Source organism: Rattus rattus, chromosome Y (genome assembly GCF_011064425.1).
Source record: "Rattus rattus isolate New Zealand chromosome Y, Rrattus_CSIRO_v1, whole genome shotgun sequence".
Lineage (NCBI taxonomy): Eukaryota > Metazoa > Chordata > Mammalia > Rodentia > Muridae > Rattus > Rattus rattus.
Window position 1 is genome coordinate 1,146,087 of NC_046173.1, and position 72,089 is coordinate 1,218,175.

Here is a 72,089-nt window from a genome sequence, read left to right on the forward strand (position 1 = left end):
GGAAAGAATAGGAATTCAAGGCCCATACCTAAACATAGTAAAAGCCATATACAGCAAACCAGTTGCTAACATTAAACTAAATGGAGAGAAACTTGAAGCAATCCCACTAAAATCAGGGACTAGACAAGGCTGCCCACTCTCTCCCTACTTATTCAATATAGTTCTTGAAGTTCTAGCCAGAGCAATCAGACAACAAAAGGAGGTCAAGGGGATACAGATCGGAAAAGAAGAAGTCAAAATATCACTATTTGCAGATGATATGATAGTATATTTAAGTGATCCCAAAAGTTCCACCAGAGAACTACTAAAGCTGATAGACAACTTCAGCAAAGTAGCTGGGTATAAAATTAACTCAAATAAATCAGTAGCCTTCCTCTACACAAAAGAGAAACAGGCCGAGAAAGAAATTAGGGAAATGACACCCTTCATAAGAGATCCAAATAATTTAAAGTACCTCGGTGTGACTTTAACCAAGCAAAGGGAAAGATCTGTACAATAGGAACTTCAAGACTCTGAAGAAAGAAATTGAAGAAGATCTCAGAAGATGGAAAGATCTCCCATGCTCATGGATTGGCAGGATTAATATAGTAAAAATGGCCATTCTACCAAAAGCGATCTACAGATTCAATGCAATCCCCATCAAAATACCAATCCAATTCTTCAAAGAGTTAGACAGAACAATCTGCAAATTCATCTGGAATAACAAAAAACCCAGGATAGCTAAAACTATCCTCAACAATAAAAGGACTTCAGGGGGAATCACTATCCCAGATCTCAAACAGTATTACAGAGCAATAGTGATAAAAACTGCATGGTATTGGTACAGAGACAGACAGATAGACCAATGGAACCGAATTGAAGACCCAGAAATGAACCCACACACCTATGGGCACTTGATTTTTGACAAAGGAGCCAAAACCATCCAATGGAAAAAAGATAGCATTTTCAGCAAATGGTGCTGGTTCAACTGGAGGTCAGCTTGTAGAAGAATGCAGATCTCTCCATTCTTATCACCCTGTACAAAGCTTAAGTCCAAGTGGATCAAGGACCTCCACATCAAACCAAATACCTCAAACTAATAGAAGAAAACTAGGGAAGCATTTGGAACACATGGGCACTGGAAAAAATTTCCTGAACAAAACACCCATGGCTTATGCTCTAAGATCAAGAATCGACAAATGGGATCTCATAAAACTGCAAAGCTTCTGTAAGGCAAAGGACACTGTGGTTAGGACAAAACGGCAACCAACAGATTGGGAAAAGATCTTTACCAATCCTACAACAGATAGAGGCCTTATATCCAAAATATACAAAGAACTGAAGAAGTTAGACAGCAGGGGAGACAAATAACCCTATTAAAAAAATGGGGTTCAGAGCTAAACAGAGAATTCACAGCTGAGGAATGCCAATGGCTGAGAAACACCTAAAGAAATGTTCAACATCGTTAGTCATAAGGGAAATGCAAATCAAAACAACCCTGAGATTTCACCTCACACCAGTGAGAATGGCTAAGATCAAAAACTCAGGTGACAGCAAATGCTGGCGAGGATGTGGAGAAAGGGGAACACTCCTCCATTGTTGGTGGGGTTGCAGACTGCTACAACCATTCTGGAAATCAGTCTGGAGGTTCCTCAGAAAATTGGACATTGAACTGCCTGAGGATCCAGCTATACCTCTCCTGGGCATATACCCAAAAGATGCCCCAACATATAAAAAAGACACGTGCTCCACTATGTTCATCGCAGCCTTATTCATAATAGCCAGAAGCTGGAAAGAACCCAGATGCCCTTCAACAGAGGAATGGATACAGAAAATGTGGTACATCTACACAATGGAATATTACTCAGCCATCAAAAACAATGACTTTGTGAAATTCGTAGGCAAATGGTTGGAACTGGAAACTATCATCCTGAGTGAGCTAACCCAATCACAGAAAGACATACATGGTATGTACTCATTGATAAATGGCTATTAGCCCAAATGCTTGAATTACCCTAGATGCCTAGAACAAATGAAACTCAAGACGGATGATCAAAATGTGAATGCAGATCGTTGCCTGAGAGACACAGCCAGAATACAGCAAATACAGAGGCGTATGCCAGCAGGAAACCACTGAACTGAGAACAGGACCCCTGTTGAAGGAACCAGAGAAAGAACTGGAAGAGCTTGAAGGAGCTCAAGACCCCATATGTACAGCAATGCCAACCAACCAGAGCTTCCAGGGACTAAGCCACTACCCAAAGACTATACATGGACTGACCCTGGACTCTGACCTCGTAGGTTGCAATGAATATCCTAGTAAGAGCACCAGTGGAAGGGGAAGCCCTGGGTCCTGCTAAGACTGAACCCCTAGTGACCTAGACTGTTGGGGAGAGGGCAGCAATGGGGGAGGTTGGGGGGAACACCCATAAGGAAGGGGGAGGGAGGAGGGGATGTTTGCCCGAAACCGGAAAGGGAATAACACTCAAATGTATATAAGAAATACTCAAGTTAATAATAAAAAAAAAAAAAAAAAAAAAAAAAAAAAAAAGAAATTGTGATCTCCACTAAGACTTCCGGATTGCCGGGCTTTCTGGTAGTCCACCTGTCTCTCCCACTGGTTATGGATCAGGGTACATGAAATCCTGGATGGTCTTAGGCTACAGGTTAAAAATGAAAAGATCTTGACCCAGACTACTCCTGGTTTTCTGTGTCCTTAGTACTCCAGGTGGGTCCCTTGAAGCTGAAGTTGTGGTCTTATCTCTGCTCTCAGGTGTGTGAGATCTCTTGATTGGCATTCATCTCTGGGTGGATGGACAATATTTTCTCCTTTTCTTTTTTTTGTGTGGATTAGTTATCAGTGGATCACTGAACTAATAAGGTATTCTCCTTTTTGTTTCTATTTTGTAGAATAATTTGAAAAACATTGCTAGTACATTGTCTTTGAATGTACTACCTGCTTTTTTTTTTTCTTGAAGAACTTTTATCCTTACAGTTCTTGTATTTCTGATTACATTTCTTTTGTGGGTTTATGACAGTTGAATTGGTTTAGCTGATCCTGTTTTAAATTTGGTACCTAGCATTTAATTGGAAAATCATCATTTTCATCTATATTTTCCAGATTTATTGATTCTATAATTTTTTAAAATTAGGATATGATGATAGTTTAATATTTCTTCAGTTTCGTTTCTCCCTCTAAATTCCTAATTTTCTTGATTCAAGGACTGTCTCTGTACCCTTTAGTTAGTCTTGTTAAGTTTTAACTATCTTGTTTTTGTGGGTTTTTTGTTTGTTGTTTTGTTTGTTTGTTTGTTTCAAATCACCATCTCCTGATTTTGTTGATTCTTTGTATAATTAGTTCTCTTTGTTTCTGCTTGGTTTATTCCAGCCATGATTTTGGTTATTTCCTGCTGTTTTCTCTTCTTGGTGTATTTCTTCCTTTTGTTACAAAGCTCTTAGTTATTTATCAAGCTGCTACTGTATGTTCTCTACACTTTCTTTTTGGTAACACTCAGAACTATAAGATTTCCTATTAGATTTGCTTTGTGTCCTATATCATTGAACACATATTTGTTCAGTTTTCATGAGTTTGTGGATTTTTTTTGTTTGAGTGTTTGTTTGTTAATTTATTTATTTTTTTGTTAATGAAGAACACCCTTAGTACTTGGGTGTTGAATAGAATACATAAGATTAATTCAAAATTGTTTTATTGCATTAACGTTTTTGTGTGTGTGTGTGTGTGTGTGTGTGTGTGTGTGTGTGTATCTTATTATATTGTCAGTTTTAGAAATGGTACCATGTGTGGATATGAAGAATGTATATCCTTTTGTTTTCTTCTTAAATATTTGCAGATATCTTTTATTTCTTTTGGTTCCTATTGTCTATTTGTTTTTACTTTTTCTTTGTTTAGTTTCTATTTCTTTATCTTTTTTTGGTAAGAGTAGAGAGTTGAAATCTTCCCTATTCTTATATGAAGTTCAATGTGTGCTTTGTACTGTTTCTTATACAAACGATGCTTCTCTTGATTTTGGGCATAGAGAATTAATAGTAAATCTTGGTAGATTTTTTCATTGATCAGTATATTGTGTCTCTCCCATTTTTTGATAACTTTTGGTTCACAGTCTATTTTATTGCTTATTATAATGGCTACTTCAGCTTGTTTCTTGGTGACAGTTGCTTGACAGTTCTAGCTTTTTTTTAATGTAGCATCTGTCTTTCTCACTGAGTAGTATTTCTTATATGTAGCAAAATGCTGTCATGTAAACATATCTAGTTTCTTAGCCTATGATTTTGTTTGAGGGTGTGTGGGAGGACTTCATTCCAATTATGGTAAGAAACACGAAGGAATAATGATTTGTGCTTCCTAGTATTTTTGTTTTTAGAGGTAGAATTATGTTTATGTGGTCCTCTTCTTTTAGGTTCTTTGTAATTAGACTACAAACATGATTTTTTTTTGTAGAGAATAGTATTTTCTTTGTTTTATTTCCATTATCTTCTGTAGGGCTGGAATAGTGGAGAAATACAGTTTAAATTATTTTTCACATGCAATACCATGGTTTCTCCATCTATGCTAATTGTTCCTCCATCGATGCAAGCTATAAGACACTGGACAGGATTTTTTTTCCTCTTTGCATTTGTATAACTTTTGCCCAGGTCTTTTAGAGTATGCTGGGGAGTCTGGTGTGGTTCTGACATGCCTCAGTTCATAGGTTAATTGTCGTTTTTCTCTTAACTCATTTTATAGTCTTAATTTTATCTGTAAATTTTGTGTTATAATTATTATGTGATGGGAGCAATTTCTTTTCTGATCCAACATGGTGGGTATTCCATAGTCTTCCTGTATTTTTATGAACATCTCCTTCTTTAGATTAGTGACTTTTTTCTAAAATTTTGTTGAAATTTATTAGCCTATTGACTTTTGAATCTTCACTCTCTTCTATTAATATCAGGTTTGGTCTATTTCTTTTTTGGTGGTTTTCTTGAATATTTTGATTTAGCATGCTTTTGATTTTTGTCTTTTCTTTGACTGTTGTGTCAATGTCTTCTAAGGTATATTCTACTTCTGAACTTCTGTTCTTTCTACTATATTCTGTTAGTGATGCTTTTATCTGTGACTCCTGCTCTGTTCCCAAGTCTTACATCTATAGAATGATCCCCCTTTGTGTTTTCTCTAATAGCTATATTTTTGTTTTTAAATCATAAATGGTTTTGTCCAATTCACTCATCTGTTTCATTTTGTTTTTCTGTGTATTTCTTTAAAAAAAAAGATATATTTTTCTGTAAGAGCTACTACTTGCTTACCTGTGCTCTCCTATATTTCTTTAAGGGAACTATTAATGCCCTTTTTTAAGAGCTATATTATCTTTCCTGGGATTCTTTACCAGAATCATGCCTTTTAGATTTGTTGGACTACCCAGGGCAATTATGTTTTGGGAGAACTGAATTTTGGATTTATGAAATAATATAGGTTTCTCCTATTTCTGTTCTTTAGCTTGCTTCTCATTAAATGATTTCTCTTGGGTTAATTGACTTGCTGTCTCTGACTGAATCCTGTCCCTCCTGTATGCCTGTGATCCAGGCTGTGTCAGAACAACTGCTGTGTATGCTATCTCTTGGTATGGGCAGGTTGACAGAGGATGGAACACAGCTTTTTCTGCCAGTGTTGCTGAAAATTGGAAGGACCTGCAATGATCCTGACTCCACTTGTTCCTGAGTTAATTACAGTGAAATCAAGTGTGGGGAAAAGAGCTACCACCTCATCTCTGATCTTAGATGCTTCAGAAATCTTGTGTCAAAGTGACTGTGGGTACAGGCTGAAGGTTTTCCACATTTGGAGTACAGAATCTGCTCCTGGGCACAGATGCAAACCTATGTTTTGAAAATATTTTAGTACTTTCACACACAGGTATAAAACATTATGCTGTTTTTAAAATGTTAAATCCTTTCCATTTCAAATATAGAAGACTAAATATTCACAAAGCTTGAGTTTTAATTTGTGGAGATTAAATTGCTTATGTTGATGTGTTTAAAGGAAAAGAAGTATGTACATAATACCTGTAATTTTTTTCTTTTTTTTTTCTATTTTTTCTTTTTTTCAGAGCTGGGGACCGAAAACAGGGCCTTGTGCTTGCTAGGCAAGTGCTCTACCACTGAGCAAAATCCCCAACCCCTATACCTGTAATTTTTAACACCAAGGCCACTTTTTTACATTTTAAAAAATTCAGCCAATATAAAACATTATAAATTTTTAAAAAGCTGTTAATAGTTGTAGGCACAAATATCTTGTAGTATTTGTCAGTGGAAAGATTTAATATAAATTCTCAGATGTAACATCAGTTCTAACTCAAATATATTATAAACTGTTGAAACAGTCTACTTAAATAACTTATGACTGTTTGTTTGTCTTCATGGTTTAAACTTTACAAGTGGAATTTCTCTTTCATGTAAGATTGTCCACTTCATTTATAAACTATTTTTCTCAAATGTATTTTTGTAATTTCTGAAAACTTATTGAAAACATTACTAGAAAGTGAAACCGAAAATGAAATGAAATCAGAACGATATCTGTTAAGAATATTAAAATCCCAAGCTTTTCTCTTATTCTAGGGATATTAGAACAAGGTATTTCGGATGTAGTTGCTTATAGCCTTAATTGTACTCTAGACAAATTTACTACATTCTGGTCATTATATCATACCAGAAAATATTGTAATTTCTGAGAAATCTGATGATTTCTTAGATTTTAGCTTTGTACATCATGATAAGGGAACACTGGCCCTTTATCATTTGGTAATTTGGTATATTTAAAAATTCATAAGGGATGCAACTGAGGAAGAATTAACTGTGTCTAATTAATTTGTGAGGAATATTGAGAACCCTAATAGAGTAAATGTTTAAAATTACAAGAAAATATCCTGTAATATTTTGTGAAGAATCAGGAAGACATTTGTATGAGAAATATAATAGAAATGGATAAAAGTGCTGTTCTATAAATTATATGTGATTTATATAGAAGAATTGTATTGTACATAACTAAAACTACACTTGAGATCTACTTATGAATAACACTATCTGTTTTTCAAAACAACCAAGTTTTTTATTATTGTTTCACTCTTGAAAATTTGTTAGTGCCATACACAAAGCATAATAACCAATGTATAATCAAAATTTATTGAAAATATATCAAAATATACTCAGAGAATCAATGAAAACACACTGCATGCATATTTTCTCCCTTTTATGAAATTTGAGATGCAAATTTTTGGGCTGAATTTCAAAGATAGAAGGTTATTACACATTTCCACTCTGATTTTCCTTTCTGCTACTGAAGAACACATACAAAACGTGAACAACAGCAAAACAGAACTCTGAAGTTTTATGTAAGATGAAGGGAAAGGAATGATAGACCTGCAGGATATGGAATCCAGAGGAAGATGACAAAGAACAAGAACATGGTACTTGAAGCAACAGGAGGCCAAACAAAGAGCAAACAAGGATTGTACCAAGCATCTAAACATTTGTGGCATATATGAGCTTGGTCTTCTCCCAGTGCTTCAAATAGTGAGGTAGAACTTTAACTTAATACACTGTGTGCCTAACAATCTTCCTTTCAATACTCTGCTGCCTGGTCAGCTTTCAATGATAGATGAACAGCATAGATATGAAGGTTTTAAATCCTTTGTGGCACTGCTGTTCTTAGAATTAAATGAGAGGATAGATTTAAGAATGGAAAAATCTATAATTGGGATGGGGCATATGTGAATATACATATATATATATATATATATATATATATATATATATATATGCCACAGTATTCATTTATTTTGCCACAAACAATGTCTATTTACATAAAATATCAAATATAGCAAGAAAAAACTGTGCATGAATAGAAAATACAATAATATAAAATAACATAATGTAAGAAACTGTTCATCTATAAGAAAACTCAATTTATGAATCCTGAACATATATGGATAAGTTAACAAAAATAATAAACTAAGTGTACAGTAATGTGACACACTAAACATATCCCTCATATTCCTTTTCTGATGAACATTTCTGAGTTTTGATTTTAATGTCAAATACCACTCGTATATCTTACAAAATTAAAAAATAATGAGAAATGAGGATCAGTTGTCACAAGATCCAAAGTAATAACAGACCAAAATCTAGGATAATTGTTGGGAGAGGCTAAAGATGGCGTTGACATCTAGTGGTAGTTTGTGGTATACAAACATTAAAACCATGTCTTTGGCATTCCTCTGGCATCTAAAAGGCCAGGGTGATATTCATGCTAATAAAGTATTTCATACTCCACCAATCCCTAGAGGACAAGTTTACAGCCAGAGTCTGTCTTGTATTTAAGGCAAGGGCCTTTGGTCCCCGGGGTCCGCTGTATCAAGAATGAGGTGTTCCTGCAATAAAGGCTGTTAAAAAGAATCCAACAGTGTTGCGTCTTCCTTGCTGGTCGAGGTGGGCGCAACAACTGGTGGCCATGTACGGAGATCCGAGAAAATTCTCTTTTCTCGTGTGGATTTCAGAACTTTCCAGACTCAGGACTGCGACGTCAGTAAGTTCCCAGATAGGGGACAATAAGGCTCTCAGATATGGGACAATAAGGCTCCCGGATAGGCGACAATAAGGCTCCCAGATATGGGACGATAAGGCTTCCAGATAGGGGACAATAAGGCTCCTGGACAAGGAACGATAAAGCTCCTGGATAAGGTATGATAAAGCTGGATAAGGGACAATAAAGTTCCTGGATAAGGGAATATAAAATTCCCTAATAGGGACAGTAAGGTTCTCTAGAGTAAGCAGAGACGATGAAAGCCTTGGTATAGAGGCTACAAAGTAAGGTTCTCTGGAGTAAGAATAGACAATGAGAGCCTTGGTTTAGAGGTTAAAAAAGTCTGTGGTCTAGGATTTGGAATTTTCTTTCTTGTTTGTGTGCTGAATTTGTTTTTCTTTTGAATTGCTACCATCCTGGGCATGAGTGTATTTGCTGGAAAGAGCCCACTAATGATGAGCTACAAGACCATGTGCAAATAAACATGCCAGCTCACCATGCTCATAAATAGATCGTAAATAAGCTCGTAAAGCATGGGAAACTCAAACTCCACCCTGCTCCTATCAGCTCTTCAGGAGCTTCTTGGTAAGTGTAAGGAAAGAAAAGAAAGGGAGTAAAAGAAAAGACAGAAAAAAAAAACCAAGGAGAGGATAGAGAAAGACAGGAGTGATAGTCCGTACCTAGAGAAAAAGAAAATATATCCCTCTTTAAAGGCATTGACCTTGGGAATGTCTAGTGACTCAGAAGAAACCACTCTTAAATAAAAGTTCTCCAGATAAGGCCTCTGGCTATGGAGCAAGTGAAGTGAGTAGGAAATTTAATTTTGAATGTTTGTTTAGGTTTTTCTCAGCTATTCAGGATTCCTCCACTGTGAATTCTTTGATTAGTACTGAACACCACTTTTAATAGGGTTATTTGTCTCACTACAGTCTAATTTCTTGAACACTTTGTATATTTTGCATATAAGCCCTCTATCAATTGTAGGATTGGTGAAGATCCTTTCCCAATTTGTTGGTTGTCGTTTTGTCCTGACAACAGTGTCCTTTGCCTTGCAGAAGCTTTGCAGTTTTATGATATCCCATTTGTCGATTCTTGATCTTAGAACATAAGCCATTGGTGTTTTGTTCAGGAAATTTTTTCCAGTGCCCATGTGTTTGAGATGCTTCCCCATTTTTTCTTCTATTAGTTTGAGTGTATCTGGTTTGATGTGGAGGTCCTTGATCCACTTGGACTTAAGCTTTGTACAGGGTGATAAGCATAGATCAATCTGCATTCTTCTACATGCTGACCTGGAGTTGAAACTGCACCATTTGCTGAAAATGCTATTTTTTGTCCATTGGATGGTTTTGGCTTCTTTGTCAAAATCAAGTGACCGTAGGTGAGTGGGTTCATTTCTGGATCTTCAATTCTATTCCACTGTTCTATCTGTCTGTCCCTGTACCAATATTATGCAGTTTTTAATCACTATTGCGATGTAATACTGCTTGAGTTCAGAGATAGTGATTCCCCAGAAGTCCTTGTATTGTTTTAGCTCTCCTGGTTTTTATTTTTTCATTCTAGATGAATTTGCAAATAGTTCTGTCTAACTCTCTTAAGAATTGGATTGGTATTTTGATAGAGATTGCATTCAAACTCTAGATCACTTTCGTAAAATGGCCAATTATACTATATTAATCCTGTCAATCCATGAGCATGGGAGATCTTTTCCTCTTCTGAGATCTTCTTCAAATTCTTTCTACAGAGGCTTGAATTTTTTTTACAAATTTTTATTACAAATTTCTTTAACTTGCTTGGGACTATATGAAGGGTGTTTTTTCCCAAATTTCCTTCTCGACAAGTTTCTCTTTTGTTTAGAGAAAGGCTACTGATTTATTTGAGTTAATTTTATACCCAGCCACTTTCCTGAAGGTGTTTATTAGGTTTAGTACTTCTCTGGTAGAACTTTGGGTTCGCTTAAATATACTATCATATCATCTGCAAATAGTAATATTTTGACTTTTTCTTTTCCAATCTGTATCCCTTTGATCTCCTTTTGTTGTCTGACTGCTCTGGCTACAATTTCAAGAATTATATTGAATTAGTAGGGAGAGAGTGTGCAGCCTTGTCTAGTCCCTGATTTTAATAGGATTTCTCCAAGTTTCTCTCCATTTATTTTAATGTTAGCTACTGGTTTGCTGTATATGGCTTTTACTATATTTAGTTATGGGTCTTCCATTCATATTCTTTACAGGACTTTTATCATCAGAATCTAGTGAAATGGTCATGTGGTTGTTATCTTTCAGTTTGTTTATATAATGGATTACATTTATCATTTTCCATATATTAAGTCATCCCTGCATGACTTGGATGAACCCTACATGATCATGGTGGATGATTGTTTTGATGTGCTCTTAGACTCGTTTTCTCAATATTTTATTGAGTATTTTTCCATAGATATTCTTAAGGGAAATTGCTATGAAGTTTTCTTTTCTTTCATATTAGGTCTTTGTGTTGTTTAGTTGTAAGTGTAAGTGTGTCTTCAAGTTGGAATTCGGTAGAGATCCATGTGTTTCAATTTTGTGGAAGTGTTTGGATAGTATTAGTACGAGGTCTTCAGCTGATAGAATTCTGCACTGAACCCGTCTGGACCTGGGCTCTTTTTGGTCGGAAAACCTTTAATGACTGCTTCTACTTCTTTGTGAGTTACGGGGGTTGTTTAAATGGTTTACCTGTTCTTGATTTAAATTCAGTACCTGGTATCTTCGCAGGAAATTGTCCATTTCCTGCAGATTTTAATGTTTTGTTGAATATAGGCATATGTAGTAGGATCTGCTGCATTTTGAATTTCCTCTAATTCTGTTTTTATGACTTCCTTTTCATTTTTGATTTTGTTAATTTGGACACACTCTCTGTGTCCTCTCATTAGTCTCGCTAAAAGTTTATTGTTGATTTTCTCAAGGAGCAAACTTTTCATTCTGTTGATTCTTTGTATGGTCATTTTTGTTCCTACTTGTTTAATTACAGGTCCGAGTTTGATTATTTCCTGACTTCTATTCCTCCTGATTGTATTTGCTCCTATTTGATCTAGAGCTTTAGATGTGCTGTCAAGCTGCTGATATATGCTCTCTCCTGTTTCTCTCTGTAGGCACTCAGAGCTATGAGTTTTCCTCTTAACACAGCTTTCATTGTGTCCCATAAGTTTGGGTATGTTGTGCCTTCATTTTCATTAAACTCTAAGAAGCCTTTAATTTCTTTATTTAGTTATTCCTTGACCAGGTTATCATTGAGTAGAGCATTGTTCAACTTCCATGTATATGTGGGCCTTCTTCTCTTATTGTTTTTGAAGACCAGCTTTAGCCCAAGGTTCTCTGATAGGACACATGGGATTATTTCTATCTTTCTGTATCTATTGATTCCTGCTTTATGACCAATTATATGGTCAGTTTTTGCGAAAGTACCATGAGGTGGTGAGAAGAAAGTATATCCTTTTGTTTTAGGATAGAATATTTTAAAAATAAATATTAAGTACATTTGGTTTATGACTTCTCTTAGTCTGTCTATATCTTTTTAATTCCTGTTTCGATGATCTGTCCACTGATGAGAGTGGTGTGTTGAAATTTCCTACTAATATTGTGTCAGGTGCAATCTGTGCTTTGAGTTTCAATAAGGTTTCTTTTATGTATATAGGTGCCATTGTATTTGGAGCATGGACATTTAAGATTGAGAGTTCATCTTGGTGGACTTTTTGTTTGATGATTATGAAGTGTTCTTCCTTAATTTTTTTGATGACTTTTAGTTGAAAATCGATTCTATTCGCTATTAGAATGGCTACTCCAGCTTGTTTCTTCAGACAATTTGCTTGGAAATTTGTTTTCCAGCCTTTCACTCTGAGGTAGTATCTGTCTTTGCCTCTGAGGTGTGTTTCCTGTAGGCAGCAGAGTGCAGGGTCCTCATTAGGTATCCAGTTTGTTAGTCTATGTCTTTTTATTGAGGAGTTGAGTCCATTGCTGTTGAGAAGTATTAGGGAATAGTGATTGCTGCTTCCTGTTATATGTGTATTTGGATGTGAGATTATGTTTGTGTGATTTTCTTCTCTTTGTTTTATTGCCAAGATGATTAGTTTCTTGCTTTTTCTAGGGTGCAGATTGCCTCGTTTTTAGGGCTGGATTTTTAGAAAGTATTGTGTAAATTTGGTTTTGTCATGGAATATCTTGGTTTCTCCATCTATGTTAATTGAGAGTTTTGCTGGATACAGTAACATGGTCTGGCATGTGTGTTCTCTTGGGTTCTGTGTTATATCTGTCTAGGATCTCCTGGCTTTCCTAGTCTCTGGTGAGTAGTCTGGTGTGATTCTGATAGGTCTGTGTTTATATGTTGCTTGACCATTTTCCCTTACTGCTTTAAATATTCTTTCTTTGTTTTGCGCATTTGGTGTTTTGTTATTCTGTGACAGGAGGAGTTTCTTTTCTGATCCAATCTATATAGAGTTCTGTATGCTTGTTGCATATTTATAGGCATTTCTTTCTTTCGGTTAGGGAAGTTTTCCTCTATGATTTTGTTGAAGATATTTATTGGACCTATGAGCTGCGAGTCTTCACTCTCTTCTTTTCCTAATATCCTTAGGTTTGATCTCGTTGAGTTCTGGATTTCCTCTATGTTTTGTACCAGGAGCTTTTTCTGTTTTACATTATCTTTGAGAGTTGTTTCGATTATTTCTATGGAATCTTCTGTTCCTGAGATTCTTTCTTCTATATCTTGAATTCTGTTGGAGATGCTTATATCTACTGCTCCTTCCCTCTTCCTTCAGTTTTCTAAATCCGGGGTTGTCTCCCTTTGTGCTTTATTAATTGCTTCAATTTACATTTTTAATTCCTTCACCTGTTTGCTTGTTTTCCTGGAATTCTTTAATGGGGTTTTGTGATTCATCTCTGTAGGCTTGTACTTTTTACTTATGGTTTCCTCTGTTTTTCTAAGGCAGTTTTTTATGTCTTTCTTAGAGTCCTCCATCATCATAATCAAATGTGACTTTAAATCTAGATCATGCTTTTCTGGTGTGTTTAGATATTCAGTTTTTGTTGGGAGAATTGTTTGGAGATGGCGATGATGCCATGTAGTTTGGCTTCTGTTGTTTGAGTTCCTGTGCTTGCCTCTCGCCATCAGGTTGTCTCTGGTGTTACCTTGTTCTGCTATTTCTGACAGTGGCTAGACCGTCCTGTAGGTCTGTGTGTCAGGAGTCTTGTAGACCTGTTTTCCTGTTTTCTTTCATCCCGTTATGGTAACAGAGTGTTCTCCTTTCAGGCTTGTAGTCTTTCCTGTCTACTGATCTTCAGCTGTTCCTGTGGCCATTTTCCTGAGTCTACGTGGCAGGTCACTTGGAACAGAAAAGTTGGTCTTATCTCTGGTCCCATGGCTCAAGTTTCTCCTGGGGACTGCTTTTGATTTCTTCATGTGGGTGTCAACCAGGAAGGCCTATACTGCCTTTTCCTGGTGCCTCCATGCTGTGGGGTCCAGACAGCATTATGTGTTTTCTTTTGGTGTCAGAAATGTGGGCAGAGTGTAGTCTCTCCTGGCTTCCCAGGCATGTGTGCCGCTTTGAAGGTTTAGCTCTCCCTTCTACGGGATTTGGATGTAGATAGATCAGGTCCCTTCAGATCTGGGCAGTGTCTGTGAGGCACAGGATCTGCCACTTGAGTGCCTCCATCTTCTGATACCCAGAGTAACTATACATTTTCCTCTTGGGCCAGGGATGTGGGAAGGTGTGGGCAGTAATGGTGGTCTCTCCCACTCTGCAGTCTGAGGAGTGCCCACTTGCCCAGGTAATGAACTCTCTATCCCATTGGATTTTTTAAAATGTCTGTCATTTCAAAATGGGTCTTGGACAGTGATTTCTTCTCAATTAGTTCAGTTCTTCTCCAGTTAGTCCAGACTTTACATGGTAGAAGAAAAGTTTTCAGAAGATAGAGAGGTCAGTGTTCACTAATTTTCCTTTGGTCAAAGATGATTGTGCCCATTTTCAATCTAAAGTTAAATTAAGTGCTATCTATGAGATGTAATATATGTTCAACCAGATGAGATAAGAAAATAAGAACTTTATGAGGCAGGTGGTAGTGAAACATGCCTTTAATCCCAGCACTTGGGAGGCAAAGGCATGCAGAAATGTTGGGTTCAAGTGCATCATGATCCTCAGAAAAATTACCAGGATGGTCAAAGCTATGTAGAGATTTCCTATCTGAAAACCAAACTAAAACAAACAAATGAGACTTTTTTATTAAGGACCATAGAAAGAATCAACAGAACCAAAAGTTGGTTCTTTGAGAAAAATCAACAAGAAAGATACATCCTTAGCCAGACTAACAAAAGAACACACAGAGTCTGTACAAATTAACAAAATCAGAAATGAAAAGGGAGACATAACTACAGATTCAGAGGAAATTCAAAAAATCATCAGATCTTACAATAAAAGCCTATATTCAACAAAACTTGAAAATCTGCAGGAAATGGACAATTTCCTAGACAGATACCAGGTACCGAAGTTAAATCAGGAACAGATAAACCAGTTAAACAACCACATAACTCCTAAGGAAATAGAAGCAGTCATTAAAGGTCTCCCAACCAAAAAGAGCCCAGGTCCAGACAGGTTTAGTGACAGAATTCTATCAGACCTTCATAGAAGACCTCATACCAATATTATACAAACTATTCCACAAAATTGAAAAAGATGGAGCACTACTGAATTCCTTCTGTGGAGCCACAATTACTCTTATACCTAAATCACACAAAGACCCAACAAAGAAAGAGAACTTCAGACCAATTTCACTTATGAATATCGATGCAAAAATACTCAATAAAATTCTTGCAAACTGAGTCCAAGAGCACATCAAAACAATCATACACCATGATCAAGTAGGCTTCATCCCAGGCCTGCAGGGATGGTTTAATATATGGAAAACCATCAACGTGATCCATTATATAAAGAAACTGAAAGAACAAAACCACATCATCATTTCATTGGATGCTGAGAAAGCACTTGAAAAAATTCAACACCCCTTCATGATAAAAGTCCTGGAAAGAATAGGAATTCAGGCCCATACCTAAACATAGTAAAAGCTATATACAGCAAACCAGTTGGTAACATTAAACAAAATGGAGAGAAACTTAGAGCAATCCCACTAAAATCAGGGACTAAAAAAGGCTGCCAACTCTCTCCCTACTGATTCAATACAGTTCTTGAAGTTCAAGCCAGAACAATCAGACAACAAAAGGAGATCTAGGGGATACAGATTGGAAAAGAAGAAGTCAAAATATCACTATTTGCAGATGATATGATAGTATATTTAAGTGATCCCCAAAGTTCCACCTGAGAACTAATAAAGTTGATAAACAACTTCAGCAAAGTGGCTGATTATAAAATTAACTCAAATAAATCAGTAGCCTTTACTCTACACAAAAGAGAAACAAGCCAAGAAAGAAATTAGGGAAACGACACCCTTCATAATAGACCCAAATAATATAAAGTACTTCGGTGTGACTTTAACCAAGCAAGTAAAAGATCTGTACAATAAGAACTTCAAGACTCTGAAGAAAGAAATTGAAGAAGACCTCAGAAGATGGAAAGATCTCCCATGATCATGGATCGGCAGGATTAATATAGTAAAAATGGCCATTTTACCAAAAGCGATCTACGGATTCACTGCAATCCCCATCAAAATACCAATCCAATTTTTCAGAGAGTTAGACAGAACAATTTCCAAATTCATCTGGAATAACAAAAAACCCAGGATAGCTAAAAGTATTCTCAACAATAAAAGGACTTGAGGGAGAATCACTATCCCTGATCTCAAGCAGTATTACAGAGCAATAGTAATAAAAACTCCATGATATTGGTACAGAGACAGACATACAGACCAATGGAACAAAATTGAAAACCCAGAAATAAAACCACACACCTGTGGGCACTTGATTTTTTACAAAGGAGCCAAAACCATGCAATGGAAAAGATAGCATTTTCAGCAAATGGTGTTGGTTCAAATGAAGGTCAACATGTAGAAGAATGCAAATCTTTCCATGCTTATCACCCTGTAAAAAGCTTAATTCCAAGGACATCAACATCAAACCAGGTACACTCAAACGAATAGAAGAATATGTAGGGCAGCTTCTTGAACACATGGGCAGTGGAAAAAATTTCCTGAACAAAACACCAATGGCTTATATTCTAAGATCAAGAATCGACAAATGAGATCTCATAAAACTGCAAAGCTTCTGTAAGGCAAAGCACACTGTGATTTGGACAAAACAGCAAAAACAGATTGGGAAAAGATCTTTACCAATCCTACAACAGATAGAGGCCGTATATCCAAATATATAAAGAACTCAAGAAGTTAGACTGCAGGGAGACAAATAACCCTATTAAAAAATGGGGTTCAGAGCTAAACAAAGAATTCACAGCTGAGGAATGGCGAATGGCTGAGAAACACCTAAAGAAATGTTCAACATCTTTAGTCATAAGGGAAATGCAAATCAAAACAACCCTGAGATTTCACCTCACATCAGTGAGAATGGCTAAGATCAAAAACTCAGGTGACAACACATGCTGGTGAGGATGTGGATAAAGAGAAACTCTCCTCCATTGTTGGTGTGATTGCAGACTGGTACAACCATTCTGGAAATCAGTCTGGAGGTTCCTCAGAAAGTTGGACATTAAACTGCCTGATGATCCAGCTATACGTCTCTTGGGCATATACCCAAAAGATGCCCCAACATATAAAAAAGACACATGCTCCACTATGTTCATAGCAACCTTATTTATAATAGCCAGAAGCTGGAAAGAACCCAGATGCCCTTCAACAGAGGAATGGATACAGAAAATGTGGTACATCTACACAATGGAATATTACTCAGCTATCAAAACAATGCCTTTATGAAATTCATAGGCAAATGGAGGGAACTGGAAAATATCATCCTGAGTGAGGTAACTCAATCACAGAAAAACACACATTGTATGCACTCATTGATAAGTGGCTATTAGCCCAAATGCTTGAATTACCCTAGATGCATAGAACACATGAAACTCAGGACGGATGATCAAAATGCGAATGCTTGACTCCTTCTTTAAAAGGGGAACAAGAATACCCTTTGCAGGGAATAGAGAGGCAAAGATTAAAACAGAGACAGAAGGAACACCCATTCAGAGCCTGCCCCACATGTGGCCCATATATATACAGCCACCCAATTAGACAAGATGGATGAAGCAAAGAAGTGCAGGCCAACAGGAGCTGGATGTAGAACTCTCCTGAGAAACACAGCCAGAATACAGCAAATACAGAGGCAAATGCCAGGAGCAAACCACTGAACTGAGAATAGGACCCCCATTGAAGGAATCAGAGAAAGAACTGGAACAGCTTGAAGGGTTTGAGACCCCTTATGAACAACAATGCCAAGCAACTAGAGCTTCCAGAGACTAAGCCACTACCTAAAGACTATACCTGGACTGACCCTGGACTCTGACTTCAAAAGTAGCAATGAATATCCTTGTAAGATCACCAGTGGAAGAGGAAGCCCTTGGTCCTGCTAAGACTGAACCCGCATATGTCAGAGACATGATGCTTAGAGGAAGGAATTACATGGGTGTATAGAATTCTGATCTCAAAAAATTTCAAAACGAATCTATTCGTTATGAATTCCAGAGAGATATACACACAGTTCCACCTTGCAGATATAGTTCTATGTCAGTTTAATGCCTGAGGTTTTCAGAGTCTGAGCTGTCTCAGCAATGCAGGAACTTGCCCCCAACACTCCCAACATGAGCTTCTTCCCTAAGACACATGGGGTTTAAGGAAAGAACAAACCTGCCACACATTGTCCTCTGATTTTAAGAGTTGGAAGAGCAAGTTCGTAGCCCACAAAAAGTAAAACATCTATGTAATATTCCTTTCTTATGCTCTAGTACCTCCATCTTTTGTATTCATGAAGAAGTATTAAATTGTGTTTCGTTTAATGAATTTCATTCACTATTTTTGTTGCCTAGAAGTTATAGAAATTAGTAAAGTCTGGCGCACTTCATTTTGTCTCATGAAAAAATGGCTTAAGGAAATGTGATAACTGAGAATATATAACTGAGCAGAGAGGGGTTTTTTGCCTTTTTGTATTTTTGTTTACATTTAATTGTTATCCTAATTCCTGGTTTACCCTTCAGAAACCTGAAATCACAGACCCTTCCTGCTTTTATGAGTTTGGTCCCTCTCCTCCCCTCCCACTTGCTCCTTTCTGCCATGTGACATTCCTCTACTCCCTAGAGTACACAATGCCCTACACTGAGACTTGAAAGGTCCAGGTTCTTTCCTCTCATTAGTGTGAGAAAAGGCTATACTCTGCTACATATACAGAGCATGTGGAGCCATAGTTCCATCTCTTTGTTCTCTTGGGATACTGGTATATTTCCTTGGTGTTCTGGGGAGTTCTGGTTGTTTGATATTGTGTTCTTCTTATGGGGTTTCAAACCATTTCAGATACTTCAGTTCTTTCCCTAATTTCTACTTTGGGAAACCAGTTCGAAGTTCAGTGATTGGCTGAAAGCATCTGGCTCTGTTTTTGGCAAGCTCAGGGAGAGCCTCCCAGCAGACAGCTATATAATGATCTTCGCACCATTCCCATTTTGCATCTGCATTGTTGTCTGGATTTGTGTCCGGATTGGCTTCCCCTGTTGGGTCAGTCTATGGTTGGTCTTTCCTTCAGTCTTTGCTACACAAGATGTCTCCTTATATCCTCCTGTGAATATTTTTGGCCCTCCTTCTAAGAACATCTGAAGCATCCACACTTTGTTCTACCTTCTTCTTGATCTCCATGTGGTTTGTGAATTGTATCTTGGGAGTTCTGCACTTTTGCACTAATATCTGCTTAATAGTGAGTCAATACCAAGTGTGTTCTTTTGTGATTGAGTTACCACACTAAGGAAGATAGCTCTGTGTTCCATCCATTTTCCTAAGTACTTTATGAAATCATTGTTTTCAAGGGGCTGGGACTCTTATGAGAAAAGCAGTGCTCTAAATGGTCCTCCATAGACAGCTTTTATAGTAGTCCATAAAACACAACAGAATTTATATGATGAAACTCACTGTCCAGGAAAAGGGTTTTTTTTTGGAACAATTCATCAATTTGGAGCAATTAACAAAACAATAGATGATTATGAATGGGAAGTCCAAGGATCGGGTTGGGGATTTAGCTCAGTGATAGAGCGCTTGCCTAGCAAGCACAAGGCCCTGGGTTCCATCCCCAGCTCTGAAAAAAAGAAAAGAAAAAAAAAGTCCAAGGATCCTGCCTCTGCTCAGTGCATGAGGAGGCTGATGTCTAAACTTGTCCTCAGTATATTCTTGAATCCTGAATATGCTGGCTATGATGTCATTTGAAAAAAATGGAAATGCTAATATGGTGAGTACAAGCAGATTACAATTTTTTTTCCAGTCCTAAATTAGGTTATTAGATGAAGGAATGGTCCAGATTATATGTGACTTAAATTTGTGGTATAAATGTGTAATTTCCTACTTCACAGATTCAGACTGAAATAAGCCGAACTCCATCCCAGTTGTACCCTCTATTTTTGGTTTGAGTTAATTCCAGATGAAGTTCAAGTTGTAAACCAACATATTGAGCCCTTGTTACACTGAAAAATGGACAGATAAAAATAACTCTAGGGAAAAGATACTTCTAGTTTTCTCTTGAACTCCTGGTCATGTTGAATTTTAAGTGACTCTTTATGACCATAGATTTATCAAGTATGACTAAATGACATATCTTTCATATATTGAGAGACATGGGGAGGAGTAAGAAGTCAATTTCATAACTTATGTTCTTTCCCTAAAAGTGTGGATTAAAATTCAAATATTTATAATCTATATTAGCTATTCCTGAAAAGAAGATAAGAGAGTGTAAACTAGTAGTTTTTAAACAAAAAAAAAGAAAGAGAAAAAGAAGAAAAAGAAAAAAGAAAGAAAGAAAAAGCTGCAAAGGAATAAACTCATAGGACCTGACAGAAAGAGTTTTTCCCAGATCATTTCATTTTGGCCTTGAAATCATCGAGATCAATTTTGGTCATCCCATGCACTGTGAGATGGAAAATTCTTCCTTTCTTAAACAGGAGAATCCAGGGAAAGGCACCTGGTGCTCATGTTTGTAAAGACCCACAAGAAGCATCCAACTACTTTCAAAGCAAACATGCTTTATTATATTATTTGAGGTTTCTCCTAGTGTCAGAGAAGCAAGGTTATTGTCAGAAATACTACGAAACAGGAACAAGAAAGATTCCCTTTAATAAAGCCTTTGATGTTTCACAGAACATCAATTTCAACAGACTTGTTTCTATGTAGTATTACTTCTGGCTAATTCATAGGTGTTTGCCTTTTAAGTATTTTAATCCACAATATTTTATTATGTATTTTGAGACTACTGTTAGGGGAATTATCCCAGAGTGTTTCAGAGTATATTTTTTATTGGCATAAAGGAAGGCTAAGGACTTTTGTGTGTTCATATTGTATTCTGCGTTTATGAATATAGTTATCAGTCTCAAGAGACTGTACATTTTTAGAGCTTTTAAAATAGTATGTCATCTACAAATGAGTACATTTTGACTTCTCCATCTTTCGTTTGTAATTCGTGGATCTTCTAAAGTTATCATATTGTTCTAGCTAAGAAAACAAATACTATAATTCATACATATGAAAAGTGTATATTCTTTTCTTATTCCTGATAGTAGTGGAACTGCTTTGAATTTTTCACTCTTTAGCATGATGCTAAATGGTGTGATTGTAGTACCTTGACTATATAATGTTGAAAATATATCCTCTATAGCTATAGTTTTTCCAGGATTTCTGTCATTAATGAATGCTAGATGAATGCTAGGTTATGTTACAGGCCATTTTTTTTTGCACCTAATAAGTTGATGGTGTAGTTTGTGCCTTTTATCATTTTGTTTTAGAATACATTTTTTGATGTCTATATGTTAAATCAAACTTGTATGTCTGGGTTTAAGAAAGCTTACCTGGTCCACGATGATTTTTAAATGTAGTTCTGAATCTGGATCAAAATTATTTCACAAGAATTTTCTGGGGAATATATGTACATAGGTGAAATACTCTGTCTTCCTCTTTTTCTTTGACACCTTTCTGTAATTCTGTCTCCCTCTCCTTTTCCCTGCCTGTTTGACCCTTTCTCTCCATGTCTCACTCTCTCTGATGTTCTGTTTGTCAATTGTTGAATAATACCAGATTCAAAATAGAATTTTAATGTTTATGATCCATTTGTCTATTTTATGGAATACTGTAAGACATTTTAAATATTCTTTAAATGTCTAACCTAATTATGAAACTGATCTTTTAGGTGGGAGATTTTATGTACATGCCTCTATGTCATTATAGAATATGGCATTGTTTAAATAATGCACACTGATAATTTAATATTGGTATATTAAATACATCTAGTAAATAGTGAATACCTTATAAGAATATTTTAGTTTTGGGAATGTAAGTATAAAAAGACTGGTGTTTTCCCTATCTCCTTTCTTCTCTTTAAGTTTACTAATGCCACCCTTTCTTTTATCTTACTTGGCCAGAGTTTATGACAATCTTGTTAATATTTTCCAAAAAGCAACTCTTCCTTTCATTCATTACATTTTTGTCCTCATTTTACATGATGAGTATACGTGTTATAGCCCTTCCATAATTCTCAATCACTATCATAAAAGATGGGGCAAAGAGACTGTAGGTGTCCAAATTGATGGGGGAACAGAGGGAAAGAAGATCTTCTGGATATGAGGAGTGTTGCTTTATGATACACAGCAGCTGTAGCAGCCTGAATAGCTAAAATCCAGTCAATAGTCAAGAATGAAGTGAAAAGGTCTGAGAACTCCTACTTGTAGCTGACATACTATGGACAGTTATTGTCTTTTTTGGAGGGTTGAACAATTATGTGTAAGGGTTTATCATGGGGTTATTAAGTAGTAATTTAATGTGGAAGATGTACAAGCATTGGATTCAAAGAAATAGAAAGGTGGCATAAATTGGAAAATTATCATCAAAATAAATTGATGAAAATTCCCAAATAGAATATTGAAAGTATATTCCTCAACATTGTGGATATGGAGAATGTTTTATTATATAGGGATGTTTCATTAAGTTACTTTAATGAATATTATTAATTACAACATATCTGCCAATTGTGTGAGTTCAGTGAGAGATTATTATCTCTTTTGACATTAATAATTTGTAAATGTCCATTTATGGATATAATAAACATTATTTACATGTACACATTCATCATGAGCTTATGTAAAAATTAATTGAAAAACTAAAACACCATGTATCAAGAAAAACATAATTAAAATTGGCTACATATATTAGAATAATATTCAAAATTGAAGTAACTCAAATGACTTAGAAATTCATCATAAATATTTATCATCCTTAGACATAACAGATGTACAAGTAGAATCTTTTCTGAGATATTTTTCTTATCTTTCAGAATAACTTAGCTTAATAACACATAAGAGAACGTAGATTTACTGGCTTATAGAGTAAGTGGAACATTTCGATTATCTTGGCAGTAATGCAAAGTTCTTTAGCAAGTTTGAAGTCATTATGATTTTTCTTCAGATATGCTGGAATGGTTATACCTCAAGATAAAACTCCAGAGCATGTATCCAAATGTTGATTCTTCCAAATATAGAGACTGTTCCTCAACCATGTTCAGTTAAATTCTATTATAATATTTGAAATTTGGAAATAGTCAAGTTCTCCCTTTAATACATGAATGATAAAAGAAAATATGGTGCGTTTTCAGATTGGACAGCAGCTTAAAACTAAAAAAGGAAAAGGGAAAGCATGTAATTTTCAGGACAACAAATGGATCTTTTAAAAGTATCTTGGATGAGGTGATCCAGATCACAAAGGTCAAATGTGATACATATTCACTTTAATTTTAGTGTGGACTCTTCAATCTGTGTAACTTTATGATCTGTTTAATGTAAGAGTCTAGGGAAGTAGGCAAGACTGTCCTAATTATGGGAAGTACAAATTTACTTATGTATTGCTAAGTGACACTGTCAGGGTCAGGACTGTAAAATATGAAAAAACAGGGAAGATGGACACACTTTTGGAATATGGAGAGGGGCAGCAAAAATGAAGTGATATTTGAGGCATTGAATAAAAGCCTAATGGTTTAGAAATGCAAATTATGTTCATAAAATATTGTATAAAAGTAACCAAAGATTTATTACAGGTGAAAGGACAGAAGAACAAATAGTGATTTGGTTCAGCTATGAAAAACTCAATAATAATTGACAGAAATTATGGAGTTTAACTTTCAGTAAACCTACGAGACAGAAAATGAGTATCTGATCCATATGAAAATATAAATGCATGCACACATACATACATACATACATACATACATACATACATACATACATACATACGGACACACACATATTAACAATGAAAGCATCATTACCCGTACTTGTCCTTCTTCCTTGAATCCCCCTAGCCAATCCCATCCTCCTTTTTTCTAAGAAGGTGCTCCCCCACCTACATATCCAATTCCACTTTAGCCCTTTAGCATTTCCCTTCTCTGGGAGATAAAGTTTCCACAATGACCAAGTGCATCCTGTCCCAGCGATGGCTGATGAAGCAGAATCCACAGACTGGCCCACGTTTACTCTTGAGTTAGTCATAAAGTTCCTGAGCCTCTGAAGGGTAAACTTAATTGATACTGTTGTTCTTCATATTTGATCCCAATCCACTTCAGTCATTCCACTGATTCTTCTTTTGTGGTCATATGGATCAGTTGTATTGTTGGCTCTACATATCTACATCTGTCTCCGTCAGGTGCTTGTAGAACCCCTCAGAAGTCAGCCATATCAGGCTCTCATCTGTAAGCACATCTTGTCATTAGAATAGTGCCAGATTCTGTAGTCTGTGAATGAAATTGTTCTCATGGTGGCTTGGTTTCTGGATACCTTGACCTTCAGCCTCTGCTCCTTTTTGGTCTTTGCATTCTTTTATACATAGTAATTATAGTTTAAATTTTTTGAGATGTGAGGTTGGCCCCATCTCTCCAAAAGGGGACATGTCTTGCTGCCGGTGGCAATATCTTGTGGTTCTATCTCCTTGCTGCTAGGTATTTTAGCTAACATCATCCTAGTAGGTTTGTAGGAGCCTCTTCTGTCCCTAGCATCTGGAACTCTCCAGGGGTTGCCCAACTTCCACACCTCCTACTAATGTTTTTAATTTTTTGCATTCCCCTTTTCCTCTTGATTTCTCTCCTGTCTCTTCCCATTTTGGCTACTTCCCTTTGTCCATGCTTCACTACCTTGAACTAGTTCCCTAGATACTTCTGTCTCCCATGATTATTTAGTCCCCAATTCTAAGTGGATTTCAAGGATTCACAATTTGGCCTTCTACACTGTTAACACTCAGGTGATCAATGAGTTTTATAGTGGGTATCCTTAATTTTGAGCCTAATACACACTTGTCACAAAATCCACCCCTAGTTATCACCGTTTTCATCTCTGTTATGGCACTATTTTCCAGTTCCATACCTTTAACTGCAATGTTCTTGTCGTCTTCATTTTCAATACCAGAATAGTATTCCTTTGCAAAAATATAGCAAATTTTATGTATTCATTCTACAGTTGAGGAATATCACAGTTGTTTCCAGCATACAGCTCTTATAAGTAAGGCTGCTATGAACATAATCAAACACATGTCCCTGTTATATGTAGATCTTGTTTGAGTATATGTGGAGAAGTGAGTTTTATAGGTGGTTCTTATGGTAAAGAGATTTGCAATTTTCTATGAACTTCCACGTTGAAATTCATAGTGGCTATAGAGGTAGTAGATGCAGCACCAATGGAGGTATGTTCCACTTTCTCTACATCCCAGCCCTCTCTGCTACTGCATAATTTTTTTTCATTTTAGCCATTCTGATTTATTTAATGTAGAATCTCAAGTTTGTTTTGATTTGACTTTTTCTGATAATTAAGGATGTTGAGCATTTCCTGATGTGTTTCTTGGGAATTGAGATGATTCTGGTGAGAATTATTGGTTTACCTCTCTACTCCAATTTAAAAGTTGGGTTATTTGTTTGTTTGACAATCTAACTTTTCAGTTCTTTGTATATTTTGAGCTTTAGCATTCTCTCAGATGTAGGCTTTGTAAAACTCTTCCCAATGAGTAGGTTACTGTTTTGTCCTATTGACTGTGTGCCTTAATGAAAGTTTTCAGTTTTATGATATTTCTTATATTCATTGTTGGTTTTTAAGTGAATGATTCTGTCGTATTCTGTTTTGAAATTTTTCTCCTTTGCAAATGTTTTCTAGGAATTTTCTGACACTTTCCCTTCTATTAGCTTCTGTATATCTGGTTTATATGTCCTTGATAAACTTGGACATTTAGAAAGAGATAGAAATAGATAGATCTGCACTCTGCAACATGCAGACCACGACTTAGGGAAGCATTATTTCTTAAAACACTTTCTGTTTTCCATTGAATCATTTTGGAATCTGTGTCCAATATCAAATCATCAAATATGTGTGGGATTATTTAAGGATCTTCAGTTCTATTCCACTCATCTACCTGTCTGTGTATAGAACACAAAATTTTCACTCTTTCTCTAAGTACATGTTGAGGTCAGGAATGGAGATTCATACATAAGTTCTGATATTGCTAAACATTTTTGGGCATTCTTGTTTTTTCTGTGAACTATTAAGTAGCAATGTAGGTGGAGGTTTCTTAGTCTGCATTTTACTTTTGTTTAGATGACATTTTTACTATACTCCTTCTACTGCTCCATGAACATGTGGAATCCTCCCATCTTCTGATTTCTTTCTTCCGAGATTAAGTTACTTGTTGTATGTTTTTCACTTGTTTGGTTCAAGCTATTCCAAGGTATTTTATATTATTTTTAAGCATTGTGAAAGATGTTGGTGCTTTCCTGTCTTTCCCTGCACATTTATACTTTGTGAAGAGAAAGGACATTGTTTGGTTTCAGATAATATTAAGTACAATTTGATGACTATTTTTTTTTTTACCAAATAGAGGAGCACCCTGAAAGGAAATGCTGGTTTCTTATGTATACTATCAATTCATATACAAATCCTGAAAAACTGGTTCCTGTCTGATTTGTATCCACTTGACCTCTTTTTTTTTTGTCTAATTTTTCTAACTTGATTTTTGAGTTCTCTCTTTTGTAAATAGGAAAACATTGGAAACCACCTTATCTTGTCCCTGAGGTTAGTGAGATTGCTGCATGTTTCTCTCCATTTAATTTGATGTTTGCTGTTGATTAGCTTTATATTTCCTCTATTATTTTTAGTTATATGCTTTGCAACAAAATCAACTGAGACACCAGGAGAAGTGCTCTATCTTGCCTCTGTTGAAAAAAAGTGAAGATCAGTGAAGATGAATACTGAAGACCAAAGAAGCTTTTCAACTCTAGCTATGATAGCACCCAATCTCTGTCTAGGTGTCCTATTTAACCGTACTCCCAACATAACCTGTTCTTCCCAGAAGCTGCCTTTATATAAACATCATATGACTCTGATAAAGAAAACACCATGTGGTTCTGCATTAAATGATACATCCAGAGAGTACTTTTTCAAGCAACAATTAAGCAAATGTGATTCAACTAGCCTTTTTTTTTAATTTTTTTTTCGGAGCTGAGGACAGAACCCAGGGCCTTGCGCTTGCTAGACAAGCACTCTACCACTGAGATAAATCCCCAACACCTCAATTAACTTTTGAATGACAAAATCAGAGGGAGGTTAAACTAAGCAATTTACTTAGAACAGATTTTCCCAAAGATTTAAAGTTTCTCCATCCCTGTTTAATGAGACAGGAAGTGCTGTCCTCCTGCCCTCTTTTCAGATATTTTTCATGACCCATCTCTTACACTGTGTATATGATCTCCTCGTTTCTTTGATCCTGAACTGTATTATGAAGAGAACTGTAAGAAATTGGTGCAAGAGGTATGGGCAATGTGCTACAGAGTGTGAGCTGAAAATGTCCAACTATGTTAAAAAAAGCATTTGTTTATTAGATATCAACAAAGTGGAAGCATAGATTTCCAACAAAATAATCCTGTCATCAAATAGATAGTAGACTAAGAGACAGGTTTGTATGAGAGCATCAACATTAACATAGAACCACATACATATGGGCTCCAGCATTTACTGTAACTGAAATAATTTGTACTCAAACTGTATATGCAAATTATTCTTCACAAATAGGTTAAATTATCACATTGACTAAGAAGATCAGACTGTGAAAAGGGATGTCTATCATCACATATCAGGAAAATCACAATACTTTTTTTACTGTACCTAATGCTGCATTGATGTACAGTGAAAGAGGCATTTTCCTTGAGTATTCAGAAAGTAATTGAAGTGATTCTATATAGGTAAAGGAACTTCATATCTAAAAGCTCCTGGACAAAAAGTAGCAAACACACCCCAGAAGAACAGAAGGAAGAAATAATCAAACACAATGCTAAATTCAATGAAAGAGAGACAATGAGAGAAAGATACAATGAGTCAAAACAAAAAATAAAACAAAAAAAAGAACTTGTTCATTTTAAAACTCGAAAAGATATTTAAGCCTTTAGTGTGGGGAGCAGGTGTCGCGGCAGTCCCAAGATGGCGCCTGGGACTGCAGCTACATCTCATGACTAGCACCTGACTTCCTCACACACCTGAAACTAGCCACATCCATTGTGAGAGCTGCACAGACACAACATGATGCGAGATCAGGACATGTGACATGGACCTATGAACTGAGATTACACAGTATGGATTGAGGAGTTGGAGTTGAGTTAGGTTATATGGGAATGAGCTTGGGAGGGAGAGAGAGGAAGGGAAGAAAGGAGAGATTGTTGCTACTTGCATGCTAAAAAGTTTCCTGAATAAACTGCTTTTGAAAGAACGGTCGCCCTTTCCTGCTGATAGGGAATGGGGAGCGACACTTTAGAGAAAACTAATTGAAAGGTATGGATGGTTGTATCCAAAATAACAAAATCATTAAGTAAAGGGGAGAAATAGCAACATAAAATGAGGAAAATTAGAAAAATCCTGTATCACTGTACAATCTTATACTCAACAGACCTTGGAAATCTAGGGAAAAACAGAAATTATAAACATATACCATGTACAAATTTAAATCAAGGTCAGTTAAACTATTCACCCAGTTCCATAAAATTTAAGGAAATTGTAGTACTTATAAAACTCCCATCCATATACTCTTGAATATATGAGGTCACTAAGTATCTAATATGGAAGGAGATTGTACAAATCATTTTTGAAGCTTTAAAGAGAGATGATTTGGGTCCAATCCAAGATCTTCTATTTGTATCAAAATATTTACTTCCATGAGATCATGAAAGAAATGTTAATGCAAAATATATGGAACCACTCACTGTATTGGCATGCAATCAGTGTGTAATGTACCCCTCCAAGTTAATGAACCCTGCAGCATTAGGCTGGCCCACTTGTCTAAGAGCTGTGATTGCTACTATTATAAGAGAAATTAATACTTAAAGTCATATAACATCATGCAGTTGAGGCTCTCCTCAAATAAACACCAGAAACTTGGAATTTTATTACATGAGTAAAACAGTAGCAGCTTCTATTCCTGACCCATCGTGGAGTCTGGATTGAAAAACTAACTGCCATCAATCCTGCTATGCTCTTATCTGATGTTGTGTCAAACATGCACATAAATGATTGAATGAGGAAACCAACATGGTCTAAATAATTGGTCTAGATATATTGGACACCCTTCATCCTATGCAAGTTTCTAATGCAATTCTCTGCATAGAAGGTAAAACCTTCATTAAACATGGAATCAAGTACAAATGGGCTTCAGCAGTTACAGCAAATCAAATGATAAAGAATCAAAACATAGAGCCACAATATATTGTGAAAATAAATACCTGTCAGCACATGTGAGAAAAGTCATTATCCTTTCGTTACTTGACAAGGTCGTGGTATGATCTAAAGGGAACAAGGTGTTTTCACAGCTTCCAGAGGACATTAATAGCAAGGAGTAATTCTTCCTCTACAGGTGAGTATTAACTTTCCTCCACAAGTTCCTTGCTTTCAGGACTAAGGACAACAACTTAATGTCTACATAGAGGCCAGAGGTTAACAGGGCACTGAATTGTCTCCCCCAAATTGGCACAAAGAATAGTGGAATGTACTTACATTCTGCCAACATATTGTGAGCCCCAAGTACCTGAGATTCCATGGCATAACCATGGGAAAATTGAGAATGTACAAAGGACAAAAGGAGAACTTTGAGTCTAAGGGTTGGTGATGGACATGACAGAAAAGATCAGTCCATCAGAATTATTGGCAGGGCTCTGGTAACAAACCTACCACTAGTTCCCTCTTTGGGGTCCACAATATTGAGTTGCTCACACTTAAATATGCTGTAAGTAGATTTGATATGCTGTCCCTGTATATCTAAGCTATGTATCAGTTTTGGAGTAATTTAAATCTAACACAGTAATACTTCTTTCAGAAGTGGGTAGATAAGAGGGGATGAGTATAGATGGTTGATACTGGGAAACTGATTTCCCTGATAACTGCCATATAGGGGAGGTTAAGTATACATGATTTTTTAATGAAGCCTTTTCTTGTGGGAAGATATTTTCTCCCCCAGACTGAAAATACTCAAAACATAGCTCCAAGTTCTGCCCGCAGTGTTCCAAGATTGTTTCAGATACTAGCTGAACATTCATAGTCAAAACTGATGAATTAAAAGTAATGATAAATGTATAGACTTTAATTTAATTGTGCATAAGAACTTCAGAGTTCTGGTCCGTTGAAAATAAAGAAAAGGTCATTACAGGTTGCAGTAAAAAAACTCATTACTGTCCAAGAAAGGATGCATAGGCCTCCGACTTACCTTGTGTTAATTGTACCACTTAATTAAGGAATTAATCTGCATAATTTTATGTTTGAAGTACCTCCTCTTTGTTTCTCAGGCTCACAGGTAAGCACGTGGCAAAAATCAAGAACTAATTATTTTTCATTACCCAGGCCTTCAAGTTCTCCATAAAGGCTATTCATTGAACTATCTTGAGATCCATTGCATTTCTGACTTCCCAACATGTCTCCAGTTCCTATTTTGAGGCTTCTCATTTTGCTACTACCTACTCAAGTGAGTAGCCAAAGGGAAAGAAAGAAACTTGGTGTTGGGAGCGATGCCGTTGAAGCCCTCCATTGTTGATGTTATTATTATGGTTACAATTAAGTATGACTGGGTTCATGGAAAATCCTCAGCCAACTGCAGAAGACAAATACAAATCTGGTGGTGAAAATAATAATCATACGATAAAGATACCCACTGTGATGACCTGTAATCTTTCTGAAAAAAACCAACATCCTGCTCACTAATAGATATGACAAATCTGTGACTTTTCTGACAGCATGTCAACATCAGCCTACTCCCTGACCACATGAATATTGTTTCCTTGTCCTGCGTAAATGTTTCTTATTTCCCCCTCCCTCTGTTACACATGTTATGGTATAAATTCAGCCTTGGGGAAAAATAAAATTGTCGCCTTTATCAGACTATTGTCTTGGCGTCCTTTTTTGTGTCCCTTGTCCCACATTCTCTTCCAGGTATCCCTGGACCACATCACTTACAAATTGGGCCCAACGTTGGGCTGGTTGGAGGTTTCCTGGAGGAGAATGTTGTCCCCTGTTAATAGGCAGGCCTGTCTTCCTTGTTTGTTGGAGCCTTTGCTCACCCGCTTCTGGCAACCTAGGACTACCTGACCTTGGTTCAGAGGTTTGGTGTGTGTTTCTCCCCGGGTGACCCAGATCTCAGTGGTGAGTGATGGGACAGGCATTCTACAGTTATCTTTTGTGACAGGACTCAGGGAGTCACTCAGGATGCAAAGTAAAGGGTTAAAAAATTTAAATAATTCTTAGATTTTGTAGGAAATATTTGTCCGTAGTTCCCCCAGGAGGGAACAATTGATACAAAAGATAGTGAAGAATTAGTGATTGTTTAGTGGATCAGCTAACCTTGTTGCTGAAGTCTGCCCTCTGTAAATGACTAAATGTTGTGTGCTTTTTGGGTTCAAGGTTGCCTCTCCCTGTGTAGATGAGTAACCCCACGTATGTGGATTAAAAACCTTATACCCCCATGCTATTGCAGCAGTCACTTTGTCAATCTGTGGTCTGTAGGAGGTACTCCTGTGATAAGGCCACTATGGGGTCTTACAACATTTTGGTGCACCTGCCAGGAACTGCGCTCCCAACAGAATACAATTGGTGAAGAGATTGGAGGTAAGCTTAAGCAAATCTGTGTTTTGTGTTCTGTGTTACTTTCTGTTTTGTTTCTGTGTCATGTCTTGTCTTTGTTTCATGTTGTCTTGTGTTGTGTGCTTCTGCTTTCTGAAGGGTTCAAGTCTCCCTTGGAGAGGGGTTAGAGTCCCCTCAGTGGTCGCTGTTGGTTCTGTAATGGGCTTCCTACTGTGACAGGCTAGTTGTCACAGGCTGCAGGCCCTAAAGGATGCTCTAGGAGGAGAACAGTATCTAGAGGACACTCTGGAATCCCATTGAGAGGTGGAATCAGACCTCCCTCATTCCAGAAGCAGCTAAAATTAAGCTGTTGTTTGGGCCAGGTACTGAAGGTATCAGGCATCTGTGAAAATTGCTTCTAGGATGCCTTTTCTTGTTCTTTTTGTCTAGTTTGTTTTCTGTGGTATTTTTGAGTGTTTTTTTTTTTTGGCTTCTGTTTTGTTTTTGGAATTGGACTGATGATTATGTTTGAAATCATGGAACTGTTTGCTTTCTTTGTCAAAGAGTTTTACTTGGTGCTTAACTTGGAAATTATTTGCTTGAGAGAAATCGTTTTCTGCCAGGGACTTTTGACTCTCTCTCTGGAGCCTCCTCCCCAAGGAGAGATGCTCCTCCCTTTGCTCCCCTTGTTCAGTCTAGCTGCTGTTAACGAGTGATCATGTCTGAAGCCAGCATTAACAATACAGTAAAAGCTTGGCCTTGGATCCTGAAGGAAGGATCTCCCTGTTGGTTAAACATTCAGAGTTACGAAGGAAAGGACAGCAGAGAGTAAGGAAGCATGGTGTTGAGGGTGCCAAGTTAGCAGGCCTGCGAGCAAGCAAGCTGCAGGCTGCTAGTGGGCAGCACCGCAACTCAGGCAAAATCAGCCTAAGAGGAGTTTCAAAGTGATGAGGCAGGCCAGGGCTGATGCTTTGACAACAAAAGATAGTGGCAAGTTAGTGAAAATTCCAGTTGCTGTCTTCAGTTGCCAGACTTCAACAGTTGCTCACAAAAGGAGAGCATTCATTAAGAGAAGTTCTCTAAGATAGCCTGCCTTATCTTTTGGCCCTATTCCAGGAGAGGAGTCAGTCTAAGTTACCCTCCTTGTTATTCATCATTGACATAGAGAATGTCTCTGATGCTATCCCTGCAACCTTCAGTTCCTGCCCTTGAGGTCAAAGTGCCCCAGGTTGGAGGGCAGGGGAGCCCCTAAAGTAGTTTCAGATAGAGTCTGCAGCAGTCTGTGTGTAACTTTGTTTTGCCAGACAGAACAGGCTTAACTATAGGATGGTAAGAGAAGAAAGTCTTGGCACTGGCTCTTCAGCTTACTCCAACTGGAGGCTGTGGCAAAGGTCAGAATCAATGTTTTCTTTTCCATGGCCCTTTAACCCAGTGAGACAGTTTGGTAAAGGTATGCTACTGAGGTCCTGAAAGTCCTAGGTGAACCAGTTACAATTCTTATGTCAGCCACTTAGCATCTAGATGTTTGTCAGTAACTATTACAGGTCTTCTTTACCATTGAGGAAAGAGAACCCTACTAGAGGCCAGAAAGAATATTCCAGACATGGATGGAAGACCCTCACTCCTTACTGTTGACTTCAATACCCCTGAAGGTAGGGAGTGCTCCAGGTCTAGTGCCAGGCTCAAAGGGGTTTCTCCGAGTGGCTAGAACATGCCCCTCGAACCTGGCTTAAATAAAGAAAAGATATAAAAAGAAAGTTACAGAAATTTGAGGGGTTAAGAAAAGTTGCTGAGAGAGTTAGTGTAATTTGCAGAGAAAGTAAGGTTAAAGTAGGTTCACGGTCTGTGCACATAAGTGGACAGCATCTAGTAACTGTAGAGGAAGATGTATAAGATAGCATAACAGAGAGACTAAGAAAAGAAAGGGGAAAGAAGGCAAAATGAGCAGGAAGCTAGGGAAGGAAAGAAGAAAAAAGAAGGGAAGAGGAAGCTAGAGAGCTAAAGAGAGATAAAAGACCAGGACAGGTAGAGAGAATAAATAAAATTCTTCAAAAGACCCTGACCACATTGACCATGGAGACTGGTGCAGACTGGGTGGCACTCCTTCCCTCTTGCTCTCTTCAGAACAAGAAATGCCCCTATATGATTCAGCCTTACCCACACACCCCAAGAGACTACAGAGTTCAGGGTGGAAAAGATAAAAGAACTCAAAAGAGACCTTGACAAAATTGGCCTTAGAGACCAGCTGGGGAGACTGACATTCCTCCTTCCTTCTTGACCCTTTTGGTCTCTCTTGAGAGGCAGAGCCACCAAGTTGACACTGAAGGGAGGTACTCCTTAATCCAAATCTAAGTCCAGAGAGACAGCCGGTAAGAGACCAGCTGCCCCTCTGCTTGCCTTTCTGTTTCATATAGGCACAAAGCTTGCACTTATTTTTGCAATGTTTTTTCATGCCAAGACAGCTTCCTCATTTAGTGCTCTGACTGAATGCTACGTGTCACCTGATCTGGTTGTTTCACCAACTCTCAAAGAGCTATCCTCTAGCTTTCTTGACTGGACCCTGCCCCTGTTCTTAAGAATTGTATCACCTTATACACTGTGTTCTTTGACTTATAATTTCCCCCATCCTGCTAATAATATACATGTCACAGATTCCCATTGTGAAGGTTCTAATTCTAAAACAAGGGGATGGTGCATCCCCCTAAATATTAAATTTACCTCTGTGGTTTGAAACCTGGATTGGACCCATGGATATATATCCTTGGGGTCTTAGAATGTTTCAATCAGGTGCTGATACAGGGATTATATTTACCATAAAATTGTTAAAAGAGCCTGTACATTCCTACTCCTCAGCTTCTGGGCACTGATCAAAAGAAGGAGCCCAGTAATGCACTAAACATGGCACAGGGCACACACGACTTCATCTACAGCCTGCACTCCACTGAGAGGAGCGGTTTACTCAAAGAACTGCACCCCTTCAAGTCCATTGCCATTGCATAGGAAGAACTGAAAGCTCTAACACCCACTTGAGGACAGCTGAAATATGTATTGTTCCACAATTTGTAGGACTTGACTTTCTGGATAACAAAATTATGATTTTTGCAGGAACCCAAATTGAATTGTCCATTGAAATTATTTTGTGAATGTCAACAATGGCAGTCAACATGTTATTTTTCCTTCTATGTATCAATATATTATTTAACTTTCATTTATTGATACTGTACTAAGTTGGGGTCTGCTTATTTCTGAAATAACATGCATGGGATAAATATTAATGTCTTTATTTTTTTCTGATGGTTATAACTCAATGCTGAGGTTTCTCCAAATTATTTAAGATGTTTAATATGAGTTATAATTATAATTCCCTGCCTGGTGGCATCCCTTCTGCGATATTTCATGGTAAACATTTATAGTCAGATAAATTCATTCAATTTTTAAGTTTCCACATCTATCCAAAATAGAACAGTGTTTTAAGTAAATCTGAATATATTAATTTTGACCCACACTGACTTTAAGTGTCCGAGGCTAACCAAAAAAACAATTGTCTGGTCCCTCTTTTATGTAAGCTGTATATGCAAACAATTGCATTTATTTCTGACTGGCTTTTTATCATTCCCAGACTTGAGCAACCACAGTGAATTCTGGTTTGTGAGAGGAAGACAGTGCTTGGAAACTTCCTGTGTCTTAAGATATGGTTAAAGAAGCATGAAACAGGTGAGAGAAGGTTTAAAAAAGAAAAATGAGGAAAAGAAAAAGCTGAGAACTGATATAAAAATTGGTCTCTGTTGAGCCCCCTAGTAGGCCTTCTTTTGCTTATATCTTTTGGACCTTGGACATTTAATCATTTAACCAGCTTTATTAAACAACAGGTAGATAATATACCAGCAAAACCTATTCAGGTATATTATCATAGGCCAGCTATGGAGGATGCTTTAATGATGGCCAAGCTCACCTACACATCTCCTACCAGCTTGGGCAGGGACGTTTTTGTCCTTCAGCCAAATGAGGACAACACTCTTATCTTCTTGTTGTTCTGATGTCTTTGATGAAAAATCAATGAATTGTCACCCCTGCATGCTAAGCTGGACAGTCCATTACAGGAAGGAGAGTGATATATTCACGAATAAAGAGCCTAAGACAGGAGGGCCGCCCTTAGCTGCTGCTTTATCCAATGACAGACCCTGGCCACAAGATTCTCTTGGCCATGTGACAAATATCACTCCAACCTAGACAGACTCAGTTCCTGAGGGGCTCATTCCAGGACAGCATGGCCATTTCGCCATCATTTCATTAGACTATAAGGAAGGGGGAGATGTTGGGAGCGATGCCCTTGAAGCCCTCCATTGTCGATGTTATTATTATGGTTACAATTAAGTATGACTGGGTTCATGGAAAATTCCCAGCTGCCGAAGACTAATACAAATCTGGTGGTCAAAAATAATAATCATACGATAAAGATACCCAATGTGATGACCTGTAACCTTTCTGAAAAAACCAACATCCTGCTGACTAAGAGATGACAAACCTGTGACTTTTCTGACAGCATGTCAATATCAGCCTACTCCATGACCACAGGAATATTGAGTCCTTGTCCCATGTAAATGTTTCATATTTCCCCCTTCCCTCTGTTACATGTGTTATGGTATAAATTCAGCCTTGGGAAAAAATAAAATAAAACTGTCGGCTTAATCAGACTCTTGTCTTGGCATCCTTCCCTTGTCCCACATTCCCTTCAAGGTACCTCTGGACACCATCCCTTACAACTTGGAAAGATGATTTTTCCACTCTTACACCTGTGTGGTTAGGTGTCACGCCCACCTCAGCTGGCAAGGAAGACACAACACGTTCAGATTCTTCTCAACAGCCTTTATTGCAGGACTACCTCTTTGCTGATACGGGCCCTGGAGCAGCATAAATGCTCACCTTATATACACAACAGGCTGTGGCTATGCTAATTGTCCTTCAGGGATTGGCGGAGCACTAATCACCCCACTATCACCACTGCTATTTGTCCTCCAGTGATTGGCAGAGAACGAATCACCTCACTAGAATGGTACCATTGTTAACCACAGGAGTGCACACTACATCTCCCCCTTTTTTATTTAATAAAATGACTGGTCTATATCTGGGTGTTATGTCAATCTTGTCATTGCTCCTGTCTTAGCTCGTTCTCATCCAAACTCGGCCTTACCCCTGATAGAGTTACCCTACCGCCACTGGGTCCCATGTCTTAGGTTTTTCCGAGTTCGTGGAAAGTTGCCCGTCTCTGGATACAATGACTCCACATGACAGTGACAAAAATGATCTAGGGAGAACTCTTTATCTTTCAAAGAGGCCAGCCATATGTTGGGAGAAGCACCATTTTCCATGGTGGTCATAGCCTGGTAAACAACCACTTTGTGTCTGGCATGTTCTCTTTTTAAATGGCCAATAAGGCAGAGACTATTCCTCATCCCAGGAGGACAATAGCTCCCCAGTCAAATGCCCACCTACTCCTTAAAAAGGGAGAAAGCCTTGGTAATCCATGAGGTAAAATCTTCAACTGTGATGGGGTCCAACCTAGTGCTGTTGAGGACAGCAATCTGCATCAGCAATTGTCTTGATAGTTGCACTGCTTTCATGGACCAGTATCCTTTCAGATAATTCGAGATTTCTTTACTCTCTTGAGAATGCTGAGAAAAGTTAGCTCGCAAAGGAATAATGCATAAACCTCTAAAGGAGGAAATGCAGGACAGCTGCGTCATATGATAGAGTGCTTCAATTTGTTTTGAACTAAATCTATCCTTTGATTAGCTAATAGAAAGCCAGATGCCAAATGGGTACATTGCTCACATTAGAGCTTATACTATATTGAATAATGAAATGTGGCTCTACGCAACCAATGTAGGGCAGGGAAGAGTTCTTAACAGTAAAACATAAGGTATGCTACAGAGAAAAGTTAGTGGCAGCATACTGTTGGGGTATTTCTGCATTTGGCACTATACAGGGAACATCACACAATCAGGAGGTAGAGAAAAAGGTTGGCAAAACAGTAGAATTGCTATGAACTGGGATGGGTACTCACCAGGATCTGGCAATAGCCCACAAGATGAATGAATCACCTTGATTACCATTCCCAGTAATAGTAGGGTTCGTAGTCTCATCTTCAGGAAGAGCAGAAAGCAATTTTCGAGTCAAGCACTCAGGTACCCAAATTGGATTTTCTTGATACTTTGGAAAAACACAAACAGCTCCCCTAGATCTCAAATCACAGGATCTGGGCCATGCCATTCACCAGTTAATATATATTTCCACTTTACTTCTGCATTAGTCATAGGTGTAGTAGCAGCATGGCAATCCAGGGCAGAGCGGCCATGTGCATCCAAAATTAAGAAATTTAGAGTAAAAAGAGCTAAAGAAAGTTGTTCTTTTGGTGTTCAGCCATTGCAATTCCCTCTTTTTTTGTTTGTATAAGCTCTTTTAGGGTACGATGCGCTCTTTCCACAATTCCTTGACCCTGGGGATTGTATGGTTATCCTGTAGTATGACTGACCTGCATTGTCTGGCAAAATGCCTGAAAGGACTTTGCTGTGTAGGCAGGCCCGTTGTCTGTATTGAGACTATCAGGCTTTCCCCAGGCTGCCCATGCCTCTAAGCAATGACTAATGGCATTAAGAGCCTTTTCACCAGTCATCAGAGTATCGTGTATATTACCAGAACAGTATCAACAGAAACATGAGCATATTTTAAATTTCCAAATTGAGATATGTGTGTGACATCCATCTGCCAAAGTTTTACCAGGATAGGACCATGAGTATTAATCCCCACATGAGGAGGGTGGTGAAATTGAACACAATTCTGGCAATGTAACACCACATCATGAACTGTAGCCCTAGACATATTAAATTTTGTTGAAGAGTAAAGGCAGGAACATGAACCTTTTGATTAATTTCTCTAGAGAGAACAACTGGAACAACATGAAAAATAAACTCTCTACAAGTACTAGCATCCACCAGGGTGTTATTACTGGTCATGGGATCAAGCAAATTAGTATGGGCTTGAATATGTTGTATGAAAAATTTATTTTTCTGCCCAAATCAAATTTTGTAATTCTGAAAGAATTTGACATACAGCACTACTCGACTGAATTGGCCCTGCAATTTCAAGTGTATTTCAGCATTAGCTACCCAAGCAGAGGCAGAAATTAAATTAAAATAATCATGAAATCTTTTAAAACTTCCAATACAATTTTAATTTCTGTAATTTGGGGGGTGCCTGGACTGTATTGAATTAATACTGGTTCTTGAGAATCAAACATATAGGCACCTACACCTGTTTTGGAACCATCTGTATAAATATTTAACGCTCCAGACAAAGGCTCTTATGCAGTGACCTTTGGAAAAATCACTGGCTGTTCAATGAAAAATTGTAGCAAAGGATCCTTAGGATAATGATTGTCAAACTCTCCATCAAAACTGCAGCGTCTGACTGATTCTGCCAATTGCTTTATAGTCTTAAAATCAATGGGTTCATGATATTGATGTCCGTTAGCATCCAGAAACACTTGAAAACTTAATCCCATCTCTTTCTACACCTCTGAGCAAAAGGAAGTAGCTTTTGTAGGCTTCACCATGCTTTTATATAGAGGGTGATGCAGAGGTGCTGTTGGTATAACTGCCTTTTTGCCTAATTGTCTACCTCGTTGCCACATGGCACTAGTGTGTGGCCAGTCTGGATCATATCTCTCCCTCTTACACTGAGCAGCCTCTTCCTTGAGATCAGTCTCATCATCCCAAAATCCAGTCTCCAAAACACCGAGTCTATCTTTCATGCTACAAGGTTTGACTGCCAATTCCTACATATGAACGCATGATGGTGCGGTCTCCAATACCTCAACAAAGAGACATTGCCTTAAAATCTTTTAGAAGCCTGGTTTCTAGGATAAGATTTCCATAAAAATATCATCCCAATTTAGACCTGTTTCCCTAGATTGGCTCATGCCACATGTTGTCTAGAATGACTCCATCCAAATTTACCAGTTTTATGTCACATTTCTGTTACCAATGTTTCATTTTTTTAACCATATCCAATAACTTAAAAGCCAATAGTCCATAACCAAGGCATGTAGAGAATATTTATATATTTAAATCCAATCAGAAACAAAATTGAAGTGGCTACACATACCTTTAATATTTAAATCAATCACCATTTTTACTTTTTCTAGCTGTAGTTTTAAGAGAAACACCTTGTCACCTGTTGAGTCCAATAATCACAGTCAAAGATTTTTCTAAGAGAAACAGCCATCAATTCCATTACCTTAGAAGCTGTGAAGCTCCTGGTGTCTTTAGGATGGGCTAGTATAAACATTTAGCCAGACCCCTGGGGAGTTTGCCCAGCAGACTTAGGCTTCTAGCTACAGATGCAGGCTCCAAAAGCCAATTGAAACTTTTTATTTGTTTGTTCCTTTCTTGAAAGGAGTTAAAACAACATCAATGGGTGAATCAACTAGCCTTTGAAATTATAACCTTTTCTTTTAAACATGAAACACAAAACATTCAAGCAACGTGAAGCAAAACCCAGACATAAATTGACATACATAGACAGCTTGGTGCAACAAGGACAGACAATAGACACAGAGGAAAAGAACTAGATGGTGTTCCACCAAAGGGACCCAGACATCCTACCCAAAGAACCCAGAACCAAAAATAAGCATTTCTCCAATAGGACCCAGCAAGGAGGCAAGACGTCTCCCATCTCCTTCTGTCTCCAGAAGAGCTTCGAAAAACTTAAGCTCATTTCCTTCTTTTGCCAAAGCATCTGTGGAGAGTTCAGGAGGACTGTTTTTCTCAACCCCATTCTCTCTCTTGTCTAGGGTGTAAACTGTCTCTAGTCAGGGTCCAAAGACTAAAAGCACCTATGAGAATCGACTTTGCTTCTCTAGATTTTAACATAACTCTAAAAGAACACATACACAAAAACATTTTACCATTATTACCTTGTCCCCTTTTGACCACTACCACTAACCCAAATCTTTATCTTTGCACATGCTTTCAATTTCTGTGATTCTTTTGAATTGTGCTTACTGGGTCCTTTAAAATCTGCATCCACCACCTGTGTTCCCATTTGAGGGGACAATACGAGTCTGGTGGTGGAACTGAAGTTGAGTCCTGCGCTTCCTTTTGTTGCTCTGTGGGGTTGCCCTGGACCCGATGCTTCTACCTTTAGTTTCACTTTCTCTAAGCTGTCGGCAATGCTTTCTAGATTGTCTGACATTGCTAATGACAAGGCTTTTAAAGAAAAATATATCTTATGTGTTTCCTGGTCCTGATTATACTCTTTTTTTTTATCTCTGCCTTCTCTCTGTTCCTTTTATCTCCTTTTCTTTTTTTCCTTTCGAGACCTTTTCTCCCTCCGACATACTTTCTTGTTGCTCTGCAAGGACCCTCTGACCTGTCCTAATGGCTCTAATGGCTTCCTCACATCGTTTATCCTCTAAGCAGGCACGGACCATTCGCCAAAGAAGTTTTGGTCCGGGCTTAAGCTTGCCCTCTGTGTCTTCTCTATCACATACAAAGAAAAAAAGAAAAAAAATTACAAGCCCTACCCACAAAGGATCCATTGGAAACAATATTGCCGTTTTACAAACTTTTCGTCCTCTATACCTAAGCTTTCATCTTCTCTGCTTACCTCCAGAGAACCTTATCGTCCCTTATCCAGGTATTTACTTATGTCGGCGTCCTGAAACTGAAGAGTTCTAAATCCATGAGAATGTCCTCGGGTCTCCCCACGGGCCACTAGTTGCCGCGCCCACCTCAGCCAACAAGGAAGACTCAACAGGGTCAGATTCTTCTCAACAGCCTTTATTGCAGGAGTACCTCTTTGCTGATATGGGGACAAAGCAGCAAAAATGCTCGCCTTATATACAAAACAGGATGTGGCTATGCTAATTGTCCTTCAGGGATTGGCGAAGCTCTAATCACCCCACTATCACCCCTGCTATTTGTCCTCCAGGGATTGGTGGAGAACGAATCACCTCATTAGCATGGTACCGTCCCGGCCAACTGATGCCAGGTGCAAAACCTGCTCATGTACAGTACCATTGTTCACCACAGGAGGGTGCCCTACAGTTAGGCAGCATTTTACCATGGCTTCTGCAGACCCTTGTCAGTAAGATAGGAGCTCCAGGTGACAGTGTCTAATTGACTCCCTCAGTATCTTAAAAACACATGAAAATTGAGGTTTCACTAGATCTGGGGCTTCTTCATTCCCTATCTATCCTTGTTATTCTTAATTATATTATGAATACAGGATCAGGGTCAAACTCCAATCTAACTCTGACCTGGACCTGGGAATTAATGAAGGTAAATATTGGAGAAGTGATAGTTGATGAGAACACAGAGCCGGAAATATCATTGCCAGTTGAACTTTTCTCACAGATGTCTAACTTATATTTCTGCTAACATCAGAGATTGTGAGGATTTGGGACTTTAACTAATTTATTTTTTTTGCTTATGCAAATTGAAGTTTATTAAGAATTTTAAAAAGGATAATGGAACAGGGAAAACCATCCAAGAAAGAAATAAACATGGAATCTGTTGCTTGTGTCTGCTTACTTATAATCTCAGAACTTATCCTAAGTGAGTTTCAGGCAGACTTGCACAGCTCCATAGTGAATTCCAGCCCAGAATTTGATAAAAATCTAAAACCCAAGCCAATTAAACAAAACCCACTGGCTACAAACAAAATGACATCTTGAGTAACAAGATTAATTACCATTATTTAGTGTGGTTCCAAAGAATTGGCCAAATGTACCATCTCAACTAACATCAATATGCACTCTACATTAATTATGCTTAGTGCCAAAATGAATATTTGAGTTTTCCTAACACAATGATCCTTTTTACAACCATTGTAACTTTGGTTTTTGAAACACACTCCATATTTGACAGGACAGAGCCTTCACATACAACCTCTACTGTCAGTAAAAGGTAAAATCAATACCAGGTACCTGTATACTTTTACATACTTATAATTTCCATACATTCTCCCTGCTTTAACAAATATGCAAGCTTTTTTACAATAATAATGCAAAAATGTAGACACCAGTCTAATATCACTTAGAAATTTGGACAACCTTTACCTTGCATCCAAAGTCAAGGTAGTAGAGCAAGCATTAACATCTTCCTGGTTCTGACCATTTTAATTCTATAATTCTTATATTCCCAAAATACACCAACTTCCAGTCAGTGCCGCTCTTAATTTGTAGTCTAGCACTGACAAGAGAGGAGGCAAACCTGCCCCTTCAATGTCAAGCTCATTGACAAAAGTGGCCAAATACTGATCTAGCCTACAATACTTGCTCTTCTAGCTGTTCAGAACAGTTCCCGAGGGGATAGTACCACTTTCCCCTCTTCCCTCATTGGTGCCACACTCAATCCTTCTTGCAACCTAAAGTAGGCAGCCTGGAATGCTTCTTGACTCTCAAGCCTACTTCTTTTTCTCTCCCTGACCCGGCAGTCTGCCCTTTCCCTTGTCCAAAGTTCCTTGCTGGCCTCTCCCCCTTTCCCTTGCCTTTCTGCCTCATTTACATCCTCTTGACAGCCTCCTTTTGGTCCTCTTTCCTATTGCATGTTGATGACTCCCAACAATTCCAGCTGAAGTTTCTTGCTGTTTACAACATTAAATAGCTCCAAATGTTTCCTCTTCTGGATTGTAAAGTCCTTAAAACGAGGCAGAAACTTCCTCTATTTCTCTGAGTCCTGGAGTGCTTTCTCCTTGTGGAAGATCTCCTGGAAGTGCCCCTACAAAGCACTGGAGGCCATGTACACGTGCATGGTGCATCCCAGCCCCTCCTTACTCTGGTGTATTGTAGGTATCATGGCGGCAAATCTTGGCATCTGCATCTTGTGCAAGCGGGCCAGGTTTCACTGATGGTTCAGCTAGTTCTTGGCCATGCATAATTTCTTGGCCTGAATCATCTTAAAGAACTGGTTTTTGCTTGGGTCAGTGCTCTCAGGCTCCTAGATCAGCAACTCCTTAGTGTCATCCCGAGCGCTTACTGCCACAAGTGTGTCCCCACTAGCTATTCACTTCATTCAACACGAAATTTGTCCTCTTCTTGGTATGGATGACATTAAAATGATTTAACCGCCGCCAGTAAGTGACTGGATTTTGCTGAGCAGTGGCTTCTTGTGTGACTGGCCTGTGTCATGCAAGCACACTTCCACCACCTACTCCATGTGCCTTGTCAGTACCTGCCACAGTTGGTTGTAGAGAAGCTGCGTGTTTTCTCTTGACAGTGCCCACAGCTCTGTCACTAGTGAGGGCCCAGCCTTGCACAGCATCATCTAGGGGGTTGCTGTCAGAAGTAAACCGGTTACCTAGGTCAATCTCCAACTCTAGTTTCTTGTGCAAGATGATGTGCTGCAGCTTTTCTGCTTCCCTGTGCTCTGCTTTGTCCAGCAGCACCTCAGCACACGGCCTTTCCATGCCTTTCATGTGAGGATGAGTTTGCTCATTTTGGGGCATTTTAACTTTTAAGAATGGGCAGAAAGTTTACAATTTAATGTTTGCCCTATACCTGAGCACCTATGTTGCCATGACAAGGGAGTGTAAAGGTGTAGGGAAAAATATCTGCCTCTGGGAATCAGTAAAAACTGTGGGAAATGGACTGTATGGCACATAAATTATCCCTGGGTTTAAACATTTCATGGAGTAGAATCTCCCTAATGCCAGGTCTTCATATCTTTGTGTGTTAAAGATGTTCTCCCTTTCAAGGCCTTAATGAACTCCCCCTATTCTCGGTAACTGGGTTGTAATTTAGTAGTGAGAACTTTGAAGATTTGGAAGGAGAGTGTGCATGTATGTTACGTGTCTCAAAAGTGAGTCTTTGGAAAAGGTACTCCAGGATCTTGTCACTGTGTGTAGGGTTAGCTAGCATGTAGGCTATGACATTTCCCAGTGACATCATGAGTAGTTCCTTCTCTGGAAATTCTCTTGTATCCAGGAGAAAGTGAATCTTCGGTGATCTCACCAGAGTTGTGGTGACAACAACTGCCTTTGTGCTATACCTTCAGAGCCTAATTGTTTCTGAATCAGGCATGTTCTCCAGGGTGCTCAGTCTATTTTGGAAGGAGAATCATATACTTGCAGAGACCAGACTAAGGTAGAAAGAGGCCAGCCTTCTATAATGTTGGAGAACAAGACAAATGGAATAGGTAAGGCCCAATGAGTACTTGCAGGGTTTGGGTAGGTTCCTGTAGGACATTGGCTTGAGTTGGTCCTTGAAGGTGTAGGACTTATGATTTGGAACCACAATCTGTCTAAATGACTTACCCAGACACAACAATTTCTGAGCACTAGTTTGACAGAGAGCCACAAATTTATAGATGCCAAGCGACTTTCCTTGGAGCTCTTTAATATCATGGGGGATGTCAAAGAATACTAGGATGAGCCTCTGTAAGAATAACAAAGTGTCTCTCTCAGGATAGGCTGTTGAAGCCCTTCATTCTTAGCAGTGTCCTGTAGGTTACATGTGTAAATGATAGCAAGAGGGATACTCTCCTGGTGATATATTAAAGTGTCATTTACTTTGTACTTGAACACACATGATTAGAGATTCAAGATGTTAAGCAGATTGGAATCAAGGACATACCTGTCTCATACTAGCTGAGATGTCCTCCAATTCTTCCTGTTTGAGCCATCCTTTGCATATCAGTGACAGAGGAATGACATTAGGAAGTGTGGCTTATGTCTAGGATGGCATAAGTCCTCACATGGATAGGAAGGTGCGTAAGGGGGTCATAGCTGAGTTCAACTTAAAAATAGCTTTCTTGCCTTGTAATAGATTAAGTGGGTCTCTTGAAATGTTCATCTTCAGACTTCTGTTTTAGACTAATGGCTGGCACTCTGTCCTCATATATGCCAGTTTACTTGTGTTTACATTCAGAGTTTTCTCTGAAGGTATCATCCCAACCCTCCACAACCCTTATTTAGGAAAGTGAATGAAGCATTTGGAGAACATGAAAATTGCTCTCCATAAAATGCAAAATGAGAGAAAAAAACTCTGGAGAACACTGGCATATTACCCCAGAAAAGACTTAAATGACAGGTAGTCTCAGTTCAAGCTATTAGTTGAGTGTTTTGAGGAGTCTTTTAATCCCATATTTCCTCACTTCACAGTTGTCTACAACTTCACGGTGTCCCCATAGTGAAAATCATTTTCCTTATTGCATTTTAAACACAGAATGTGAAGGTCAGATAGGAGTGTGATGGGACCACAGCCTATTTTGATTCATACAAAATTAAATCATAGCCTGTGGCCTGAATCACAGGCTGGGAATCTGTGCGAGCTCTCATTGTGTGTTTTAAGAAGGCTGAATAGGTGTTGACTTATGGGAATTTCTCTTGCTATATTTATGACCAATCATTGTTGTAATTGACCTGGACGTACTTTGGGTTCAAAAGGTCATGTGAACAGCTGGAGAGGCATCACCCCAATTGCTGCCTCACAGTGTGTGACTGAATTTGCAATAGAGTATCTTTGCTTTATATGATTTTATTCATTGTCCTTTGAGATAATGTGACATCATTGCATTTATTTGACATTCTAATTGTATTTGAGTGTGTGTGTTTGTTTGTATCTGTGTGTGTATGTGTGTGTGTGTGTGTGTGTGGGTGTGTGTGTGTGTGTGTGTTTTGAATGTGTTTGAATCTGTATATCCCTTAAGGTCTGGTATTCTATGTTTTTGGTTTGGCCTGAAAATTATCCTGTCTCAGTTTCCATGGTATGATAGTGATGAGACTGACAGATTTACTTTGAGGAATGGAATACAACATTTAAACACTTCTCACCTTGGACCCATATTGGAATTTCCTGGTATGTGTTACATATTCCTTTTCCTATGTATGCTGATTGTGTTCCTTTGGTTTTATGTAGCAATAGATTCGACTGAGAATTCTTACCTATGAGCAGAAAAGTAGTCTTCAGGTGTTAAGTCAGAGCCTTGTCTTTAGTACAGTGTACTGGGATGTTCTTGGCAAGCTAGTCTATTCTTTCAAGCCCCCGCGGGAGCACAGGCTGATCAGCTCCCTCCTTTGTTTGCTGGCTTTGCTTTTCTCGGTTCCCTAATAATATGTTTAGTAAGAAAAAAATGGACGCAGTACCAAGGAGAAGCTGTGGGGTTAATCCTAGGCTAGGGTAGTTCAGGATTCAGTCTGAATTCATGTAATGCTGGATCTCAGTTCATAAAGTTATTTGATCCTGAAATAAGCCCTAGCACAGGAACAACTTTGAGTCCGAGAAGCTCATGATGCAACAACAGCAAGTGATGACTGACCTGCTGTAAATGCACCTGCAGATCAAGGAAAGTTGTACAAATCTAATCAACTCACAAAACAAAATTGGTGAGTAATGCACAGGGCTTTAACTCCAGCACTGGGAAGAGAATGTGCCACCACATTCTTGCCTTTGAACTAAAGTGAGGATGAGGTTCTATAATTGAATCATACCAGTAAGCCTGCCTTTAAAGGAATCTCTAGGATTTTTATTTCTAGTTATTTGGTTTCAAAAGGTCATGTGAACAGATGAAGGGGAATCATGCCAATTGCTGCCTCACAGTGTGTGACTGAATTTGCAACAGAGCATCTTTGCTTTCTATGCCAAAAGTAAAAGACACCAACATACATATGAACACACACACACACACACACACACACACACACACACACATATATATATACATATATACAAAATATATATTCACTAGAAAATGAGGAAACAAAATTTTTCTAATCAGATTTTAAACTGTTCTTTTTTCCCCATCTTTATTAATTTGAGTATTTCCTATTTACATTTTGATTGTTGTTCTCCTTTCCAGTTTCTGGGCAAATATCCCCCTAACCCCTCTGCCTCCCCTTCTCTATGGGTATTCCCCTCCCCATCCTCCCCCCATTACCACCCTCTCCACAAAAATCCTGTTCACTGGGGGTTCAGTCTTGGCAGGACCAAGGGCTTCCCCTTCCACTGGTGCTCTTACTATGCTATTAATTTCAACCCATGAGGTTGGAGCCCAGGGTCACTCCATGTTTAGACTTATAAACACAAGATTAATCTCTGGAGACTCTAGTTGGTTGGAATTGGTGTTCATATGGGGTCTTGAGCCCTTTCAAGCTCTTTCAGTTCTTTCTAAGATTTCTACAATGGAGGCCCCGTTCTCAGTTCCTTGGTTTGCTCCTGGCATTTGCCTATGTATTTGCTGTGTTCTGTTTCTCTCAGGATAGATCTACATCTGGTACCTGTTAGCCGTCTTATCTAATTGGGTCACTGTATATGTATTGGCCAATGTGTAGCAGGCTCTAAATGGGGGTTCCTTCTGCCTCTGTTCTAAACCTTGCTTCCCTACACCCTCCCAAGAGTATTCATGTTCCCCTTTTAAAGACGGAGGGAAGCATTCACATTTTGGTCATCCTTCTTGAGTTTCATTTGTTCTGTGCAACTACAGTAACTCAAGCATTTGGGCAAGTAGCCACTTAGCAATGAGTGCATACCATGTGTGCTTTTCTGTGATTGGTTTATCTCACTCAGGATGATATATTCCAGTCCCATCCATTTGTCTATGAATTTCATAAAGTCATTGTTTTTGATAGCTAAGTATTATTCCATTGTGTAGATGTACCACATTTTCTGTATCCATTCCTCTGTTGAAGGGCATCTGGATTTATTCCAGCTTCTGGCTATTATAAATAAGGTTGCTATGAACATAGTGGAGCACGTGTCTTTGTTATATGTTAGGGAATCATTTGGGTATATGCCCAAGAGAGGTAAAGCTGGGTCCTCAGGTATTTCAATGCCAAATTTTCTGAGGAATCCCCAGACAGATTTCTAGTATGATTGTACCAGTCTCTAATTCCACCAACAAAGGAGGAGTGTTCCTCTTTCTCCACATCCTTGCCAGCATTTGCTGTAACATGAGTTTTTGGTCTTAGCCATTCTCACTGGTGTGAGGTGAAATCTCAGAATGGTTTTGATTTGCATTTCCCTTATGACTAAAGATGTTGAACATTTGTGTAGGTGTTTCTCAGCCATTAGTCATTCTTCAGCTGTGAATTCTTTGTTTAGTACTGAACACCATTTTTTAATAGGATTATTTGTCTACCTGCGGTCTAACTTCTTGAGTTCATTGTATATTTTGGATATAAGCCCTCTATCAGTTTTAGGATTGGTGAAGACCTTTTCCCAATCTGTTGGTTGTTGCTTTGTCCTAAAACAGTATCCTTTTCCTTACATTAGCTTTGCTATTTTATGAGATCCCATTTGTTTATTCTTGATCTTAGAGCATAAGCCATTGTTGCTTTGTAAAGGAAATTTTCCCTAGTATCCATGTGTTCGAGATGTTTCCCCACTTTTTCTTCTATTAGTTTGAGTGTATCTGGTTTGATGTGGAGGTCCTTGATCCACTTGGAATTAAGCTTTGTACAGGGTGATAAGCACGGATCTATCTACATTCTTCTACATGCTGACCTCCAGTTGAACCAGCACCATTTGCTAGTAAATTCTCTTTTTACCATTGGATGGTTTTGGCTCGTTTGTCAAACACTCAAGTGATCATGCCTGTGTTAGTTCATTTCTTGGTCTTCAATTCTATTCCTCTGGCCTATCTCTCTCTCTCTGTACCAATACTATGCAATTTTTATCACTATTGCTTTTTATTATTATTTTTTTTTGGAGCTGGGGACCGAACCCAGGGCCTTGTGCTTGCTAGGCAAGTGCTCTACCACTGAGCTAAATCCCCAACCCCCCACTATTGCTTTTTAATACTGCTTGATGAAAGGATAGTGATTCCCACAGAAGTCCTTTAATGTTGAGGATAGTTTTAGCTATCCTGGGTTTTTCGTTATTCCAGAAGAATTTTCAAATTTTTCTGTCTAACTCTTTGAAGAATTGGATTGGTATTTTGATGGTAATTGCAGTGAATCTGTAGATCGCTTTTAAAATAGCCATTTTTACTATATTAACCCTGGCAATCAATGAACACAGGAGTTCTTTACATTATTTTTGGTCTTCCTTAATTTCTTTCTTCAGAGGCTTGAAGTTCTTATCATACAGATCTTTCATTTTCTTGGTTAAAGTCACACTGAGGTATGCTATATTATTTGGGACTACTGTGAAGCGTGTCGTTTCCCTATTTTCTTTCTTGCCTTGTTACTCTTTTGTGTAGAGGGAGGATACTGATTTATTTGAGTTAATTTTATACCCAACCTCTTTGTTGAAGTTGTTTATCAGGTTTAGTTGTTCTCTTGTGGAACTTTTGGGATCGCTTAAATATACTGTCATGTCTTCTGCAAATACTGATATTTTGACTCCTTCTTTTCCAATCTGTACCCCTTTGATCTCCTTTTGATGTCTGATTGCTCTGTCTAAAACTTCAAGAACTATATTGAATAAGGAGGGAGAGAGTGGGCAGCCTTGTCTAGTCCCTGATTTTAGTGGGATTGCTTCAAGTTTCTCTCCATTTAGTTTAATGTTAGCAACTGGTTTGCTGCATATGGCTTTTACTATGTTTATGTATGGGCTTTTAATTCCTATTCTTTCCAGGACTTTTATCATGCAGGGGTGTTGAATTGTGTCAAATGCTTTCTCAGCATCTAATGAAATGATCATGTGGTTTTGTTCTTTCAGTTTGTGTATATAATGGATCATGTTGATGGTTTTCCATATATTAAACCATCCCTGCAAGCCTGGGATGAAACCTATTGATCATGGTGGATAATTGTTTTGACATGCTCTTGGATTCGGTTTGTAAGAATATTATTGAGTATTTTTGCCTTGATATCCATAAGGGAAGGTCTGAAGTTCTCTTTCTATGTTGGGTCTTTGTGTGGTTTAGGATAAGAGTAATTGTGGCTTCATAGAAGGAATTCTGTAGCACTCTGTTTCAAGTTTGTTCTTAATGGGGCCTTAATTGCTATAGTAACTACTTAGAGTGGGGGAAATATCCAACACCATAGGCATTACTTGTAGAAAAATGCAGGATTGAAGAAGAGGGATGTAAGGAGAAACTGCTGTGTGTAATCCATTTACCTGTGTGCTGCAACCTCTGACTAAGGGCTCTTCTGCCTTCTTTGCTCTTGTTGTATAGTGAGTGAACACTAGAAGGTCATGTGAGTATTTGCATCTTTTCAATATCCTGGATATTTCAATCATTACCTGATAAAAATTCTTTCCAGATGGCCTAAACTTGACTCATTATTCCTCGGCTTTGAAGGTTGGCCTGGAATTTTTTATTTAAAAAGATTAATTTTGGTAGAGTTGAACTGCAACCTGAAGATGTTCAGGAGTTATGCTGAGGTTTAATCAGATCCTTGCCTCAGACAGATCCTTAGGCTCAAAATTGTCCAAAGCACTCATCCTGTGTCGTATCTGAGGCACTCTTAAGTATTATTATTCAAAATCATTTGATTTGAGTGAAACTCATCATTAAGGAGGTTTTAGAAAACTGATGACCATCAGAAATTGCTGAGACTGTCAAATGAGAACCCATGTACAAACCTTCTGAAAATTCAACCTTTGATGCTGCAATTCCAAAATAAGAAGTAGGTGTCAGCAGAGAAACTGTGGCACATTAGTTTTGTAGTGGTAAACCTCAGAGTGGCCTTGAAGTGGAATTGTCCAGAATGTCCCTCAGTCAGAAAGTGAAAACAAACAATGTGGTCGACCTTTCCATAGATTTTTTTCTGAGTTTGAGTATACATGCAATTATTGTCACTGAATTAGTCAGTCATTAGTCACTAGTTATCTGAGTCGAAATATATCTGACAGTATCTCACTACAATTCAAAGACTTTTTCCTTGGACTGTGGTTGTGGAGATTTCCTACTTATTTGTGCTGATAGTTTTGGTTCCCATGTCAGGTAAGATATGGTAAAGGGAACCCTTAATGGTAAATGCTGCTCAATTAGCATCCACTGGGAACAGTGAATCAGAGAACTGAAGAGGCTCATATGGCACCACGAATGCTCCATTGTCTCAAATTAAGCCTACTGTGCAGAGCCTTGTGAACTTCCTAAGCAGGCTTGGATAACAGGGGAATTCACTTTATTGGCTGAACTGTCTACAGGTTATGCTCATTATGTACATATCCCATTAAAGGTTTGGGGTTTTTTTTGCTTTTTTTTTTTTTTTTTTTGCTTTTTTCCTTTTTTTATATTAGTAGCCTGTGTGATATCTTATATTATGTTTAAGTGGGACCTGAACCACATTCTGCAAAGAACTCGGCTTTGTATTTAGCCAAATGTATTTGGTTGAGTACAAAAGTGTGTATGTCTGGGTGTCTGTCTGTCTGTTTGTCTGAGTGTCTGTATACATGCATGCTTCCATGGACAATATAAAATTTATTGACCAGGATGTAGAGACAAGGGATGAAAGGTTGCAGCACTCCCAAACAGAAAGCACTGGTCACTGAGCAAAAGGACTTGGCTGAGAATATGCATCATCATATCGGTGTCACTGAGATGAGTTATAAGCTCAGGATGGGAGGACTCAAGTAGATTACCTGTACTTGTAAACAGTCCTTCCAGGTGTTTGACTTTCTACATAGTTCTCTGCAGTTGTCAGCTAGGAGCAGTTCAGAATATTGTTCTGGTACATTTTAAAAGAATTTCTGTCCACCAAGTATACGGGATCCACATAGATTCTAGCTATTGTATACTCATCCCTCCCATCTAAGCTCTCTAGAATTTTCTGAGCCCATTGCCTTTAAGTTTCCCTCCAAATAGTTTTATGATACTGATAAACAAAAGAGTGATATAGTTTATTTTCTGCATCAGCATCTCCATTAGATTTCAGTGCCTCCCATTGGGAAGATTTTCAAGCAGCATATTCTTGCTTAATTCAATATCACTTTGGCGTGCATATATTTCCTGAAATATTGATTCTCTATGTCTTGGCAGATATTGAGATTTCAATTGGAACCCAGACAAATTTCTACAGTGGAGGAACAATAACTGCCTTCCTTTCAGTGATGGCCAGGTGTCCAAGGCCTTCCTATTTTTTTCTAGGTTGCCACATCTCTCCTCTACTGACATTAAGACATTGAAACTTGATATTACAGTATAAAACATAAGGATGAATGTTATAATGTGCTGTTCACAATTCTATTTCTAGGAGTTTTTAAAAGCTGAGAAAGTCCTGTGAGACCCTTTCCCTACTTTCTTGGGCATGAGAGAATGATCTCAGTTGAAATATACTGTATTATCCTGCTGAATTATGCTGTTTTGTTTTGTATAACTGACATGACAGGTCCCCACCAGACCATTTCCACCACTTAGTCTGAAATACTCCTGTAGATGCTTGAACTGTTCACAGACAAGGACTCTAGCTCTAAGAGACAGAACTGTCCACTAGGAGCACTGAGTGTGCAAAAAATGACAAAACCTATTCATCTGATTCCTCATAAGAGTAGTAATATGGCTTGCACTTGACAGAGAATGAGGCATCGCATGGAACATGTCTCATTTTTAATCATTTGAGGACTTGTCCATCAACAATCAACCACCCTGAATGAGGAATGTCTTCACACATCTTCGAAGGGATTTTTACCATCTTGCCTGATGATCTATTATGTTTGCAAGGGCCGGAACTGGCTGTAGATGTATGTTGTAATACCTGCAGCAATTGAATGCTGCCTAATGTACCTACTCTATTTGGTTTCTGGTTTGAAGTTTGATTATTTTATGTGTCTGGTTTCCCTTGTTTACATTTGACATTTTGATAATTATCTGTTAACTTTTGTTTTATTAATTAAAATGCTTTATTACTAAGGTTATATAAATTGAATTCATTGATTCCCCACTTTAAGTTGTTGTTGAATAAATTAATAAGGGCCTATAAATAAAAATGTGACCTGTAAGCATTCACTCATAATAACCTCCTGAGTCACATGTGGTTCTTCTTCCTGTAACAGCACAAGTATAAGGCAACAGTGGTTTTCTGAAATTTTCAAGCATCATAGTCTTCATCGCCAGTTTACAGCCAGGCAAAGCTGCACAGGAAGCTGTGTTCTCAATGTAGCTTATGTGTCATGCTCTGTGGATCCCAAATTCGTGATGAAAAATATCCTTGTTGTATCCTTGCACTCTTAAATTTAGCTACATTTATTATCACAAACAAAGCAGAAACTGAGAAATAATTCTCTAATACATTAGAGAAAATAAAAAATATTCAATATGGGACTATAAAAAGAGGTCAGGAAACACAGGGATATATGCCTGTGGATTCCTTGAAATATAGAATCAGCAGATTTCAATAATTCCAGCAATACTGTAGGAATGAATAGTTTTATTACTGTTGGTGATCTATTTTTAGTTATTTTTGATAATGATATTTTTCCTGAGTTCTATTTGATATATATTATAGCTTCTTCTGCTGGGGAGGTGTTTCAGGTTTTTACATTTTTCATTGGATACTTTTTATCTATTTTTTCAAATATTTTTCCCCTTCCCAGTTTTTACTAATGACACACCCCATTCTCTCCCCACAACTCCTGCCTCCATGCTGGTGCTATTCCACCAGACTATGTTCTCCCTCTCCCTTTCCTATGTTTGTTTGCAAGCAATTCTGCCAGTGGAAGGAAAAGGGCAGTGAATTTCACCCATACCTGAAGTGACAGAGCATTATTATTTGCCCCGTAGGTCCTCTAGGATTCAAATTCTCAAGTAGATGAGCGATGATACAGTGCCCGTTCTGATATTTTGTTATTCCTTGTGTGGTGCATTATTTCGACTGGATAACACCCAAATAAAGGGAGAAGGTTTTGAGACCGGTAGGGACACATACAGGAGTACTCATTCTAATGGTCTAAACTGCCAGGCTTACATGTAGGGCATTAGTAGGCCCAGGATCATGCTTTAGCATCTCAGCATTTTCAGGGTTGGAGTAGTTCTCTCATATCTCATTCTGTGATATATTGCAGATTGAAACCCATCAGATGAAATGAAGAAGTGAAGAACTCTCCTGGAAGTGGAACTGGTGAGTAATACCTGTTGATGCACAATCAAAGCAGTGTTGAAGGCAAGATTCATACTAGATTTGGGATATGGAGACTTCAGCATAGATCACACATCTTTGGTGGAGAATGTTTGTTTTCTGGACTAGGAAGGGTGAGGGGTGGTAAATCCTGCTATTTTACCACATTCGATCTCAAAGTATAATATGAAGTGTTTTCCTCTGATAAATAAGTGATTAATGTGGTGTTCCCAGAATGACGTGACTTTTAAGACCATATGTCAGAGACATGACACTTGGAGGAACAAATTCCATGTGCCTATTGATTTCTGCTGTCAAACTAATGTCAAGACAAATCTACTATTTATGAATGATGGAGAGATTTACACAGAGTACCACCTTACAGATACAGATATACTTAAGTACTATGATTAAAGTGATCAGAATGCGAGTTGTCTCAGCAAGTCCAGGAACAGGTCTCCATCTCTACAAACCTGAATTCCTTCCATAAGACCTATGTGGCTTAAGGAATGTACAAACCTGCCACACACTGTCTTCTGATTTTAACGTTTTATGGACGTGCGAGTTCATAACCCACAGAAAATAAGAAATCTAGTTAATATTCCTTTCTTATGGTCTTTTTCCTCCATCTGATATAATCACGACGATTGATTAGTTTATGTTTCATTTGAGAGATTTACTTGACTATTTGTTTTTGTTGCCTTTAATCTATAGAAATTAGTGAGGACTACATTAGAGCCTTACATGCCTTGGAAAAATTGCTTTAAGGAATGTGATCCCTGAGAATATGCAACTGAGCTGATACTTACTTTTTGCCTTTTTTTGCAATTTTTTTTTGTTTACACTTTAAATATTATCCTCATTTCAGGTTTCCCCTCCAGAAACCTGATATCCCAACCCCTTCCTGCTTCTATGAGTGTGGTCATATTTTTGAGCACCTGTCACAGTGAAAGATCAAAAGATAGAAATGACTGGAATAAAACGATACATCTACATTTCCTAGACCTCATAGTCATAATGACTTGAGGGGCTCTTTATGAGCAAAGATTCTCCTAATATTGTTAAATAACTTATCTCACATTTTGAGGGACATTGGAAGGAATGAGAAAACAATTTCAAAAAGTCTGTTCTCTCCCTAAAAGTGTGGATTGAAATTCAGCTAATTATAATCTAATAGTATTTGTTCCTGAAATCAAGATAAGAGAGGATAAATTAGTAATCATTAGATAAAAAAAAGTCCTAAAAGTGCAAACATGTAATACATGACAGAGTTGCAATTTAATTTTTGTCTTTAATTTCTACAGATCACTTTTTGGTCATTCCATGCATTGTGAGTTGGAAAATGTTTCCTCCCTTAAACAGGATATACTATAAAAACCACTGTGTGCTCTTGTATGTAAAGAACAACTAGAAGCATCCATGTACTTTCAAAGTAAACATGCTTCATATTATGGTTTTAAGTTTCCCCTAGTGTCAGAGAAGCAAGGTTGGAGGCAGCGATACTAGGAAACTGGGACAAGAAAGCTTTCATTTAGATAAGCCTTTGAGGTTTCTTAAAACATCAGTTTTAACAGAGTTGTCTTTATGTTGGATTACTTCTAGATAATTCATAGTTCTCTTTGCACTTTAAGTATTTTAATCCACAATATTTTATTATTTATTTTTGGACAATTGTTAGGGGAATTTCTCACAGATTTTTTTTCACAGTATATTGTTATTGGCATAAAGTAAGCCTAAGGACTTTTGTCTTTATGTTGTATTCTGCATTTATGAATGTATTTATCAGTCTTAAGAGACTGTGATATATTTTTAGAGTTTTTAAAATAGTATCACATAATCTGTAAATAAGACCACTTTGACTTTTCCATTTTTTCATTTTGCCCCCGCTATTTCTTTAGTTGTCATATTGTTCTAGCTAAAAATACACATACTGTACTTCATAGGTATGAAAAGGGTGTATATTCTTGCCTTGTTCCTGATTGTAGTGGAACTGCTTTGAATTTTTGACTCTCTAGGCTTCTTGGATCTTGCCGTTGCTATGTTGGACTATATCTTCCATAGCTATGGTTCTCAAGGACTTCAGTCATGAATGAATGTTGGATTTTTTACAGGCCAATTTTTTGCACTTAATGTGATGGTTGTGTCTGTTGTGCCTTTAGTTATTTTATGTAGAATACAATTGTTGATAAATGTATGTTAAATCAAACTTGTATGTCTGGACTTAAAAAAGCTTAACTTGCGGAAGATTTTTTTTTTAATTTTGTCTTGAACTTGCTGATAAGTATTTTATTGATAATATGTGTGTATAGGTACAAATTATTCTGTAATGCTCTCTTCCTCTCTTTTTCTGTCAATTGATTATAATTCTATCTCCCTCACTCTTTCCCTTCCTGTTTGCATCTTTCTCGCCATGTTTCACTCCCTCTCCTTTTCTTCTGCCAATTGTTAAGTATTACCATATTGAAAATAGATTATTAATGTATGTGGTCCTTTTGTCCAATATATGAAATAGTCAAAGAAACTTTAAATTTTCTTTAAATGTCTAATCAAATTTTTAAATCGAATATATGAAGTCCTATGATATTTTCAGTGGGTAGATATTAAATACTTGCCACTATGTCATTGTTTAATATAGTGCTATTTAAATTATGCACATTGAGCTGATTTAATATTGGTATATCAAATACTTCCAGTAGATAACGAATACTTTAAAAGAATATTCTACTTCTGTTAATATAAATATAAAGATACTTGTGTTTTCTCCATGTCTCCTTTCTTCTCTTAAATTTTATAAAGTCCACTTGTTCTTTTACCTAGCTTGGCCAGAGTTTATAACAATCTTGTTAATATTTTCAAGAACGAACTCCTCCTTTTATTAATTTTGTTTTTGTCCTCATTTTATTGATATCAACCATGATGAATTTGATATACATGTTATACCCCTTCCACAAGGCTCAAATGCCATCCCAAAAGATGGGGCAAAAAGACTGTATATGCACAAATTGAGGATTTATCAGAGGGAAAGTGTATCTTCAGGACAAGAGGAGTGCTGCCCTCATGGCACGTAGCATCTGTCGTACCCTGCAGAGCTTTGAGCCATTCAACAGTCAAGAATGAAGTGAAAAGACTTGAGGGCTCCTACTCCTAACTGGAATATTATGGAGAATTATTGTCTTGTGTTGGAGGTTTGAACAATTATTTCTAAGGGTTTATCATGGGGTTCTTAAACAATAATTTATTGTGGAAGATATACAAACATAGGATTCAAAGAAGTAGAGAGAGATGTAGGAGGCATAAATGGGAATATTATCATCAAAATACATGGGTGGAAATTCACTAACAATAAAATATTTAATGTATATTTCTCAATGTTATGTATGTAGATAATGTTTTATTATACAGGAATGTTTCATTAAGTCACTTTATGGAATTCTATTAACTACACCATGTCTGCCCATTCTGTGAGTTCAATGAGAGAGCATTATCTAATTTGCCATTAACAAATTTAAAACAACATCTACAGAAATAGTAAATATTATTTCCATGTACACATACAACGGGATTATATAAAGTATAATCATAAAACTAAAACATTATATATCAAGAAAAATAAATAGAATTGTCTACATATATAAGCATAATTTTCACGAAGGTAAGAAATTCAAATGACATAGAAACTTAATAATTATCATTCTTAGACAGAATTCAAATGAAAATTATTCTGAGATATTTTTTTCATACATAGCCCTAATAACACATAAGAGAGCCACGCTTGCTGTGTTATGGATCAAGGGGGAACATTTTGATTCTCCTAGGGGCAATGCAACCTTCTTTAGTAACCTTGGAAATTAGTATAATGTTTCTTCAGGAAGGTGGTTATGGGTGTACCTCAAGATACAATTCTAGGGCATATATGCAAATGTTTCATCCTAGCACAGAATTCCTTGCTCCACCCTGTTCAATTAAGCTCTATTATAATATTCAGAATGTGGAAATATTCAACTTATCTATTAACAGATGAATGCCTAAAGAAAATGTGGTGAATTTTCAGATTGGATTGCTACTTAATAAATACGAAAGGAAAAAGGAAAGCATGTCATTCTCTGGACAATAAATGGATCTTGGAGAATTCATCATGGATGAGGTGGTCTAGATCAAAAAGTACAAATGTGTTACATGTTCAGTTTAATCTGAATGTTAATTCTTCAATCTGTGTAACTAAATGATCAGTTTACTGTAAGAAGCTAGAGAAGTGGGCTAGTTTGTCCTCATTTAGAGAAGTACAAATTTACTTATGGATTGCTGAGGGAAACTGTCAGGAATGGGAATGTCAAATATGAAGAGAAAGGGAAGAGGGTGAAAAATGGAGGGAATATTGAGAGGGGCAATTAAAATAAAAAAAAACATTTGAGGCATTGAAAAGAAGCTAATGGAGTCGAAATGCAAATTTTAATTCAATTTTTTTATATAGGTAGCTTAAGATTTATTGTACATGCAAGGAGAGACAATAAAATATTTATTTGTCCATCTATGTGAAATTTCACTAAGTCATAAATTTACTGAATATATATTTCACTAAACCTACATAACAGATAATGAATATGTGATATATATATATACATATATATTATATATAGACAGAGACAGAGACAGACAGAGAGACAGTGAGACAGAGAGAGACAAAGAGAGAGTGTGTGTGTGTTTACATTGAAAATGTCATTCCTCAAACTGGTCTTTGTTCATTAAATCTGCCAAACTATTCTGATCATTCTTTTTTTCTAAGAGGGTGCTACCCCATCTACATACGCACTTCTACTTTAGCACTCTATATAAAGGTGATTCTCTGGGATATCAAATTTAAACAGGCGCAATTGCCTCCCTACTCAGAGATTGCTGATGAGGCAGTTGTCATCTCCATAGACTCTGCTATCTATTTAGCAGAAGCCATGGACTGGCCCAAGTGTACCCTTCAGTAGGTGGTAAATTTCCTCAGCCTTTGAAGGGTAAACTTAATAGATACTGATGTTCTTCATATTGGGTTTTGATCCCCTTCACATCCTTCAGGTGTTCCTCTAACTCTTCTTTTGTGGTCATCATGCTCAGTTAAATGGTTGGCTCTGAATGTCTGCATTATTCTCAGTCAGGTGCATGCAGAGCCCCTCTTTGGAAAGACCTATCAGGCTCTCATCTGAAAGCCCATATTGGCAACAGGAATATTTCTAGGATTTGGAGTGTCATGGAGGGGTTGTCACTGGATGGCCTTTCATTTAGCCCCTGCTCCTTTTTCTGGCTTTGCATTATTTTAGACATGACAATTATAGTGTAATTATTTAAAATATGTAGGCAAAATCATACCTCTTAAGGGGGGGCATGTCTAGGTTCAGAAGGCAGTATCTTGTGGTCCTCTCTCCCTGTTGCTAGGTATTTCAGCTAACTTATCCTAGTAAGTTTGTAGGAACCTCTAGCATCTGTAGCATCTGGGATTTTGCAAGGTCTGCTCAAGTTCCACACCCCCCACTGATGCTTAATATTATTCATTCGACTTTTCCTCTGGTTTACTCTTCTGTCTTCCCATATTTACTACTCCCTTTTGTCCATTCTTCTCTGTCTCTAGCTAGTTCCATTCACCACTCTGTCTCCCTATTCTAAGTGGGTTTCAAGCACCCACAATTGGCCTTTTACAGTGTTAACACTCATGTGACAAATAATTTGTATAGTGAGTATTCTGTACTTTGTGAGTAGCATTCACTTGTCACTATGTACATGTCCTTTTTGATTTCTGTTACTTCACTATTTTCCAGTTCCATACCTTTGCTTACAAAGTTTTTGCTGTCCTCATTTTTGATACCTGTGCAGTACTCCTTTTTTATAAACATATCACAATTTATGCATTAATTCTTCAGTTGAGGTATATCAGAGTTGTTTCCAGGATTTAGCTCATTTAAGTAAGACTGCTATGGACATATTCAACCACATGTCCTTATTATATGTGGATCATATTTGAGTAAATGCCCAGAAGTGACTTGTGTAGCAGGGTCTTCAGGTAAAGCTATTTGCAATTTTCTCTGAACCAACACATTCAAAGTGGCTATACAGTTAGTAATCTCACCAGAAATGGAGAAATATTCCACTTTCTCTACATCCTGGTCTTCCCTGCTACTGCCTCATTTTTTTATGTTAGCCATTCTAGTTGGCATAATGTAGAATCTCAAGATCATTTTGATTTACCTTTTTCTGATAACTAAAGATGTTAAACATTTCTTGATGTAATATCCGGCATTGAGATACTTCAGGTGAGAACTCTTGGTTTACCTCTCAACCCCAATTTAAAAGTTGGGTTATTTTGTTGCCTAGGAATCTAACTTTTTGAGTTCTTTGTATGTTTTGAGTTTTAGCCCTCTCTCAGTTGTAGGGTTGGTAAAACTGTTTTCAAATCTGTAGGTTGCTGTTTCATCCTATTGACAGTGTCCTATGGCATAATGGAGGTACTCAGTTTTATAACATTGCATATGTCATTGTTGATTTTAGAGCCTGGTCCTTGGTATTCTGTTCTGAATAATTTTTCCCATGCAAACGTGTTTTAGGTAGTTTCAGCACTTTTCCTTCCATTAATTTCTGCATATTTGATTTTATGTGGATATCCTTGATCAACTTGGCCTGGAACTTTGTAGAAAGAGATAGAAATGGATCAATTTGCACTCTGCTACATGCAGACCTCCAGTTAGGTTAGTATCATTTCTTAAATTGTTTTCTATTCTCCAAAGAATTATTTTGGACTCTTCTCAAATTTCATGTTATCATAGGTGAGTGGGTTTATTTAAGTGTCTTCAGTTCTCTTCTACCAATTTACGTGCCTGTGTTACTAACCCCATGAAGTTTTTGTTCGCTATTCCTCTCTAGTGCCTCATGAGGTTAGGAATGGTGATTCACACAGGTTCTTATATCGTTGGGAATTGTTTTGATCATCTTGCTTTTTCTTCGAAGTATTGAGTTGCAATTTTGAGGCTGATTCTTTAATCTGTAGTATGTTTTGTTTGGATGACCTTTTTTGACCATGCAACTTTTTCTCATCCATGAATAAGGGGAATTCTACCATCTTCTGGGATCTTCTTTGATTTATTTCCTCAGATTAAGAAATTGCAATTTCGTGTGACATGTTTTTTCACTTACTTGGTTGGAATTATGCCAAGATATTTCATGTTATTTGCAGGTATTATGAAGGATGTTGTCTCTTTAGTATCTTTCTCTGCACATGATGTTGTAACATATAAAAATATAAAAAAGGTACAGTTGCCTTTTACTTTGCTAGGTCTGACACTGTGGTGCCCCAAGATATCTGCTAAATATCTTGGCAGAAACACATCCCATTCCTCAGCATCCCAGTGTCTCCTGCCGCCACCCATTTTTCTACACTCAAATCATCACATAAAACAACACACAACACAGTAAACTTAGATTCAATAAATTCAGATTGATTAGGTATAATTGCCCATCTAAACATACAAAACCCAGTACCATCCATCCCTTAAGAACTTTGATAACAACCTGTAAACACACAGAGAAATATCTTTCCATCAGCCTCCATTGCCTTGCCACTGCTTCTCAGTCTCTCCTCCTTTCTCCCTCTCTCTTTGTTCCAGTCTAATCCTATTCCTTCAAACTTTTCTCCCATCTATACTTCCTTCTCATCCAATTACAGGCCTCCTTCAATCTTGTACCTGCCTCACCTGTGACATCATCCCATATTTCACCCTCTTTGTCTAATTAAATTTTTTTCTCTGAAATATAAGCTAAGTGCAACTATTATTATTATTATTTATTAACTATTATTATTATTCCTTTGTAATTAAAAGTATAAAATATATCTAACACCCAGTCCAACACTATATCAGTTAAACAGAACATTTAGTTATCCATTCCAGCTTAAGAAAAGCATAAAATCTATATTTTATCTTGGCTAGCTTGTATATTATCTGATAACTATCCAGTAAAATAAGTATATTCAGAGTTAAACAGCCTGATAGGCTATAAGACTATAATCAGTCTTCAACAACATCAGAAATCTGAGAATGACCAAATATCTATACACATATGAAGCCTAACACGGCTTCTAGAACTGAGAGGTTGTAGAGACAAATCTCCATTAGCACAGTCCCTTGTTAGCAACATGTGAGTGCAAGTCTTCACCCTTCTGGCACAAAATCATCTGACAGATTCTTGAAATGCATATTTTGAAGGGCTGATCACCCTGTCTTGGCAGAGGTTATCAGTTGACTATTCTGCATAATTTGACTGCATAATGTTCTGACATTATTAGTCTTCAGATGAAACAGGCAGTTTTGTCTACTGGCTGCTTACCTACAAAGTATTGTCTCATCGGGAGGTAGGGATGTTTAAATTCTTCATTTAATCCACCAAAGAGGAACTGTTAGGAGCAGGTATTTCTCAATAAAAGAAATATAACTTTGAATCTCAAATTTATGGATTTCTGACATTTTGAAAACTTTCTACCTATTTAAGACAATCTGTTATTGTCTTTATATCTTAATAATATCTTGAAAGTACTCTCACAAAGTCAGCGATATGTTTACTATTTGGCCCTTAAGTCACATGTGTAATCAACTCAGAAATTCATAATGACATCAATAGAAGGACTGGCTCGAAACCTTGTACTTTTAAACTTTTAACAATAAATTCTATATCAAAGCAAAGATATGATTTTAGCTTAGTTAACAAATGAGGATTACGAATGTATAACTCAATCTAGCTATTTCCTCCCTGTTAAATTAAAACCATTTCTAAATTCCTTATAAAACCAAATTTAGAATAACCACCTTCAGCCCCCCAAAGTCCAGGGAATTGGTACAACAACTCGTCTATAACTTCTTCAAGCTGCACATGGGCATTGAGATATAGTTTGGGGTCGGGGTAGGGAGAATGAAGCAAATTCTGTAGCTTATGTGTCCTGACTGGACCCAGCTGAAATTCATTGACACCAGGAATCCAAGTAGGCACACTCTGTAAAATACATCTCTCAAGTCCAAAGTTTAGAATCAAAATTTATTTTTGTTTGATTCTCCTGCATTAATTTTTTGAGGGGTCTTTCTCTATCAATTCTAATCAGTATGAATCGGTGAGGTTCCCAGAGCCTAATCTCACTTTTTTAAAAACACAAAGTCAAAATTTTTTCCCAAAATACTGTGTTCCTTCCTTTGTAAACAAAAAAGTTTGTATCTTGCATTCTCTCCCAGAGTAATAATATAGCCATACAACTCAAAGTCACACCAATTATGAAGATTAAATCACTTTTTAAAAAAGGAAGAAAGCTAAAGAATGAGGCTGATAGGCATTTGTACACTGTGATATTAGTAAATTAACCCAAAATTCCTGTACAGCCCATGTTAAGAGAATCTGAGCTTCCTGTGTCGTAGGTATAAAAAATAACCACAAACCCTTGCTAGCCAGCATCAATGAGGCATACGGCCTTTAGAGGGGTAATTGATAAAACCAACCAAATACCTTCTATCAATTCCAATGCCAATAAGCCACATATCAAACCACAACTTTAGCCGAAAATATATCCATCTGTTAATCTCTCTACCCAGAGTCAAAGATTTTTCTTTAGCCTTAATAACTTCTGTAACATATGTCTGCATTCACTCTCCCTGGTGTTAGAGACATTTATCACAACTTTCTACTTTGAGTTAGTGACCAATTTTTCCCTATCTAAGTTCAGAACCACAGATGAAAATCTACACGTGCTTTAAAGTAAATCTCTTTACTCTCATTAAAGAAAACTTGAACACTTTCTATCAATTCAAAAACTACTAAGTAATGTAAAACTCAGGACTTTAGCCCAAAAAATCCATCTTTTAAGCTCTCTACCCGGAGCCACAATTTTTTTAACCTTAATAGCTTCTATAATATATGTCTTCATTCCCTCTCCCTGATGTTACAGACATTCATCACAACTCTCTACTTGGAGGTAGTGACTAATTTTTCCCTATCTAATTTCTAAACCGTGGATTTAGCACACCTAATTCAGGCAATCTCTTTACTCTCTTCTTTCTAAAAGCAAACTTAATCACCTTTTAATAATACCTGTAATTAAAAAGTAGCTTGTTTAACTAGGATTTCAACCCAAAATTCACATATAGCCCACGTTAAAAGGAATATGAGTCTTCTGAAGGACTTTCTAAAAGATTTTCTTTAAAAAGCAGCTTTTAATCTCTAACTCTCTGAGCTGCCATTACTTATCAAACCTCCTGGGACTTACAGCCTGTCAGGGCAAGTTACTTCCCTGTTTCTTTGTTATATACCCCGCCCTTGAGAGATCATATGACTTAACATGGTGTTGGCCTCCTCTTATTTATAAAATAAAAAACTTTCAACTCTTAGGATTACCACTGAATTCTTGCCCATCATATTGTTTCCCCATCTGTTTTTGTAAAAATAATTTTTGAAGAGAAAGGCCACTGTTGAGTTTCAGTTAATTGTATGTATAGTCAATTTGATGAAGTTTTTTTTTTCAAGTACAGGATTACTCTGGTAGGATATCTTGGTTGTTAAGTGTACTATCATATCATTTGAAAAGAGTGAAATTTTAACTTCTTCCAGTCTGCTTTGTATCCTTTGATGTCCTATGGTTTTCTAATTGCAATAACTTGAAATTTGAGTCCTCTAGTTTGTAAATAGGAAAGAGTGGAAAACACCTTGGTTTGTCCCTGAAATTAGTGAGATTGCTTCATATTTCTCTTCATTTAATTTGATGTTTGCTGTTGGTTTTTCTGTATGTTAATTCTGGTATGCTCAGTTATGTGCCTTGCAACAGAATCAGCTGAGATATTAAGAGAATTCTATCAAGGAGAACTCTAAATGTTTCTCTCAAAAAAGAGAAATCAGTGAAGACAAAGACTGGGGACCGAGGAAGCTTTTCAAATCTAGCTATGCAAACATCCCATCACTGGCTACGCTTCCAATTTATATTTTCTCCAAACATAAGATGTTCTCTCCAGAGGAGGGGTTGTCAGATATCACATGATTCTGACTAAGAAAAAAACATGTGTCTCTGCCCTTCATCATTCATCCAAACAGTACTTCTTCAAGCTGCCTTTAAGCAAATTTAATTCAATAACTTTTTGAATGACAGAATCAGATGGTGGTTAAAGTGAGTAATTTACTTAGAACTGATTTTCTCAAGTATGTAAAACTTTTCAAGCCCTGTTTGATGACATAGGAAGTGCTGATCTCCTTCCCTCTTTTTAGAAGTTGCTCATGACCCAACTCTTTCACAATGTACATGATCTCCTTTTATCTTTGATCCTGAACTATATTATAAAGGGCCTGGAAAATAACTGTGCAATAGGCAAAGGAAATGTGCTACAGAGTTTTAGTTGAGAAATCTAACTTTGATCGTAAGAGCATATTTATATTAGATACCAACTTAGTGGAAACAAAGGTGACCAGCAAAATAATCCTGACATCCTATAGATAACAGTTTAAGAGAAATGTTATCTGATCCAATGGTTTTTTTGTATTGCATACCCTAGATACTAGGGATTACAGGTACAGGAAAGCCTCTATACACAAGTAAAAATGAGGGACTCTAATCCTCATAAGGAATGAAGTGAACAAATGTGCTTAGGTCTTTTAACAGAGATGAATTTCTTTATAGATCTTTCACTTACAGATGCTTGTGAACAATTTGAAGGTTTTTTTTTTTCATGTAACTAAATTTATTGCGAAGGTTGTTTAAACAAAACTCAAGGCAATGAAATTACCCTGAATGCCCAAACTCCTATATCCTATAACAGCAATCTGGTCCATGCTGCTAAGAGATATGATGCTTACCACTACTAATGAAAGAAGCAGATAAGTTGGGTCTCATTTAGTACCTTATACACATATAAACCAAAGAGTTGTGTCTTTCTCCATAGAAACAGGGGAGCTCTGGCTTTTTTATGCCTTAGTGAAATATAGCAGGTGCTTCTCCTGAATCATACTGGAGTACAGTTTGAGAAACCCACTGATATCAATCCTCTTTTTCTGTGGCCTCATTATGACCTAAGGGCCATACTCATGGATGATGGTGTGAGATAACAGCCATTTTCCAAGGCATCTTTCTATACCTAATGTGCATTCTCTCAACCAATGAAAAATTTGACCCCTTTCTTTTTTCTTAGATGGGATTAGCATCATTAGCATATGAGCTCCACAAGTTATTGTAACTGAAATATTTTGGACTCAAAATTTATAGGAATTTCTTTCTTCCCATAGAGAAGAACTTATGATTCTGACTCAGATGGTCAGATTGTGAAAAAAGGAAAGTCTATCATCATAGACCAGGTAAATCAGTATGTGTTTTTCACTCTGCATATTTATGCTATGTTATACAGGCAAAGAAGGATCCTCACTGACTGTTCATAACGTAATTGGAGTGATTCTATACTGTCATATGTACATAAACGATCCTGAACAAAAATTAGCACACACACGCCAGAAGAATATAAAGGAAGAAATAAACATAATGCTGAATTCATTGAAATAGAAATACAGAGAAAGATTCATACAGTCATCAAACCATGAACTGTTTCTTTGAAAATCTTTATACAATAGAGAAAAATTTAGGCGAGTTAACTAAAAGTCACAGCGATTTTATCCACAGTAAGAAAATCAGTAAACGAAAGGTAAAATAATAACAGAAAATGTGGAAATTCAAAAAATCAGGTCTCATACAAAAAGCTTAGACTGGGAATATAGAAAAAATTTAAATTATAGGCAGAAACCATGTATAAAATTAAATTCACTGTGTCTCTAATGTGGAAGGAGGGTGTACAAAACTGCCATCAATCACTGCTATGCTCTTACCTGAAGTTGATGCAAACATGCGAACCAATGATTGTATGATGAAACCAATATGGTCTATATCATCTCTCTAGGCTTTTGTACACTTTACATATTAAGAACGGTTCTGAATCAGTGCTCTACAGGGATGGGAACAACTTCAATAAACATGGAACCAAGTACTAATAGACTTTGGTGGGTTAGTGCAAATGAATTGTTACAGACACTAGAGTTTGAGCCAGAATATATGGTGAAAATGTATATCTGCCATGACATGAGAGAAAAGTCACTATAGTTTTGTTACTGCCCATGTGTATGGTATGAGCTAAAGGGAAAGTGGTATTCTCATATCTTCCAGAAGGACATTCCAATCAAAGTGTAATTGTTTACTCTCCAGTTAAATATTTGCATTCCCCCAAGATTTTCTTTGTTTCAGGGTTAGGATATCAAATTAATATCTGCATAGAGAACAGAGGTTTACAAGGCACTGCCTTTTCTGCCCCAAGTTGGCCCAAAGAACAGTGGGATAAACTGACATTGTGCTGAAATACTGTGACCCACTATTACCTGAGACTCAGTGGTCTAACCATGGGAAAATTGAGAATGCCCTAAGAACAAAGAGAGAGCTTAAACTCAAAGGTTGGTGATGAACAACAAAGAAAGGATTGCTATGCCAAAAATTATTGGCCGGGCTCTGCTAACTAATCTTCAGCAGGATTCCTCTCTGGGGTCCAAAATATTGAATTGTTCTTACTTACATATGCAGTAACTAGGTTTGTAAGTTTCTTTCTGTAAATCTAAGCAATGTGTTAGATTTGTAGTAATGTAAATCTAAAATAGTGAAATTTCTTTCATAAGTGAGTATATATGGGGGTCTGAGGCAATGGTCAAGAGTGGGAGACTGATTTCACTAATAGCTTCAGAAAGGGGAAGTTAAGGGAACATGATTGTTTTTAAAGAAGAAATTTCTGGGTGGGAAGATGATTTCTCCACAAAGAAAAAGATCAAAAAATAACTACAAGTTCCTCCAGGTACTTTTCCAAGAATTTTATTACTCCCTCATGATTGTTTTTTTTTTTTTTCACAGTAACTGAATATTCATAGTCAGATCTGATAGTTAAAGGTAAAGAATACTGTATCCATTGGAAAATAATTTTCCATGTGGACTTCAAATTTCTGGTGAAAATAAAGAAAAGGTCGTTACAGGTTACAGTAGAAAACTCTCATGTGTCCAAGGAAGGATTCATAGGCCTCCTACTTACCTTTGACCTATTGTAACACATACATGGAGATATTTATCTGTCTATTTTATGTTTTAAACACCTCATTCATTGTTTCTCAGACCCATAGGTAAGCAGTTGTCCAAAATCAATAACTAATTACTTTTCATTACCAGGCAGTCTAGTTCTCCATATGGACTATTCATTGAACTATCTCAGAGATTCACTGGAATTCTGAATTCCCCAACATCTCACTGTTCCCATTTTGAGTTTTATCATTGTGATACTACCTGCTCAAGGGGTTTGCCAAAGGTAATGAAACCAATTTGGAAAGGATTTGCATGATTTTTCTACTCTTTCAAATTTGTGGTTAGTCAGCATTTTAACATGGCTTTTGAAGACTGTCAATGTCCTCTCTGACACAGCATATTCGGGTCATTCGTATCATAGGAATGAAAATTCTATAGCTTTATTCACTGAATATATACCCCAAGTTCACCTGGTGGAAAAATTCCAGGAAGCACAGTGGGAAAACCAGGCTTAGGGATGCAATATTAAAAGACCAAATAAGTATCCCAAATTTACTGGGGAGAAATTGAGGAAAAACAGCCTAAGTCCCAAGAACAAAGACTGAGAACAAAAGAGAGGAACAAATGGACTATGCCCACATGTGTTGCTAATGAACCAATGCTTTCCTTTATTAAGAACAAAAGGCCTCTACATGCATCAGCAGGTCTTAGCAGTGGACAAACACTTCAGGGCACCCAGAAGTATCTGACAATGGGGTCAACCCTTCCGTGGAGCCCAGTCCAACAAATCCTGCCTATATTATTTCGTATTAAGTAGCACCTGTCTTAGGACATTTTGTGGTGGCAACCTCTTTAAACTCTGCCAGTCTCAGGGTTTCCTCTCTTAGGCAAGGATTGGTCCCAAAGAGTTGCACACTTTTGGCTTACCGCTTCTTATGAAGGCTGAGCCCAATAAGGGCAGGGGAATTGTCTCCTACCAAGGAGAGGAACACCTACTTAGTCACTGCCCAAGACTGGCAGTGCTGTTTGATCGTGTGATAATAAGCACAAAGCCTACTGTTGCACTGCCCTAGGGCCAAGACACTGAGACCCAAAACACCAAGAGTCATTGTCCAGCTGTTCCTGTTGATTTATATTTAGAATTCCCAATTGTCAGTAACTACTCTAAAAGTTTGCCCTCTGTGCTTGCCTTAAGAACAGATTGTGGGAGGACAATTCAAGACACTGAAGACATAGTGACTGCAGCAGCATTATCTGCTACAATAGCAGTGATGATGTCAAAGACTTTACCAAGACAGTTCAAGATCAGGCAACTTTCTCCCAAACAACCGGGCAGGAAATAGAACCATGCCTATGATCCCTACAATCAGGGAGAAGTTCCACATAGATGGCATTCCTATGAAACCACAGACTGTGAAATGGCAACACAAGTCACAGTGAGGATAGCCACCAGGGGAATGAGGAGAGGCAGAGGTAACAACTGGAGTATGGCCTTCTCTATCATGTAGCAGTTCATGGAGTGTCGGAGTGCAGGCAGTGGTGGGACTGGACATACAGCAGGGTAACAATAACTGCATCAATGACAAAATCTCCATGACAACACAAGTGAGGAGGAATCCTCTATCTTCATCCAAAGGCACAGGAATGATTCCGGGGACTCAAACCACAAGAGCTGAATCTTCATTCTTCCACTATAGCATGTCTCAACAGCCACTCTTGCAGCTGGCACACTCCTGCAATAACCTGCCGAAAAAAAACCCAAATTTGACCTCTTCCCCATATAAAATATCTGAGTTGGATCATGCCATATGCCAATATGTGGATCCTTTGATTTCACCTAGGCACAAGTATGCTTAGTTGTAGGGTCCCATAAGCATTCTAAAAATTTCTTGGCATCCAAATTTTAAAATTTAAAATAAAAGGATCATTACAGTGATAAAACTACATAATATAGGGTTATTCACCATTCTTTTGTAAAACTTTTTAATATCATTTCATGGCTTCTCTAAAATTGTAAGGAAGCTCACTAAATGAAAACTGTTCATAATTGCAAGTATGTAAAGCAATGGCATCAAAACAATCCTCTAAATCTATCATGAAATGGCACTTGGAGTAAGTAAACAGCCTGTACTGCTCTCACAAGTTCCACAACAATCTCTATCTGTTTGACTTTTTCTTAATTACAAATAGGTATGACTTACCAGTGTAACACAGGCAATCTTTAACCACAAACTTTAAGTTCTCCTTGCAATACCAGAGCACAAACACAACTTTGAAAAGAAAAACTTAACCTCCATCAAACAGTCTATTTTCTAAATTTTAGTCTGTCCAAAACATTGACTCTATCCCTCATTCTATTAAATTTGACTGACAATTCCTGTGCATGAACACATGATGTTGCGGTCTCCAATATATTAACAAGAGACATTGCGTTAAAATTTTTGTAAATTTGATTTCTAGGATAAGAATCCCATAAAAATATTATCCCTGTTTAGACCAGTTTCCCTGGATTGCCTCATGACAATGTTTTCTAGAATGACTCCACCGAAATTACCAGATTTAAGGAGACATTCTGTTACCAATATTACAATTTTAAGCATATTCAATAACTTAAAAGCCACCAGTCTATGACCAAGGAATGTAGAGCTTACATGTACATTTAAAACAACCTAGAAACAAAAATGAAATGGCTACTTGATCTGGAAACCAGGTTGGCCTCAAACTCTGAGTTCCACCTGCATATGCCACCTAGCGCTAGGATTAAAGACATTGACCACTCGTGCCCAGTGAAGTGATTTCTTTTTAAAAATATTGTATTTTTGAGTTCTAATAGTAGGCATGTTGTTCTCAGAGTGGGTATGTATATATGAATAATTTCAAGTGTTTGTGTAAAACAGAGTTATAGGATCCCCTGTAAATGGATTTATAGGTGGCTGTGAGCCACACTGATATTGTTACTGGAAACTGAATGTTAATCCTTCACAAAAACACTTAAAAAGTACTTAACCACTGACACATCTCTCCTGTCCTGAGTCTTCTTAAATAAAGACATTAAATACACAAGAGGTAACAACTGCAAAGGATAGATGTGAACAGAAGTTTAGAAGCTGAAAATCAGGAGTGAGTCTATAATATGACTGTTAGTGTCAGATTCTTTTAAGAATCAGACATGGAAAGGA

At 37.5% G+C, this 72,089-nt stretch overlaps 1 pseudogene; it reads right to left on the reverse strand.

Moving 5' to 3' along the window:
* Positions 1-8,379: 8,379 nt before the first annotated feature.
* On the reverse strand, positions 8,380-44,285 carry LOC116889622 (annotated as a pseudogene).
* Between the last annotated feature and the right edge of the window lie 27,804 nt (positions 44,286-72,089).